The sequence below is a fragment of the Emys orbicularis genome, chromosome 1 (genome assembly GCF_028017835.1).
Source record: "Emys orbicularis isolate rEmyOrb1 chromosome 1, rEmyOrb1.hap1, whole genome shotgun sequence".
Lineage (NCBI taxonomy): Eukaryota > Metazoa > Chordata > Testudines > Emydidae > Emys > Emys orbicularis.
In genome coordinates, this window is record NC_088683.1 from 91,742,722 (window position 1) to 91,814,145 (window position 71,424).

At 47.0% G+C, this 71,424-nt stretch overlaps 2 protein-coding genes across 2 annotated transcripts; both read left to right on the top strand.

Annotated features, from left to right (window-relative positions):
• Positions 1-19,481: 19,481 nt before the first annotated feature.
• ARHGDIB (Rho GDP dissociation inhibitor beta) lies at positions 19,482-29,012 on the top strand. Its single transcript, XM_065404568.1, has 6 exons — positions 19,482-19,710; positions 23,831-24,019; positions 24,669-24,752; positions 25,866-25,942; positions 27,602-27,665; positions 28,248-29,012. The coding sequence occupies exons 1-6, from the start codon at positions 19,563-19,565 to the stop codon at positions 28,445-28,447; spliced, it is 762 nt and encodes a 253-aa protein (XP_065260640.1). The 5' UTR covers positions 19,482-19,562; the 3' UTR covers positions 28,448-29,012.
• A 982-nt stretch (positions 29,013-29,994) lies between these two features.
• Positions 29,995-51,301, top strand: ERP27 (endoplasmic reticulum protein 27). Its single transcript, XM_065420146.1, has 7 exons — positions 29,995-30,112; positions 30,419-30,519; positions 34,931-35,068; positions 38,571-38,687; positions 41,389-41,514; positions 49,714-49,911; positions 50,701-51,301. Exons 1-7 carry the CDS (start codon positions 29,995-29,997, stop codon positions 50,737-50,739), a joined length of 837 nt encoding a protein of 278 aa, XP_065276218.1. The 3' UTR covers positions 50,740-51,301.
• Positions 51,302-71,424: the final 20,123 nt, after the last annotated feature.

The following is a 71,424-nucleotide window of genomic DNA, read 5'->3' on the forward strand; positions in this document are numbered from 1 at the left end:
TTTGAAATAAGGGTGTTCCATACAAGGTGCTCAGATACCAAAGTGATCAACACTCTATAAATACCTCAATAGCTGCATCTTTTCATATCTAATACACTAGAGACTGAATGGTTAAAGCCATCCTAAGTGAAATAACAGACAGTAGAGTTTGCAGTGACAGCCATGAATAGTTTGAAATGTATATACACTAGCCCTGCTGCTCACAGTATATCCACAATCTTCCAAGGCACACTTGCTATACACTCAATTTGATCACAAACCTAGTCATAGTAAATCTAGTTATGTATCTGTCTTGTTACCTATATGGTCCCTGTCACCATAGTATCTGAGCATCTCCCAGGATTTTATGGATTAATCCTCACAACAACCCTGCAGAGTGGGGAAACTACATTTTATAGAAGAGAAGCTGCGATATAGAGATTAAGTGATTTGTCCAAGGTCACAGAGTAAATCTGTGTCAGAGCTTATGTCTTCTAGCCAAGTCATAGAATTATACCTAGATCTCCTGAATCTCAGTTTAGGGCCAAATTCTCTGATGAAGTAAATGGAATTGTGCTAATTTACGCTAGCAGGGAGTTCGGTCCCTATTTTCTTAGCCACAAGACCATCTTTCCTTCCTGAGGATGTGTTATTTAAAGAATTGACAAAAAAATTTAAAACCCTGCTGCTTTGCTCTAAGAAATGTAGAGCTTTAAGCATAACAATTAAGCATCGTGGTGTGCGTGGGCTATACCTGCCTACACTTGTGGTTAAAGCATTGTGCACTAGTCTCAAGAACAATAATAATCAATGGGGTACACAGTTACAATGATGTAGACACCCTCCTGGAATACTAGAGGCACAGGGTGATAGAAATGTGTAATCAGTATCCAAAGAACATCTCTAACCAGCTTTGATCCACTTTGACAGACCCAGATACTATCCTGGCCACCCATGAGAGAATGAAATGTGACATAATAGTAAAAATGGCTGACTGAGATTTTTAACCCTGGATACTGACATCAAGAAACCGGAGAGGCAGCTGGGCTAACATCTGTCAGTGAGATCGCTCCCTGTTTTAGCAGACACCAGGCTGGTGCTAGCACAACACTCCATCCAGATCATAATGCCTTTGAGAGGCAGCTGCCTCCCATCCCTCAAAGCCCCCTTGGCCCCGAGCTTTACTCAGCAAGAGAAGCAGATAATAGGAGGGCTCCGTCTGTGGGATTCAGAGCCTTTCCTCCACCCCACCACTATGTGAGGTTTCAGCCACCTCCACCTGGTATATGGTGGGAGAAAGCTTCAGACCAAACCATACTACATCCTATTTCTCATCTGCACTAATGTAAGAGAGAGGGAAAGAAATGGGATTCAACAGGTTTAAGGAATTACAGTTCTCTCTTCCCCGCAGCACCTTCATTACTCCTGTTCTCCCTACCCATCTCCACAGCTTGACGGCACCTTGGGAAAGAGCACAGAGCTTTTGGGTAGGAAGCGCTGGGAGATTTCATACTTCCTTCATCTCAAGCTCAGCACCAGACAGCACAAAGTCACTGTGCTGCTATTACACTGACAGGCCAGTGAGAGTTAATTTCCATCCACATACAGGCAAAGATGTCTTTGTTCTTGCAGTGGAGACCAATTCTCATTGACACAAGAGCTGCACCAATTCTTGTGTCTCTGTGATCAGTTCCTCCGGAACCATGCAGGACCACTGAGTGGGGCTGCAGCCCAGGACTCACAGAAGTAGGAGAAACACACAGCACAGCCTTCCATTTGTGTTCTGCAACCCTGTCTATCCATTTATCTAGGTACTCGGATGGTCCCTGTCACCCCAATACTTAGGTGCCTGACAATCTCCTACTTCACCTAGATTTGATCTTTTTCTATGGCACCTCTTTGAGTTCTCTGGCGCCTTACCTCTGAATACGTTCCAGAGTCTTTGCCACAGCTCCCCTGCCACTAATGTCACTGGCAGACAGTGAAAGATAGTCCCAGGGTGAGAGAACTGACAGAGCCAGTAGCTGTGGATTCTTGCCCTTTCCCAATGAAGGTTGCTGGACAACTGAATGTTCCTTCACATCCTCTGCTCTCACTCACACAGTGTTATCTAATTGGCTCTGACAGGCTCTTTACTTGGCCCAGGATTTAATCCATTTGCGTAATGGCCTTGCTCGCGTCTGAACACTAATTTTACCTAATGCAATCTGTCCACAGTGACGTTCTTATCCCAGTGCTGGCAGATGACATCCCACCTCTGGGTTGGCTTCCAGGTTAATCTCCTTCCCCGCTACCTTCTGATTCCAATGCACTTAAGGAGGCTTGAGTACTAGTGACAAATAGCTGCTCTTTAATCCACCCCCTTCACAGCTTTAGTCTCTGATCCTCTATGGAAAATTTCCCTGACAAGCGAAATAGACATCTGACATGATCTTCTTTATAGCAGCATCAAACAGATTCCCCACGTGGGCTGTGACCTTCCTTGGGTCCGTGCCCTGGGAAGGTCAGACATGCACTACTGCATGTGTGCTGGGATCTGCAGTGCGGCCCCAAAAATCTGAGACACAAGGCCCAGGTGGGTTGGGATCTTCCTCGCAACAATGCTCTGGAAATACATATTGTCTCCAGGTAGAAATGCTCTCAGCTATTTTATTCCACGTGGCGATATCCTCACTATCTCCGCTATGGGCCTCGTGTGCTGCAGCAGTGATCTTCCTTGCAGCAATGCTCTAGCTAGAGAACTTTGTATCCAGGATCAGGCATAACTGCGGCTGAATGGAAAGAAGTCCCATAGCTCCAGGGCCAGCTGTTTGAACTGGGGATGTAATGAATATTTCCAGCCTCGGCCACTGCTGATGCCTGTATCCTACTGCTCTGAGCTCTCAGACGCTTTTCTCTAGCAATGGTTTCAAGACCAAACAGAAACAAAAAAGGATACACTTAAAAAGAGAGTCAGCTTTTAAGCTAGTTCTAAGTAGAACTGAAGTCCTGCAGCCCACTCCTTGATGGGAATCCTAGGAAATCCCATCCCATTCTGCTAAGGTGAAATGGTGAGCTTGGAAGAGAGACTGTTACAGAGAGAAAGGGTTTATTATCAAACTGGGGAAGTGGGTATCTAGCTGTGTGAGCAGAACCCTTCAAATACCTCCTGGGGTTTCAGCAGTACCTTGTAAACAGCAGCTGAGTCCTGGACTCCAGTAGTGTCTTTACCACAGTGCCCTGTACATATTTTACAGCAATGCCCTGCCAGTGCCAGCCATACAAAGACTCAGATGAATTCCACAACAGCCAAGCAACGGTCCAAACCAAACGGCCACCAAGAAAAACACTAAGGAAGAAGCTGCTTCCAAACTAACCAGCCTCTTATAGGTAGGCTGACTATTCATGAAAGATTCCCATTTACTTCAGTCAATGGATCCCTACACTAAGGTAAGAGACAGAGCAAAACGTTACCTAAGAAATGAAAATCTGTCTCTTCCAGACACAAACTCCAAACAATTCCCCAGGGTTTTCATTAGACTTTTCTCAGCTCAGTTTCTCTCTTTCTTCCCACTCTCCCTCCCCACCATCAGTCTGGGATACACAGAAGTTGTAGGGAATACTTACAGTGCTGAGAGCTCCTCTTGGAAATCATTAAATTACCTTCCTCCAGCCTGATTAGAAAAATCTCTCAAAGACGCAACTCATTGCCCAGAAATAGTCTGCCCGCAGGTGATGTCACAGACTCAAGGCACCAATCATGAGGCATTCGTCCTTGGAGGAGGGCAATCGTGTCTCCAAGACCTCTGATCCTGGCTTTACTGAGAGTGCATCTAGGGGAAGGTTTAAAGAAATGTCATAAGCATGACATGCTCCTAAGAGAAGGCCCAAGTCCATTTTCTGAGTTGGGAAGGGGAGGTGGGGAAAAGGACTCCTCCCCCATCTCCAACAATCTAGCAGCTTGGGGCAAAGTAGTTGAGTAGCCCACTGCCACTATTACAGCCCATGGGCTAAGGTAACAGCTAGGTCTTCTGGGTGCCCCTGCATTGGAGTAGAGAGGTTAGGCCTGTGGATGAATGGAGTGACAGAAGAGGCAGGTAGGGGTGTGATAGAGAAGACAAGGGGAATACAACATTTTGTGAGGACATTTTACAAGGGAAGCAGATCATACATGTAGATAAATCTCTGTATTAAGCATCTTCACATAACTTTCATACGACTTTGTATTATGCCTCTATTTTCATACAACTTTGTATCAGATACTTATATAGAAAACTAAGTATTGAGCCTTGGTATAATGTTAAAAAAAATGTCTTTTTGCTAGAAGTAGAATAAGATCTCTCTCCCCCCCCCCCCGCGCTTTTTAATCAATTGCCCTGTTGAATGAGCGAGGTATGAATGAGTAAGGCGTGGAAGGCAAGCATCTCCAGACAGCTGCAACAGTTGGAGAGGGGATGGAAGCCAGACCCAAGAACAATAAAACTTGTCAAGTGGGCTCACTAAAGAAGAGCAGACATATTGACAGCCTTAGGGGTTAGAAGAGAGCACCTTCTTTTGAAGACACCCTCTTTGAACAGCATTGGGACAACACCCAGAAAGAAGCAGCACAAAGGACCAACGGACACAGGGTACGTCTTCACTACCCGCCGTATCGGCGGGTAGCAATCGATTTATTTGGGATTGATATATTGCGTCTCGTTAAGACGCGATATATCGATCCCCGAACGCGCTCACCGTCGACTCCGGAACTCCACCAGAGCAAGTGGCGGTAGCGCAGTCGACGGGGGAGCCGCGGCCATCGATCCCGCGCCGCGTGGACCCCAGGTAATTCGATCCAAGATACTTCGACTTCAGCTACGCTATTCACGTAGCTGAAGTTGCGTATCTTGGATCGATCCCCCCCCACAGTGTAGACCAGCCCACAGACACAGATTTTGCATCTGGTATAGATTTGCATGAGAGGGAAGCTGCTATAAATGTGAGGTGTCTTGCAGAGGACACTGGGTCTCGTCTTGTCAACATGGGAGCATCGATACAGATGGGATGTCTTTTAATGATCAGGTGCAGGAGCCTGAGAGGAGAGCAGTGACAGAGATCTAGATGAAAGCAGTGATTCTGAAGATGATTTTGAAGAAGGCCAGATCTTCAGCTGATGTAACTCCATTGACTTCAGTGGGACTATGCTTATTTACACCACCTAAGGATCTGGCCCAGGGAATGGGGTCAAGGCGCAGAGGAAGGGGGATACTGTTCTGAGAACAGGGAGTGGAATGAAAAGAGACACAGAAATTGCAAGAGGAGAAGGACACAAACACAACATTAGAGAGAGAAGAGTGGAAGAGAGGGTGTCGTATTTCTGTAGCAGGTATCTCTACCTTCCAAACTTACCCAGTATCCTTTGAAGTAGCTACAGTGGTGTTTAAAAGGTGATGCTGCAGCTATTGATAGAAAGGATTCTGGGGCACATCTGGGACCCAAATGGCGGCCAGCTGAACAAGAACAGGGACCTCTCTGAGAGGATAGAGCAACTGAGCAGAAACTCCTGGTGCAGAAGAACAGTTCAAGGCTGGACTGTTGATGAGTTACCATAGTAGCACAGTGTGATTCCAGTGCCCTATTAAGTGTGGCAGCCTAGGCAACTACCCACTTAGTTCAGGCCTGTTGCCACCTCATGTACGACTGCATTGCTCGGTCATATTGCATTATGTCAAATACCATGAAGGGAGTGCGGTGCTGGGCTGAGACCCCCTCTGCTTGGCCTGAATGCAATGTCAGAGGTGCATCAAATATTGCAGTATTGCCAACTCTAGCAAGTGTCACAGGTCTCACCGTAACTAAGCCCAGATTCACAAAGATTGACTTAAATACTCTGAAGATCTGTGCCTTGGTGTTTTCCTTGAAACATCACATTTTGCAGGTTGGCCATTACGGGCATGTCTACACTGCAATTCAAAAGCCTGCAACAGCTGACTTGAGCTTGTGGGGCTCGGGCTAAGGGGCTGCTTAATTGCTGGGTAGATGTCTGGGATCGGGTTGCAGCCTGGGCTCTAGGACCCTGCAAGTTGGGAGGGTCCCAGAGCTCAAGCTGCAGCCCAAGCCAGAATATTTACACTGCAATTAAACTGCCCCTTGGCCTACGGTGACCAGATGTCCCGATTTTATAGGGACTATCCTGATTTTTGGGTCTTTTTCTTATATAGGCTCCTATTACCTCCCACCCCCGTCCCGATTTTTCACACTTGCTGTCTGGTCACGCTACCTTGGTCTGAGCCCTGTGAACCTGTGTCAGTCGGCACGAGCCAGCTGCAGGTGTCTAATTGCAGTGTAGACATACCCTATGTGAGAATCTCACGTACTTTAAAAAATGTCAGGAAGTCCCTACTCTCACGGTTGTGGAGAAAAACTTGAAAATGTGACCTGGGTGTAACCTAAAGGGTCTGAAACCAGAAGACAAAGAAAAAGAAGCTGAAATATATTTTTTTAATATCCTCATGATTTTTAAGCCAATCTCATGATTTTTTTGAGGCTGGACTAATGATTTTTGAATATTTGGGTTGGCATCTCCTCCTCCCTGCAGGGACTGGCTCCTGCACACAAGCGCTCTGAGGTTAAACATGGTCAGCAGCTTCCTGCAGGCTTGGGGGGATATAAGCAGCTGCAGTATGTTGGCACCAGACTCTCCTCCCACACCCACTGCTCATTCCCAGTTCTCTGTCTGCCTCCAACTGGCCCAGACGTCTGTTTTCTCTCCTTGTTCCTTTCTCTTATATTGAGAGCGTGCTGGGAAACAACTGTTTTGTCTTCCCCTGTGAAAAATGTTGATGAAAATGAAACTTTTTTTTTATTTTGTCGAAATCTTTCTTTGAAACTTTTTCAGGCGTTTGTTATGAAAAACTAAAAACTAAATTATGTAGGTTTTCAGCAAACAAAATTCCCTGTTTTGCAGTTTAAAAAAAAGTCAATTTTTTTCCCCGAGAAAAACCTGAAAATGTTTGACAAAATTTGACATTTTTATGAACATTTCCATTTTGTTCAGAAAGCCATTTTCCAGTGAAAAAGACATTTTGACAGAAAATACTCAATCAGCTCCATTTATGTTCTTCTCTGGGCTCTTTTTCATCCCTTTCTCACTCTTTCCCACTGTTGCCTTCCCTTTTTCTACCTCTCTCTATTCCATCTATTCTCTCACCCTGCCCTTTCGCTTTTCTTTCCCTATGTGTATGTGTGTGTGTGTGTGTGTGTGCAAGCATGCACTTAGATGCTCCCTTTGCATGGCACTAATAGACATGCAGGAGTGACTCTGTTGTAATTTTAAGGTGCATCCCAGCTGGATGATGGGATTTGCTGGGTCTTGACCAGGAGTCAAGTTTGATCAGTTCCCCCTGTGTGTCCATGGCTATGGCCTCCCACATTGCTGCTTCACGCTCTGGCTTCCATCCCCTCTTGTGATTGACTAACACAGTGAGAAATTGAGTTTCCTGCTTTTTTTCAGCTCCCGTGTGACACAATTTAGACCAGAACAGGGCCAGAAACTGGGGTCAAACAATAACAGTAATCCTGTCTCTATGGCCCAGGAAGGGAGAACCAACACTCTCAGTGCTGCTGTAGGCCAGATTTTTCCCCACTTCCATTCTAAGAAATCTTTTGCAACCCCTCCCGCAAGATCTCAAACCCTATGGTAACTATGGTAACCATAACTATACCAGAAATAACAACTAATTTGGCAAACTTTAATGATACAGGAAACACACAATTTAAAATACACTCACAATTCCATGGATGAGTTTGTCTTGCTGTGAAAATATATCTGACCTGAGGCTGAAATATAGTGGGCCGGATCCTTGATTGGTGGTTTTACTGGAATCAATGGATCTGTACTCATTAATTTACACCAGCTGAGGATCTAAAACAGCTGATATAAAACAAGTACAGTATTTGTTATTTGGACTAACTTGTCACTGTCCTTTCCACAAAACCCTCTGTCCTTCTAAATCCCACCTAGGCCAGAAATGAACTCCAACAAATAATAAAAATACTTACACCCTGATTCTGATCTCACTTATATTCTAGAGTCATAGAAATGCAGGGCTGGAAGGGACTCCTCAAAAAGTTATCAAGTCAAAGTAAACCTAGACCATCCCTGACAGATGTTTGTCTAATCTGTTCTTTAAAACCTCCAGTGATGGGGATTCCACAATCTCCCTTGGTAATCTATTCCAGTATTTAACCACCCTTAGAGTTAGAAAGTTTTTCCTAATATCTAACCTGAATGTCTCTTGCAGCAGATTAAGCCCATTACTTCTTGTCCTCCCTTCAGGGGACATGGACAACAGTCGATCACTGTCCTCTTTATAACAGTCCTTAACAGATTTGAAGATTTTGTCAGGTCTCCTCACAATCTTCTTTTCTCAAGACTAAAGATGCCCAGTTGTGTCAACCTTTCCTCATAGGTCAGGTTTTCTAAACCTTTTATCATTTTTGTTGCTCAGGATTCTCTCCAGTTTGTCCACATCTTTCCTAAAGTGTGACACCCGGAATTGGACACAGTACTCCAGCTGAGGCCCCACCAGTGCCCAGTAGAGTGGGACAGTTACCTCCTGTGTCTAACGTACAACACTCCTCCCATACTCCGCCTCCTCCTCTTCTTCGCCCAACACCTCCTCCTCAGAGTTCACTCTGGGGGCCTATGACTCCAGCTCCTCCAGGGGGCTCTTGGGGGGGAGAGGTCTCTGCTGACTATGGCATGCAGCTCTTTTTAATAGCAGCATGTCTGCGGCTCTGCACCAGAGTAACTGTTAGCCTCCCTTGCCTTCTGGTACAGCTTTCACATGGCACTGCTCTGGGTCCCTTTTGTAGCCACTTCTCCCCACAAACGCAGGAGATCCTCCACCTCCTGTGTGCTCCAGGCAGGAGTGTGTCTGCAGCGTGGAGTTGGCATGGTTAGCTAGGCAGTCGCTGGGTGAGCTCTCCCCCCGGAGCAAACAGGAAATGGAGTCAGGGGAGAGGCGTGTACCTGTGTACCTGGCTACCAGGCAGTGGAGTTCAAAACGGTGACCAAAGCAGTCATGCTGGGGCATTTACGGCCACTAAAGTTGATATAAGTAATGCAGTGTCTACACTGACACTGCGTTGACCTAACTACATTGAGCTAAGTGCTACGCCTCTCATGGAGGTGGCGTTATTAAGTCAGCATAGCAGGCGAGTTACATCAGCAAGAGCAACATTTTAGTGTAGACACTTACAGAGTTAGTTCGACGTAAGCTGCCTTGCATTGATCTAACTCTAGTGTAGACCAGGCCTGAGACATTCACTTGCTGTTCTCTACTTTGCACCTAGGGGGACCTGTAGAATCCTTCTCTCCCTATCCAGAAACCTATCTCCTTTCCTGTATTCACTCTCTTCCTTAGGGTTGCCACCTTTCTAATGGCTGGTAACTGGTCCCAGAAGGCCCTGCCCCTGCTCCACCTCTTCTCTTGAGGCCATTCCCCGTTCTCCACCTCTTCCACAGGCCCTGTGCCTGCTCTGCCTCTTCCCCCCAGATAAAAAAAAAACAGAAGAAAAAAAAACAAAAAGCAGACATCAGAGCTTGTGAAATGGCACCCAGACACACAAGCCAAAACCCGGACTGTCCAGGTGAAAACCAGACGGGTGGCAACCCTACTTTCCTAGCCCCATCTGCGAGTTAGAGTGCCCTCTCCCTTCCTGGATCTCTCTTTCAGGGTATGTCTACATTGCAAAAAGAGGTGCGTTCTTAACTCTGGTCAGCTAACCCATGTTAGCAAACTCAGGTTAAAGTAGTAGTGACGACATGCCAAGTCGGCATAACTCAGGTTAGCAGCTCATGACAAGCCCAGGCTCCCCTAAAGTATGTCTACACTGCAGCTGGGAGTGAGCCTCCCAGCCCAGGTAGACAGACGTGTCTTGTGGGGCTTGTGCCTGCATGCTAACAACAGCAGTGTAGATGTCCAGGCTCGGGCTGGAAGCACAGGGGGGTTGGGTCGGTTTGAGAGCCTGAGCTTCCGCCTGTGCTGGAACATCCACACTGCTATTTCTAGCTCCAGCTCCACTAGCACAAGTCTATCTCTCTGGGCTGGGGGGTTTGCTCCCAGCTGTACCCTTATAGGCTTGAGCTCCAGCTGCTAACCTGCACTAAAAGCTGAGCTGCTGTGGCTTCACTGCCATTTCAACCTGAGTTAGCTAACCTGCATTAAGAGCACACCCTTTTTGCAGTGTAAATATACCTGCAGTCTTTGACCCCTCTTTCCTTTACCAGACTGTCTTTCTCTCCTTCTGGCTCACTCCACTTTGCCCCCTCTCTGTGTCCCCACCCAGCTCCCTATTTTTCCCTTTCTTCCAGCTGCCCCCTCCCCCGACTTTCTACCTTCCAGTCTCTTTCTCCTTGCCTGAACCACCCTCTCATTTCACCAACACCCTCTCCCCCAGCTTGGCCCCCTCTGTGTGTTTGATGGGTGGGAGAGGCAGCAGCAGTTGCCCAGGGTTCCTGTCTCTTCCTTCCTCACCTTTGAGCTGGGGACTGGAGTTATGGGATTAGCGCTTTAGCTGGCCTAAAAGCTGCTTAATTAGGCGTTAAGTCTCCAATCTTCTCCCCGTGCCTCCGGCAAATCTCTCCTTGAAATGCCTGGGAACATGAAGGAGAGCTGGAGCACTTCATCAGTTCCGTTCCCCTGGGTTCATGTTCCCACCCGACCAACTCCATGGCACCCAACCTGGAAAACACCAGCAGCCTCAGCCCTCTGAATGAATTTCAGGAACCTACTTCCACAGGAAACCTTCTACAGTAATATGGGTCAGGAATTACAGTAACCCATGAAGGCCCCTGCTGTGTGCTGTGCGTCTGAACCATTCCATGTGTGTCCCCTCCCATCTTTGCTAAACACATGCTCTGTGAACTTCAGCCTACCACATGCAGTGCTGAGGCATGTTAAACACACACCCATTCCTATCTATACACAAGGTCCTCACACTGTGCACATCTGCGCCCATATCAAGGTATGTATTCACATCTCTGTCACTTTCACTTGCCACATAAACTAGTGTACTAGTAGAATGAAGTATTGTAACAATGGGGAAAATATATGGTAAGTTCCTGTGAGTAGCAATAACTTCAACAGGATTTATACTTTTAAAATGATTCCTCAGACAGGCTGGGGACTTGTACTTGTAGAGCATATATGCATTTATATAATTTCACTTACTGGGCCAAATTCTCCTTTCAATCCCACTGAAGTTGCTCTACATTTATTTTGCAACTTTCTTCCCACAGAATTCCAAAGTATGTCACTAGCTTACCATAGAAACACTGTCCAAGAGATACAGTATATTTCATTGGGGCAGGGGGGATTTCTGCATTTAGAAGGGAGGCTTCCTACTCTAGCCTGGGAGCCTAATATAGTCAAATTTCATTGTGTGGGCAAGTCAGTGATGGAAAAGTCAGGGAGGCGTCATCTGATTCATAAAAATCTACAGAATCATCATTTCAGTGGTGTCACCCTTGGTAGCGTCACAGGAGGGACTCACTCAACTCCCGCGCCTCTGGTTGGTGGAAATTTTGATAATATAATGTCATCGGAAATGGGGCGAGTTGGGTATCATTCGAAAGCCCTTCCCCCCATCCCCCAAACTCAGTGGTACCAAACATGGCAAACCTAGAACAATTATGTAGATATATATTAGAGAAAATGTTTAAAAGTCAATGTTGTGGTAATTACACTTTAACACCGGGATGCATTGCTTACATAAAAAAAGACTTAAAACATTCATTCATCCAAGTCATCAGTGTTGTCTCTGTCTAGGGCACCACGGCTAGATGCATTGTCACACTAATCCTCATCTGTTCCACACTCACACATCTCCATACATGCAGGGCGGTGAGCATCTGGTCTTTGTACATAACCATTCGATTAGCTGAAGGATTGATTCCAGAGCGCGTGGTATTTCAAACATAACTGGTGTGATCAGTCCATCCTCCAAGATCCATCTATGCCCAATAGGGGAGAGTAGTTTTGGATGCACTTAATCAACCTGAGGCCATTCCATTGCCTAGTAATTTGCCTTCGTGATAGCAGATGTAAATGCATCCTTTGTCAGTGGCAATTTTTGTCTGCTTCTTGGAAAACATCCACCAATGTAGCTCAGCAAGTGTCCCAGTTATGGTCTTCAAATACTAAACTTGGTATATGAACGCCTCCAGCTGTTCCGAGCATCTTCAGAGTGAGGAAGGAGTCTTTGGTGGTTGAATCAAATGCCTTCCAGTAAGATAATTTGATGTTTCCAGCCAACTGTCCAGTAGTGTCACATTCAGAAACGGCATGGAAATCTTTCAGGATGGCGTCTTTTAATGGTTCAAATGATAGGAACACATCTCTGGTGGATATAGAGCAATTCTGTTCCCCAGCAGGAGGCACAAAAACAAAATCTTGCTGAAGTCTTGCGTAGCGTCTCACAGAGAGCACTAGAACATCTGCGTCTTGTGCAAATATCCAAAGTTTAGTAGCATTTGTGGCATTGATGGCATGCAAAATAATATTAGAGTCAGCCTCCTCATAGGAACTACAAAGAAACTGCCCTGAATAGTGTGAGGCAGCAGCTTGATTATGCCATGTGACAACTAAATTCTTCAAGCAATTCTTCACATGCTGGAGTATTTTTCCTGCAGGGTATGCATTTAACTCATCCTTTGTGTGAGTATGAGATAGTAGCTACTTCATTGTGATACTGGAGATGTTCATGGAGTCAATGAATTTGTATTAGACAGGTGCAATAGCATGAAGGCTCTTCTTTCTGGTAATATTTTTAATTGATTTTTCTGCAGACATGTCAAACACTAGGTGGACTTCATCATAGGTCCAGTATTTTCTCTGTGACATCATAATGAAGTAGTCGGCCCAATCTTGGCAGGTGTTAACAGGTTCTGGTTTGCCGAGAACTTGTACCTGAGTCATACCATTCCATAGCATTCGAACATCAATCATGATACCTTGGAGAACTCGGACTTTCCCAAAGTCTCATGTAGATCAACATCATGCTGAGATCTGGGCATGATCATGAGCAACCACGGAGTCGGCGCCTATGTAACCAGGTATCATGTTCTGAGCATTAGCCGGTAACACAGCACTGTCAACTGAGGGCTACAATGTAACTTGGTGAGGGCTGCATGTTTGACATGCCTGTGTTAAAGTATAATTTTAAAAAGTTGATTTTTCAACATTTTCTTGAATAGTTATCTATGTAAGTGTTCTAGGTTTGTCATGTTTGGTACCATTGCGTTTGTGGGAGAAAGGGCCTTTGAATGATGCCCATTTTTGACGACACTGTATTATCAAAATTTCCACCAACCAGAGGACCTCGAGCTCGGTGCCTGAGGAGGGAGGCAGTGAGTCCCCCCCGCCACACTGCAGAGCGTGACACCATTGAAATTAAGTTTCTATAGATTTGTATGAATAAATGACAACTGTCTTATCTTTCTGGGGAAGCCTCGGGGTGAGACTTACAACTACTTTTCATCAGCTCTACTGGTGTAAGGTTGCTGCAACACAACTGTGAATTCCTCCCAGAAAAGATCAGTAACTTGTACGGCTGGCACAGCTAATGATATAGGTGCAGGACCAGAGGAAATTATACAGAGTAGTGTGAAGTCTAATAAAAATAATAATACTTATAAAGTTCTATACAAGTGCACATTTATACCCCTCGCCAAAACATCTCTACATGAACCATTGTTTGCACTAGGAAAAACATAGGCTTTATATCTTCTCATCATTAAAAAATGCTGGAATCTCTGCTCAAACTTCAATCACCTTGTGTCAGAGCCCATAACTGGAAAATTTCAGCCTCAAAGATGAATGTTTTGGAAACTTAGGCCTTGGCTACACTTGCAGATGTACAGCGCTGTGAGTTAAACCTGACTTCGTGCAGCTGAGTAGGGAGAGCACTGCAGTCTGTCCTCACTGACAGCTGCCCAGCGCACTATCGTGGCCACATTTGCGGCAATTGCAGCGCTATTGGGAGCGGTGCATTATGGGCAGCTATCCCACAGAGCACCTTTTCCCATTCTGGCGCCGTGGGTTGTGGGAAGGGGGCGTGGGTGCGTGGGATTCTGGGTCCTGTCCCAATGCCCCGTGATGCATCGCTTCGCATCCCAGAAATCCCTTTGTTTCCGTCCACCTTTGGCGCCATCTTTCAACGGTTTCTGTGCAGCGCGATCTGTCTGCGGGAAATGGAGTCCGAACTGCTGAGGCATATGCTGACGAGTCTCGCCAGCACGTCACGTTTGGCTATCGAACTATTCCTTAAGATCCAAAGTGACAGTGAGAGTGAGGGTGAGGATTCCGACGATGCTATCGAGACGCGTAACGCGTACGACACAAAATTGCTTGTGGCATTCACGGACATGCTCAGCACCGTGGAACGCCGCTTTTGGGTTCGGGAAACAAGCACCGAGTGGTGGGATCACATCGTCATGGAAGTCTGGGATGATGAGCAATGGCTGCAGACCTTTCGGATGAGAAAAGCCACTTTCATGGGACTGTGTGAGGAGCTTGCCCCCACCCTGCAGCGCAAGGACACGAGATTGAGAGCTGCCCTGCCAGTGGAGAAGCGGGTGGCTATTGCAATCTGGAAGCTGGCAACTCCAGACAGCTACTGGTCGGTCGCAAACCAGTTTGGAGTGGGCAAGTCGACGGTTGGAATCGTGTTGATGCAAGTTTGCAAGGCCATTAATCGATTCCGGGGTGTCTCCATCCGGCCCACCACCATCACTCCAGTTTTCCTCCTCCTCCTCCTCCCCCCCCCCCCACACCGGCTCTGAAGTGTCCATGGTGGTGCTCGGAGTGGAGGTGGGGTTAACCCCAAGTATCGCATCCAGCTCCTTGTAGAATCGGCAGGTCGCGGGGGGAGCACCCGAGCGGCCGTTTGCGTCGCGGGCTTTGCGGTAGGCACTCCGCAGCTCCTTCACTTTAATCCTGCACTGCAGGGCGTCCTGGTCATGGCCCCTTTCCATCATGTCCTTTGATACCTTCCCGAAGGTATCGTAATTCCTATGGCTGGAGCGCAGCTGGGACTGGACAGCTTCCTCCCCCCAAACACTGATGAGGTCCAGCAACTCGCCATTGCTCCATGCTGGGGCTCGCTTGGCGCGTGGAGGCATGGTCACCTGGAAAGATTCGCTGATAGCACTCCACACCATGCCGGGCTGAGCAAACAGGAAGGGGATTTTTAAAATTCCCGGGGAATGTAAAGGGTGGGTCACATGGTTGGTTACCTGAGGCCAGGGCAGTAGAGTTTGAACTGATGACCAGAGTGGCTAGAACAGGCATTGTGGGATACTGCCGAATAATTCTGGAGGCCATTCACAGCGCATTGGGCGGCCACACTGGCGCCGCAGCGCTGCAGCGGCAGCGCAATACTCACTATTCCTCTCAGAGAGGTGGAGTCCATGCAGCGCTGCAACCACGGAGATACAGCGCTGCAAATGCCTTGCCAGTGTGGACGGGGAGTGAGTTACAGCGCTGGGGGCGGCTTTACAGTGCTGCAACTCCCAAGTGTAGCCAAGCCCTTATGAGCATGTGAAAACAAAAGGTTATGACAGAAATTGGTTTGCAGTGTCAACTACTTCTGGTGGTCACTAGTTGCAACTGGCAGAATATAAAGATCACTTCAGCCCTTGCTGTAATGCAGCTAGCTCTGGGGTGGAACATACCGAAGGCATTAAACAGCATACAGCAACATTCTGCAAAATTTGAGACACAAAATGAAGAGACTATATCCAACTGAACTCAGGACAGCAGAATGTAGTTACCTACAATATGTTGTCAATTGCCTGTTGATTAGAAGTGAATACATTGATTCAGAAAATTAAGAACTCCAGAGACAAACCCTGAATATAAACCACCACACCACCTGGATTCTCTCTCTTTCTCGCTCTCTTTTTTTTCCTTGTGAGATTCTGAAATGTATTGATAAGGGTTTAGCCTTCCTGGTTGCAGTGGAAGAAATAACCCAGTGGTCGCTGGTAGATGTAACCATCATAGGACCCTACACCCTCCATTACAGTCACAGAAATCTCTTCCTCCAAAGAGGGCTAGTCAATCCTTAATTATGTTCTAGGTTCTCTCTTAATATGATGAGTGGTGTACTGGGGAGAGTTTGATTGACCTTTTACCCCTCCTGCACAATTTTAGAGAACAGGGCTTGTTGCATCCTGTGTGTACTTTGGGGATGAGACAGCTTTGCATGCACTGAAAGGCTAATGTGCAACTTCAGTGAGATTCAAATGAGTGTTTCCAATCCTGCAGCTAACTTAAAGGGGTGGGTAGGAAGGCTGCCTCCCCCAAAAAGATAAAGCAGGATGATGTTAGAAGGAGTGCATGCGTTTACTTCCCAGCTCTTCCAAACATCATGAGAGCCTCCTGAAGATGTTAAAAGTGTGTGAAATGCTCAGAAGTTCACCCTGACCCGCTTGAAAAAACCCCCTCAAAGAGGGGGAAGCCCAGGACTGTAGGAGGTTTGGAAGAGCAGCGTTGCTGACTCTCCTGTTTTATCACAATATTAGGGTTTTATTCCCCCCCCTTAAAGCTCCTGGATTCCTTTGACGATGTGAGAACCTCAGCATTTTTCTTAATTACTAAGTTTCTAGTTTGAAAACATGAACTCTAAAGGCTCCAGTACCAGATGGCAACTAGAAAGAACCCCACATTTATGATTTTTAAAAAAAACTCTTATGATTTTTAGCCCAATCTCATGATTTTTGCTGCTTGACTCGTGATTTTAGAACACTTGAGGCTGGCCTTAGGGGGCAAAGGTCGTGTGGTTTAGGGAGGTGCCTTTAAAGATTTGGCTAAACTAGTAAGAAACCGTCAAACTTCTGGATACTTCTCTGAACCAAACTCAGACGCTGACATGTTGAAGTTTGACCACCCCCTCCTGTTGATGTGCTTAATATTTCAGTGCTTCTTTGTAGTCAAGACATGTGAGGCAGTGATTGTGTGCGTTCAATGCCGGGAATACCGTCAGACATGACATGCCTCATTTCAAACCTGGTCTCTTGGCTCTTGGCCCTGGGCCAAAGATAACTAGCACAAAAACCTTTAACTTTTTAAGTCAAGTATCAAACCTAAATTACGATACCTAAACTGACTAGCTAAACTACTAAACCAACAACTAGAGGCTCTCTGTCTAAAGAGCTTCGGGATCTTCTTTCCAGATCTGTTCCTGGTCTGTCGCAGCTGGCGGTTGGAAGGAACTTGTAAGGTGATGAGTCACTCCTGTGCTAGGCTCCAGCCAATCCACAAGCTAGGAACTGGCCATGTGACTCCCAGATCAGGTATATAAGCCTCACAAAGAGAAATAGCCACTCCATCTGCTCAGTGTCATGGTAGGGCTTGGAACTCATTCTTGACTGACAGTGGCAAGACTCCGCAAGCCTTAGCCTGCTCTTGCTCCAACCATGCTCTCACTCTAACTCTACCCTGGACTCTTGATTCCGACTCTGACCACTAGGCATGACCATCCCCATCACAGTTTCTGTCAGAACTGAGGTGATCTGGGTGTGGCACACTCTAGAATGTTCAAGAACAGATGGGGGAAGGGTGGGTGTGTGGGCACTGCTAGGTAGGTTCCATTGTCTGAGCTGCACATGGCTGCTGCATCCCAAAGGATCTACAAAGGAGCTAAGATTTATCATCTCCCATTTTACATTTGGGGAACCTGAGGCACAGAGCGGTGAAGTGACTGTCCCGAAGTCACAGGTCACTTCACCTCTCTGTGCCTCAACAGGTCGTCTGAATCCCATTTCAGTATTCTATCCAATAGGCCCCATCATATATACTCCTATATCTATGGCTATACACAAACACATTCTTTCACACACAATATCATACCTACATACCTATAAAACACACAGCTACACGCATCCCTTCCTACATGCACCCGTGCACACTTCTATAGGAAGTTCTTCTTCACGCAGCGCACAGTCAACTTGTGGAACTCCTTACCTGAGGAGGTTGTGAAGGCTAGGACTATAACAATGTTTAAAAGGGGACTGGATAAATTCATGGTGGCTAAGTCCATAAATGGCTATTAGCCAGGATGGGTAAGAATGGTGTCCCTAGCCTCTGTTCGTCAGAGGATGGAGATGGATGGCAGGAGAGAGATCACTTGATCATTGCCTGTTAGGTTCACTCCCTCTGGGGCACCTGGCATTGGCCACTGTCGGTAGACAGATACTGGGCTAGATGGACCTTTGGTCTGACCCAGTACGGCCTTTCTTATGTTCTTATGTTCTTATAGCTATATACACACACATATGTACATCTTGATATCTACACACACTCACATACTTAAATACGCAAACATGCATATACACACAGATTTGTGTTTGTTTCCCTCCCCCCCCCCCCCAAAGCAACAACAAAACTCCATTCACTTAAAGTTGCTCAGGTACATCTCCTATCCACACAATCATTAAAAATCAAGGAAATCTCCACCTGTGACATTTGCTTTCACAACAGCCTCAACTCACATGCTTTCGCATGATCTGCTTACTCACAAGTCCTAATTCTGTTTTGCTGCTCCCATGTCAATCTGGAGTAAATCCATCAAAATCAGAGGATTTACTCCAGATTTGCACCAGTGTAACTGAGAGAAGAATTTGGCCCTCAGATTGTGGTTATACAACAAACATGCTTTCAGTTCCAACACACAGAATCATCCAACGCACAAATCCAATTCTTCACAATCACACTCAGACAGAAACAATAACTCTAATCTTATCTTAATGGACTATAAAACCTACCTAGCGGTGCCCACACACCCACCCCTCCCCCATCGGTTCTTGAGCATTCTAAGGTGTGTACCTGTAAATATACCTGGAGGGGTTAAGTCTTTAATGTGTTACTGTATTTGTATCTGGAAAAGTATGAGGTCAGAGGAAAGTTTGGCGTGTGAGTGTGAGTCATTAGATGTGCACTTGGTGAGGATGTTCTGGGTTGGAATAGAAAGACAGAATCTCTATTGACATTTCAAAGAGGAAATGGTTTAAAAACTGCTACATGTCTGAAAAGCAGGCTCTAAAGAGTGTGAAAAGCACCTAGAAAATCAAAGTTTCTCCTTCTTGAGGTTGTTCATGTTTGAGGATAATTGATTCCTGTGAGTGATCATGCTTAATTTAGGGATTCACACCCTGCTTTAAGTGGAAAACTAAACACATCCTTAAATTTGGGGAAGATGGGGGTGCCTCTGTAATGCACACCCATATCTACACCCTCCCCCCACACACCAGGAATAACCCTGTTGAAATCAATGGAGCTACGCCGGCGGAAAACTAATCTGAGATAAGAATCAGGACTGGAGTACATGCTCCCACATATGAACACAAATGCATGCAAAAATATATTCCCATATCCACACAGATTTACCCAGAGGTACACAGTAATATACAAAACACCCATCTTCGAACACATACAAGCACACAATGACATGCACGCGCACACACACACACACACACACAGGCTGTTCATGGGAAAGGATGCTGCTCAGACCCAGTTGATCAAGATGTAGGAGGATCCAGATAAAGTGAGCACTGCAGCATGAGCAGTGACTCTGCAGCTAGCTCAGGGCTTCCTCTTGAAGTGTGGGCGCTTTTTTTTTTTCTTCAACTTCCTTCCTGCTCTAACTGCCAAAACTCAAAACTGAGCGCAGAGAGCAGAGAGGGACCCCGGACGCAGACGCCAGCCAGTGAGTATAAATGCAGATAACTCGGGGGAGGGGGAGATGGGAAAGAGCCTTCTCACTGTGCTACCACAATTTGAGCTGTTCCCTGCGGCGGGGGGGGGGGGGGGGGGGGGGATTGATTTGCACAGCTTTATAATAGGAAAGGGTCTGAAATGCAAAGAGGATGGTCCTGGCTGCACCAGAAAGGGAAGTTAGACAGCTGTGAGGAGGAGAAAAGGGAGATGGCTGTGCACTGCGCTGTCAGTGAGCCTGGGAAATGCTTGTGAAGGATTGGAGGGGGGGTGGGAGTTGTCTCCTGCCCAGGCTCCTTGGTAAATAATGCTTTGCTTTGCTTTGCTTTCCCAAGAGGCCTGCTCAGGCAATGGGGTATTTTACCTTTCATCCCTGGGGGGTGGGGCTGGGAGAGGAAGTAGTTTACCCTGCATCATGGAAAATTCCAATGCATTCCCTCTGCCAAATCCTCGTTCTTGCGTAGATAAGCCCTATATTTGGGGGTTACGTTTTATGTGAGTTTGATGCTCTTAAGAAGCACTTGTTAAATGGCTGATGCCCCCTATTTATGCCCAGGGCAGATACCATACAGCACAGGGAGCGGCAGTAAGGTCTTTCTCTGCCTGCTGCCTCCTGTCAGCATGGCTCCCTCTGACCTACAGCGAGCGCTTCTGAAGCTTCAACCTCCCCTGCCCGTTCAGCCCTGGGACTCTGCCAAAGTGGGTGGCTGGTACCAATGATTATGGTGTTTTTGCTCTTTGCCTTTTGAAGCTTTCACTTTCTGGCAGGGGCTCCCTGGCTCGTTGTTTCTCCCCCATGGCCAGAGACAAGCCCCCGGTCCTCACAGACACAATTTGAAATCTAGTGCGTGAAAAGAGGGAGGTGTCCAGGGGCAGGGCAGGGGCACAGGGAGGGCCTAAGAATCTGTGCGAGTGGGTAGGGCCAGAGAAAGCGTTCATGGTAGGAAACAAATCTTTAATTTCTTTCCAAAAGTGTTTTAAGGGTTAATTTTATTTTTTTCATTGTAAAAGTGGCCATTCAGTGTATAGACAATATATCTGAAGAGCCACAGGAGCATTACCCTTCCTGCTGGGCCAGTGAGGCAAACCACATCCGTATGCACTAACAAACAAGGTGGAGGAAGCTGAGGTGTCCAGGAGAAGCTCTGATGTATTCCATTTTGTAGATGACAGTAGTGAGTTAGCACGCACGTGCATAGAAGGCCCTTCCTTTCCTACTGAAATTAATGGGAGTTTTGCAGAGAGCAGGACTGGGACCTTGAACCCTAGACTCAGGCATGGGTCTGACCTACTCCACATAGTAGGGAGCAGCAGCGTAGGCATATGAATGAGCCAGGACGGTATCCATTCCAGGGGGGACTAGCCAGAGCCCTATCCCTTTGGTTCACTAGGTAATTGGGTAGTCTGCCATTCCAGCTTGCCCAATGGGTTGCCAAGATCTCTGGGAGGTTTAGGGCACCCAGAGGAATTCCTGAGAAGGGGAGCCCTCTGCACTAGTTCTGATGGAAAGTGCCTCAGCCCTGGGCAAAGCAGGAGGAAGATCTGAGGGAGTAACCAGGGGAGTAACCAGACATTCCAGGACAAAATCTCTGTTCTCCACCTCCCTCCCTTTCCCTCTATCAGTGTCTTTTTCTCCTTCTCCCTCTGTGTCTCCCTCTCTGATAGATCATAAAGACCCTCATGGAGGGAGTGAGGAGTGGAGAGGTCAGGCGGACAAGATGGTGGGGGAATGATCAAAAGTTTCAGGGCTTCGTCATGCATTCTTCATGCTGAAGCTGGGGGATCAATCAGATTTTTTCCCATAGGATCCTGGAACAGGCCTAGTTTTCCTCTTCTATGAGGACAATCTCAGGTTCTTTCACCATGGAATGCAGACTCCCAGAACCAATTTTTCAGTTGGTGTAAATCAGGGCAGTTGCAATGAAGTCACCAATGGGAAGATTTGACCTCTCTCCTCATCTATAGGGCTGTCTCACATTTCCTTTTCTCCCCACTGGCTTCTCCACATTAGCGCCAGACTCACGCAAAGGTTTAATTGTAATGCAGTCTCATAGAATATGTATTATCCATTGGAAGGCATGACCAAATCTGTCTGTTCCTTGGCTCTTTAGTCAGTCTATGTATCTATCACCTTTACGCCACCAAAGGCATCTGCCAACATGCTCCTCCTGGAGTTTTTCCATCAGTCTCACCAGGACTGGGATAATGTCTGAAGCTGCCAAGCTGGGTGCGATTCAGCCTTGCGCAGTTCTACTCACAAACTCATCCCAGGAGAGTCATTTTAATTTAATGAGTGAAATATGTCATTATCATCAACATACCCATTGAGTGAGTGGGCAAACACTAGGCTTACCTACCTAGAGAGAAGAATTAGAGGGAAATTGATAGAGAAATTTAAAATAACTAAGGGTAAAGTGGAAGTGTATCAATTCCCCCTTTCATATTATCCCATGACACAAGAATGAATGGTCAGTCACTAAAATGAATGACCACTATACATAGAACAAATCAAACAAAACCGTCACACAGCAAAGAATGATTGGGTCGATGTGCAGTATCCACCATTGCCAATGGGATTGTGGCTGGGTTTTTTTAAACCTTTCTCAGAAGCATCAAAAATTGGCCACTACCATATACCAGACTAGATGGACCAGTCATCTGATTCATTAAGGCAGAACCTACAGTCCTATCTACTCAACCGCTCAACCTTTCCTTCCTTATTCCAGCCATTCATCCCCTTCTCTACCTCATTCTCTCCTTTTGGCCATCCATTCTCCATCCATCCACCTATCTCCTCATCCTCCCTCCACTTTTTCTCTCTCTCTTTACTTCTTTCTGTGCAGCCACCAAAGCAGGTTCATTCTTCCAACGGGTGACTTCAGTGCAGCTGCACTGATTTATACCAACTGAAGAAGTGGCTCTGGAAATCTGTGATAATCCCAGGATTCCATGGGGGAAAGAACCTGCCATTGTCCTCATGGAAGAGGAAATCCAGTGAGCAGCTCCTGTCTAAGCCCATGCTGAGACAACTGCTCATTGACTTTAGTTCTCACTTCCTCTTGCCTCTGCGATGTCTTATGGTTGAAATGCTACTGCTCAGAGCAGATCTGCAGCTGGGGCAAGTGTTGTCATAGGAACAGACCACACATTTCCTTCCTGCACAGGAAGTGGACCCTGTCATTGCATGAAGTGAGCTATTTTCAAGGGTGTGCAGCAGAGAAAGTCTGGGGCATGTGCAGCTGGATTTAGTAGGATTCATTTTCTTGAGCAAAGAGGGTTTATTTAATCTGTTCAGTTAAGAGAGTCATTATCAGGTATTTTATCTCCTTGTACATTCTGTGTTTCTAAGTGTTATTTATAACCCATTAGAAGCAGGAAAATTAAACCTTTTCCTTATTTCCCTCCATGCTTCTATATGTGACAGTGGCTTTTAATGTGAAGTCATTGATCAGTGCTGGGGCTGCTTGCCCTAGTTATTGTAGGGCTGTGCTGGGATTGCACAAGGTGGCTTGTTGCAAAATGTCATAGTTTCCACCTAAGTTGTTTTCTCACTCCTGGAGGCCCCACAAAAGGTGGGGGACAAGAAAGAAAGACAAGGGGGGAAGCATATCTAACTGAAAATACAGAAACACAACAACAGACTAATTCAACCCTCAAGCAACAGATTTCTGAGCATTTTGCTTTGGCATTAGGTTACAACATTGAATGTGGTGCTGGTGCAAGTAGGGTGACCAGATGTCCCGATTTTATAGGGACAGTCCCGATTTTTGGGTCTTTTTCTTATATAGGCTCCTCTTACCCCCCACCCCCTGTCCTGATTTTTCACACTTGCTGTCTGGTCACCCTAGGTGCAAGGCAGCAGGGCTGGGACAATTTGTATAGTGGGGGTGCTGAGACCCATGGAACCAAACTGTAAACCCTGTATATGATAGAAACCACTGCAAGCCAGTGGGAGCTGCAGCACCGTGAGCACCCCTAGTTCCAGCACCTATGGTGCCAGGTGTCTGACTGACAACCCTGGAGACTAAGTTGCTTTCTCCAGAGAACAAATACCCGCCAAGCTGTACCCACCTGCTTTGTCCTGCACTGACTGGCTGTATTGCCCTCCTCAGGCCAAGAGACCATGACTGAGAAAACCCCAGACCTACATGTAGAGGAAGAGGACGATGAAGTGGACGGCAAACTCAACTACAAGCCCCCACCCCAGAAATCGCTTCAGGAGCTGCAGGAGCTGGACAAGGATGATGAAAGCCTTGCTAAGTACAAGAAATCCCTGCTGGGGGATGGGCCTGTGGTGGCAGGTATGGATCTCTGATGGAAAAGGCTTATAGAGAAATACAGTGTGTGTCCAGTCCTGGTTGTGGGAGGACACTATGGTGGCATGCATTGTGGGGAAGGATTGAAGTTGTCCCCAATGGGGAGGGTCCAGTAGATATATGCATTGGTCTTGCTGCGGTATAGGAGCAAGCTACCAGATATATGCCTGACTGGGGTGGGTGGACTCAAATGGAGATAGGGTCTATAATGTCAGGTCTGTGGCTAGGGGTGTCTGGGATGGGGCCAAGGCTTGTGGAGGCATGCATGCATGCCTGAGAGAGTTCCTACTGAGAAAGAGGTTTGTGGTCTCAGGTATGTGCCCAAGCGGGAATCCTGCTTGGAGGGACCCAAGGTGGCAGCTATGCCTGGGTTAGTTCTTGCTAGGGCAGCGTCATGTGGTGGAAGGTATGTTCCTGATGGTCTCTTCTAGAGGGGTAGTGGGATGTGGCTTATGGAATGTTTCCCATTGGGCGAGGTGCATGGTTCTGTTTTCCTAAGAGGACCCAGTCATTATTCCACATTAGATGACAGAGCAATCGTTAAACAGGGAGATGAGGAAGGGACCCTTAATGCCTCTCCCTCCCTCCACTTTGATTTTGCAAGCCAATTGGCCTCCTCTTTCCAATCCTACAGACCCAACAGCTCCCAACGTGGTAGTCACACGGCTCACCCTGGTATGTGATACTGCTCCAGGACCAATCACCATGGACCTTACTGGTAGGTGAAGACTCCTTCCTTTGTCACATATGGGAATGATCAGTGGTCCAGCCCAAATTTCAAGTCTAGGGATAATTCCAGAGCCCTGTTTCCTATTTGAAGTTGGTGCTGTGTAAAGTGAGGTAAACCCTAGGGGAATATTCCCTATGGAGATCTCGGGCCTAGTTTCTTATTTAAAGTACAATTATAGTAAAAAGAAGGTTAGAAGTAATAAAAACATATGTCTGTGGTCTCCATCTTCAACTCCTCTGCAGAAGATCTTGGAAATCTCTAAGAATTGCAAGTCTTAGAGTTCCCTGTACAAAGGGAAAGGCACGTGTTCTGATTTCTACCTAGCTAGCTCCTACCAGCACAAGATATAAGTACATGTTAGAGTAACAGGCCATGTTGAAACTGCAGTGTCAAGCAACCTTGCACTTCCGGCTTCAGGGGACATGATGAGAGAGTCATGCTTCACCTTATATGGGCTTCTTATCAGAGAGAGGAAGTCAGGACTGGCAAGGCAGTGATACTTCCTGTTCAACTGAAATCCCCAGCATGCACGTACAGCATTGCAAAGCCATTCATCTTAAACACTGTGCAGCCCACTGTGCAAAGCCATTCATCTTAAGCACTGTTTCCAGCCGAGACATGCCCAGCCTCCACTCCCTCTTACTGGAACCAGGGACTCCACATGAGTGAAACAGCTAACGTGCATGGGGGCCATGCTATGCACCTGGTTCACTGGAGTAACAGGAGGGCAAAACACAACTGCATACACATGTGTGCCTCTCATTAGTGTATCTGCACACACACACATGCCTCTTGAGAATGCATGTGCACACACACACAAGCGTGCACATGAATGTATATACACAAGCATGCTCTGTTTTTGTGTATGAAGAGGAGCATGTATGTGTATGCATGCACATACCTGCGTACACACACGGATATGCACGCACCTGTATGTATTACGCACACTCATAAAGAAGCTTGCATATACACACCTGCATACACATTTCACAGGTGCGCTATAGAAAAAGATGATGGGAGGGCACATCCATTCCCTGGAAGAGAGTCTGGTTTCTTCTCTTTGTGGCAGTACTAACTATCTGTCTGATTCTCTCTCTACAGGGGACGTTGCGGCACTGAAGAAAGAGACATTTGTACTAAAGGAAGGAGTTGAATACAGAGTTAAGATCCACTTCAAAGTGAGTCACTTTCCCTCTGGTCGCTTCCCATAGGTTGCTCAGTGCTCACTCCAGCTACCAGCCAGTCATCACAGATAACTAGAGCTGAGCAAAATGTTGGAAATGATGCTCTGAACCATGTAAAACTTAACTGATTTTGGGTATTGTTACAAACCACCTAAAGGTGCACCTAAAGGTTTACTAACCTTTGTAAGCCTGTTGTGTGAACCTGATGAAGCAGGTGGTGAACTAAAGGTTGCATGGAAACCAGTCAAAATTCATGCTTGGAAATGGTTCATCCATGTCATTATGTGAAACTCAGTAGCTGTGACTGAATTTTGCTTTCAGTTTTTGGGACTCAAAGCAAAATTTGATTCCACACAAACCAAAGCTGGAAAAAAAAGCTTCCCATGAAGCCCTGTGAAGCTGATCTGCTGAGTGTTGCTGGGCTTCCCAAACACCTAGCGGTGGGTAAAATAGTTGCAGCAAAAGACAAAACTACACAGAATCTGAGATTTTCTGCATTGTGTTATGCCCTCCCAAATGGTTTCACATTGCCAAAAATGTCAACAGCGTTTCATGCCATTTTCACCTGTTTCCTGTTGAAAATGGGGTGCATTCAAAGAGCAAGGTGACATGCAAAGCAGACACATTAATCTTTACAAGTTTTTGTTACAAAATTAGCTGCATTTTGCAGAAAAGCAAAATTTGAGAGATGTTCAATCACCTGAACTGAAAGAGTGAAAACGTTAATGTGGACAAATTTTCCACCATTTTCACGCAGCTCTATTGCACACAGGCCTAGAGATAAAGGCACCCCCAGAGTGACACCCAAGCCTTCTTTATGCTAGGAAATGTTTCCTTAAATTTCCCACCCTTGCTGATGGGATAGGGCCAGACTAGTTATCTTAACTCTCTCTCCGGCTCCCAGGGCTGGCCAGGATTGGGATCACTGTAGGCACAGCAAACTGAACCCTGGGATGTGAAGGAGCATGCTGTGTTTTCAGATTTAATAATGCACAGTGTGTCCAGACTGTGAGAAGCAAGGGATGCAGCCAGGCTGTGACTCTCCTGAGGAATATTGAGATTACTGGGGCTGTGCCTACACTAGCTAACTAACTAGTCAAACCATCTCCCTCCATATCCTGGGAATGAGCTTGCCACCCCTTCAGTGATCCCAGTCTCCTTCAGCCCTAGAGGTGAAGGAGTGAGCTCAGTTAGTCTTACCCTAGACTTTCCACATCTCTTTGTGCAGAATGCATGACTCCAGTCAGCTGGCTCTGGGGTTTAACATGGGAATGCTCAACTGTGAACCTTGCGCTTCTCCTGCATTCAGCCTTCCCCCAATCCTCTCTGCAGTGCCTCCTGAGAGACTGGTTAACCTGTGGGGCTTGGGCAAGGAGAAGAGGAGCTCTGATGCACATTAGAGAAACAGAAGTATCCAGGTTGTGTGAAAACTCATCTCTGGCTATTGAGAAATGCCAGGGCTTCCCTCAGCAATGTCTGCTCCATGTTGGGCCCTGAGGCCTGTCCCGCCCTGTCCAGCACAGGGAAGGAGGAGAGTAGTGGCATGGGGGAGCTGGGACAAGAATGTCTGTGTGTGGTTGAGGGGAGGAGAGCAGCAGAGATTGCACTGAGACCCTCCTCATTAGTCTCATCCATGATCACTTCCTCTTGCAGGTAAATAGGGACATTGTGTCTGGATTGAAATATGTGCAGCATACCTACCGGACAGGGGTGAAGGGTGAGTAAGAGAGAACCCCCTCTCCTCCCAAACACACCATCCCTCACGTGCACTCCCAACCCTGCACACAGATTCTCCCATCCTATAGAGAGATCTCCCAGATCAAAGAGCCCCTTCCAAAGGCTCTCATCCTACACTGAGCCTTCCACAGACATAGAAACAGTCATGGGTACACCACTCATCACACAGGTTTCCATTATATACATAGCCTGCCCTCCTCACCCTCTCAGAATTTCCCATTCTATACAGAGCATTCAACGGACACAGGCAAAAATGGCCTTTTTCTGCGCTACCCCACAGAGCTTCCAATCGTATAAAGAGCCCTCTTCCTTTTGTACACACACAGCCCCGCTCGGGCTGTCCCGAGGGAGATCCTCATTCCACACATAGATTCTATATATAGACCTCTGCACAAAATCTCGCATCGTTTCATTCAGTGAGTCTGTCCGCTCCCTGCCTCTGCCCTCTCCCCCTCATGCCTGCCTCAGTTCCTGTGTGATCCGTACTCATGAATCCAGCTTTTCCTCTTCTTGTTTACTTCCCTCCTCATGGGCTCTTCCCCTGTGGATTGTTTACTCCTAGTGGATAAAGCTACGTTCATGGTTGGCAGCTATGGGCCACGGCCGGAGGAGTACGAATTCCTGACACCTATTGAGGAAGCACCCAAGGGCATGCTGGCTCGGGGCACCTATCACAACAAGTCCTTCTTCACTGATGATGACAAGCATGACCATCTCACCTGGGAGTGGAATCTGTCCATTAAGAAGGAGTGGACAGAGTGAGGTCACGCAAGCTGCCTTCTCCCTCCTTCCCCTGCCTACCGCACTAGTCACCAGGAGTGCCACGCCCTGGACCCGCACACCATGCTGCCCCCTACTGCCACAAAGGGATTCCAGAACCCTCCTAACCCTTGTTCCTTCCTGCCACAGGAGATTCTGTTAAAAGCAGGTCTTTGCACTGGCCCACGGACAGCCTCTGCATTTCCTGCAGCTACACTGAAAATAACCCACCCAGAGCTGTCGTGACACATGAGGGGTTAAATTGGGAAAAATCCCTCTCCCTGCTGGTCCCTCTTTTGCTCCAAATCAGGTCTCTGAAGTGCCTTTTTGAGGGAACACAATCATCTTGCCAGCTCTACAACTCTCATGGCAGGGCGAATTGCCCCCCGAAATGGTCCTCCACGGTGTTATTTCTGCCTTGTGCTCACTGTAAAAGGCTGATCCCATTATGGTCCTCTTATCCTTGTCTGGTGCCCAAAAGGCAAAACCAGTCAAGGAGATTCAATTAGCTGCCATGACATGTAAAGACGTCAGTGTCCCAAGAATAAAGTCAGTTTCTTTCTTCCCTTCTGAGTGAGGCTCTCATTCTTTTATGGAACATGTCTCCTCACTCCGCCTTTCACACATGCATAGTATTGCAATATCGTATGTGGCTAAACAGTATCCAGGGTTAGAGAAAGGACTGAAAAAATCCCAAGTGTCTCATAAGGGCTATAACGCTCATACTTCAGCGCATAAACCAGCCTCACCCTAATGGGGTTTAGGGAGAAATTTTTCCTGTGGGCAAATTATATCATAGCTCCCTTATGCAGCTTCCTTCAAAGCCTCTTGCATTGGCCACTATTAGAGAAGATACCAGACTAGGTGGCCCACTGGTCTGATCCAGTCTAGAATTTGTGTGTTCCTATGTTATGTGGCTAGTCTGTTTTAATGTGGCCTCCATGGAATTTTTAGGCATCAGCTCCTCATCTCCCATAGCAGAGACATGGGTTTCTCATGCCACCCATACAACCAGCTGTCCCGGGAGTGGTCCATGCTGGGGCCAGACTGTCTGATTGGCCCTGGTGCAGTGGGAGGAGGAGACCCCCTGGGACTTAGTGCACAGAAAAGGGAAACAGCTTCCCTGGTATAAGCAGGGGGCAGTCTCATTAGGTTGGGGTGCAGAGTACTGAGGAGGAGTGCCCAGGGCGAAAAGAAAGGAAAGGGGCATCTGGAGCTGCTCCCTGGTGCCAGCCTGGGGTACTCTCACCAGTCTGTGCCCCTCCAGAGTGTGCAGCATGGAAATGTCTCTGTGGGACCAGCAGAGGTCGCTGCTCTCTCCAGGTGGTCTCTCAGTGCTGAGGTGTCAGGGACAGATTGTTCGGTATCAGCCCCATGACCTGTGCAGAACAGTGAGGCACTGGGACCCTGTCTTTCTGCCAGACTTTTATCGCCGAAGTTGAAGGTTTCACCAGCGCCAGGTGCTCAGTTCCCACACTGTTGGGAGAACCACGCCTGACCAAGAAACCACTGACGTGTCACCTTTCCAGGCAGAGTCCAACGCAGAGCCCATGGCAAGGAGAGGAGACGTCAGGTCAATGGCTATCTCTGCCTTGTGGTGTCTCTTTTTTTCCCTCCTCACTTGGGGCTGCCCATCAGGATGTGCTGAGGAGAGCCCTGCGCCCCACGGTAAGAAAATGACACTGTGCTCAGGCCAGAAAACGAATGGGGTGGGTGAGAGAAATCCAAGGCTCTCTAAGGGTGAGAGAGCCACTGGGGTCAGCGTGTACAGTGGATGAAGGGGTGTGAGCTGCAAATCCTCTCACAGAGGTCTGTCAGTATCCAGAGGGGGAAGAGATCTGCCGAGATCAGCATGCACAGAGGAAGGAAGGTGGGGTGTGCATGTGTGTGGTAGTGGTGGTGGTGGGGTTCTTAGCTCTGGGCTGCTCTCCATGCCTGATATGATTCTGACATTTCCTCCTCATGCTTCTCCAGATGTCACTGGAGACGCAAAGAAACCTGTGCTTTTGAGAGATATTGCAGCCACAACAGCTTTCATCAGTGCTGCTGAGGTGGCCGTCATTGGATTCTTCCAGGTCTGTTCAGATAATCTCTCAATTCCCTGGTTACGTTGCTATTGATTACTTGTATTCCACCGGGGTTGGTGCCCCGTTGTGCTGGGTGCTGTACAAACACAGAGTAAAGACAGTCCTCAACTCAAACTGCTTACAATCTAAATAGAAAAGACAGACCTGGGCAGAAGGGGAGGGGATATAACAAACAAGCAGAGTGATCAGGGCGAAGGGGTAAACATCCTGTGAACTCCATAGTGGGGGATGCAGTAAGGGGGGGACATGGAGGGGTGACCTAAGGAGTACAGGAGTATGAAGTGGAAGAAGGGAAATATTGAGGTGGAATGGAGGGAAGGATGGAGGGAAGCATAGGTCACAGAATTTAAGGCCAGAAAGGACCTTAATGGAGAATGGAAGGTAGGGGAATAATGGAGAATGGCAGGCAGGGGGATCAAGACTGCAGTGGAGGGACCCTCTGCAGGACCCTCACTACACTGATGAAATTCAATAAAGACAAGTGGAAAGTACTTCACTTAAGAAGAAAAAGTCAAATGCATGACTATAAAATGGGGACTAACTGTCTAGGTGGTAGTACCGCTGAGAAGGAGCTGGGGGTTATAGTGGACCACAAAGTGAATATGAGTCATCGATGTGATGCAGCTGCAAAAAAGGCTAATATGATTCTTGGGTGTATTAACAGGAGTGTTGTATGTAAGACACAGGAGGTAATTGTCCCGCTCTACTTGGCACTGGTGAGGCCGCAGCTGGAGTTCTGTGTCTAGTTCTGGGCACCACAATTTCGGAAGGATGTGGAAAAATTGGAAAGAGTCCCGAGGAGAGCAACAAAAATTATCAAAGGTTTAGAAAACCTGACCTATGAGGAAAGGGTGAAAAAACTGGGCTTGTATAGTTTTGAGAAAAGAAGACCGAGTGCCAACCTGATAACAGTCTTCCAATATGTTAAGAGCTGTTATAAAGAGGATGGTGATCAATTGTTCTCCATGCCCACAGGCGGTAGGAGAAGAAGTAATGGGCTTAATCTGCAGCAGGGGAGATTTAGGTTTGATATTAGGAAAAACTTTCTAACTATAAGGATAGTTAAGCTCTGAAATAGGCTTCCAAGGGAGGTCATGGAGTCCCCATCACTGGAGTGTTTAAAAACAAGTTGGACAAAAACCTGTCAGGGATGGTCTAGGTTTACTTGGTCCTGCCACAATGCAGGAGGCTGGACTTGATGACTTCTCGAAGTTCCTTTCAGCCCTACATATCTACGATTCTATGACAGTGAGGGAGGAGACTTAAGCAAGCAACCAATCAGCAAGAAGGACAACAAAACACCCAGAGTAAGAACAGAAGGAAGTAGAACCCAATGATATCACTGGTGTCTAAGGTTCCAAAGGTTCCTCCTGCCAGCCCCACTAATTTGCTGTTGCTTTCTTGGCTCATGGCTTTTGTCAGGGAGAGAAGCGTTGTGCTCTCCAAACAGGCTGCTTCCCAGGAGCTTCTACCTCCTCTAGCCCACATGTTCCTCTGGTTGGAGGAGGTGGGGGGCTAGAAAGGACTCCCCATGACCGGTTCATTGGGAAGACTCACTAATTTCAGAAATAATACATGCCCATGTAACGAAAGGTGATTCACAAGGGGGCAAAGTTACGGCTGGGTGTGTAAACGGAACTGATGATTTCTGCTGTTTGAGTGTCTACCACACAAGCGCTACCTTCTCAGACTATAGTGTCGCAGAATTTTCTTGGGGTCTTCTCTTTCGGCACTCCTAGTACAAGGGGTGCACACATGGTGAAAGTGATTCCTGTGCGGAGGGCCAGCGGGAGGCCTAAGCACCACTTACGTCCTGGTTCAGCTCTCAGACTAGTTCTTAAATGGGGCCTAGGGCTTGCATTGACCAGCTGCACACAGAGGTTAATTTCACCCTGAGTGAGGCTGGGCTTCACTGCACACAGTAAGACATATTTCTTCTCTACAAACCTTCAGTCTGGTTTTGAGCATGCAGCTGAACTAGCATCACACAAATGCAGCACACATCCTGCCTTCTCTCAGAACATTATGCTGTCTTTGGGGAAAAGAGTACTATCACTGCACATGCCCTGGAGGTGTGAGAAATGTGATGGCCACAGACCCAAATCAAACCCAATTTTTCACTGGAATCCTCCCAAGCTCTCTCTCAGTGAGGCTAGTTCCATGCCTTGTTTCAGCTAGCCATTTCGATCCTATATCCAGGGCCGTCCCTAGGGGACTGCGGGGCCTCAGACAAATCAGCCTTCCCGCTAGTCTCCTCACTGTCTGCCCAGCGTGCGTGGCTGCCGCTCTCCTCCTGTCTGCCCACCTGCCCCACCGCTCACCTCCCCGCTAGTCTCCTCACCATCCGCCTGGCGTCCTCCCGTTCACCTGACTGCTGCTCCTTACCGCCCGCCCGCCTGCCGCTCGCCTCCCCATTCGCCTCCTCACCCCTCTCACCCGCCCACCTCCCGCCTCACCTCCCCCCCGCCTCCTCACCTGAATATCAGGACAAATGGTGTCCCAATCGTACATCTGTTGGGACGCAGGACAAAGGGCTAAATATCAGGACAATTTTATCAAAGCACGGGGCCCCCAAAGCACAGGGCCCAGGGCGGTTGCCCCGATTCGCCCTACCCAAGGGATGGTTCTGACTATATCTGTTCCAAAACAGGTCATAAGAATAGTTTTTCTTTAAATGTGGAAAGGATTTTTTTTTCTGTTCTCTTCAGAATCCCAAACAGATGAACCAACTTTGCTCTAAATTTTTCTTAATTAAAGAAAGAACAGAATCACCTTCAGGCAGAGACCAGGCCTTGAGAATTTCTATCCAATCATCAGTGAAAGGTATTAGATGTCAGGCACTCAAAAGGCAGGGTTGGAATGGAAATGGCTGTACAAGCTTAAGTTGAGGCTATGACTGTCCCTACTGCTCAGCTGTAAGAAGAAGAAACGGAAATTTGATTAATCCAACATTGCTCAGAAGTTGCACATGTCCGGACTTCTTCAAAGTTTGGGTATTTTAACCCACACTTATTGGTCACTTTTTAGTGGAAGTATGTGAAATATTTCAATTAGGGGAAAAAATAAAGATATTAAGTATTGCCACCCCCAAGTATTCAAAAATCATGAGTCAGGCCTCAAAAATCATGAGATCAGCTTAAAAATCACAAAATTAAAAAAATACATTAAGGTTCTTTTAATCTACTTTGCAGTCTTTGAGCCTTTAGGGTTCACGTTTCAAGATTTTCTTTGCAACCATGAGGGCTAGAAATGTTTTTTTTTTTAAAGGAAGCTGAGATTCTCACATCATCACAGGACTCCAGGAGCTGGTGTTTTGAGAAAAACACCAAATATTGCTAGACTTGTGAAAAAACTGCGAGAGTTGGCCACACAGACTCTGTGATTTGTTTCCTTCCAATCCTTTCGAGTTGTTGCCCGGGAAGCTTGAGGTAGGGAAAGAGGGAGACTCCCTACAATGTCGTGGAAACAAGGGAAGGAAGAAGCTGATGAGGAGGAAGAGTATGGGGTAAAGAGGATTAGGTTGCAGGACCTGTTTTTACACTCATACACACACAGTCATATCGCTGTGCAGGGGATGGTGTATGGGGGTGAACAGAGAATAAACATGAAGGAGAATGATTATGCTGATTACTAAGGAGGAGGAAATGGATGGTGCTAAAAGATCCAGCCCCCCCCCCCAACTTTCTCCCAGTGCCCACTCCTCAGACAGTCAGATTTTAGATTCAGATACAACACACTTTCAAGCCCTCTGCAGTCCCTTCACCCTTCAGCTCCCTCTGATACCCAACAGTCTCCCTGACTCCCACTTCCCTCTCCCTGAACCCCATCAGCTCACCTGCCCCTCCCTGACCTTCAGTACAGGTTCCCTGACTCCTCCCCAATTCCCTGCCCCTGACACTCAGTCACTTCTTAACCCTCAAGCTTTCGCCTTCCCCACACTGATGTGCACACAGCTGGAAATACCCAGGCAGGATGTGAGTGGGATGCGGGGAAGTGGATTGGGAACACATGTTCTGGTGGGGAGACTTGAGCTGTGCCTGGTAAGGAAGCCCCTCTTCGCCTTAGACTTGGAGGTTAGAGTGGCAGAGTGCTTACACCCGCTCTACTCTGAGCAGCCACCAGATGTCACTGTTAGCCCCTCCAAATCTCAGCTGCTGCCAAAGTAGCTGTCTGGCCAATGTCAAGAGGGAGAAGAAAACCTGGGTGAGTAACTTCAGCTGCTTCTAATATTATTTTCTCTTTCATTACCTCTCCTCCTTTCCCCCCACCTACTGCCTCTCTTCTCTTTCTCCTTCTCTCTCCTTTTACCATGCCCTTTCTCTCTCTTCTTGTCCATCTCTCCTTCCCTCCATGTCTCCGTCTTCCTTCTCCTTTTCCACTCTCTCTCCCACTCCTTCAGGAATTAGAGAGGCCAGAAGTTTCGAACTTCCACATTGTTGTAGGAAAAATCCAGGAGGTGTCGTTTGGACTCAGTACCAACCCTGTGGTCCTGTCTCATTATAACATCACGAGCAATACCATCTCCATCTTTCGCATGGTATGTCTGCCTCATGCTTCTGCCCCTTCTTCCCGCGTTGCTCAGGGCACTGAAAATAGTCTTGTAATGGTGAGATCCAGAACTGTTCCCCCTTCATCCCTGCCTGGGTATCAGAGAACATGTTTAGGGCGATATGGACGAAGGTTTCTGTTAGCATGGAGAAGGCCAGACCAAAGGAGGAGGGATGGGGGCTCCTGGAGAACAATTCATTTTTGCATGTTGAGTAGGATCCTAACTGTTCAAGGGGTGAATTAAAACAGTGGTGGAAAAACCTTCAAAGGTGAGTGGTAGTGTTGAGCCACTTTAGTTGGGGAACAGTTGGACTGTAGACACAGCCGGGAAATTTGGGTTTGAATCCCAGCTCCTTCCCTAACTCACTGTGAGGTACTGGGCAAATCACACACCTCTCTGTGCTGCTGTTTCCCTATGTATAAAGTGGAGATAATAAGAGTTATCTAGCTACCGCCTCACAATGGACTGTGTCTACACTTGCCTATTTCCCACTATTACTAATTCCGATGCAGTTTCATTGGAGGTAGCAATGGTAGGAGATCCAGTAAGGATATGGCACCAGCATTTTTACTATTGTATTATCTAGCCCTGGTCAGAACAAGTCTAGTAGATGACATGGTAGTAAAAATGCAGCAGTGGCAGCCACTGGTGCCTTCTGTTCCCTAGAGCTCCCGCTGTTTCTACCACTGGTGGAGCTCCACCGGGGTTAGCAGTGGTGGAAAAAATTAGGAGAAAAGGCTAGTGGAGACAAGGCCAGGTATGCTGTGATGATAAATTAGTGAATGTTTGTACAGTGCTTTGAACATATACGTTTATTAGTGTTGTGCCTAGATGTTGCCTTGGTGTCCTATAAATATCTAAGATGGATAGTGTTATTGTATAAACATTGTTCATGTTCACTAGTAAAGAATGTCCTGATCTGAGGCATCTTTAGAAAGGCCCTGATTCTGGGATTCCCTGCTGTCCCTGTACACCAGCTCTGCCAGTATATAGGGGCCTCAGGGCTGGCAGATTTTCTCGCTCAGGAATGCCTGTGGCATATGGGAGTTCCCTGTGGTGCCCATCCCCTTGAAGTCCCTGATGTAGGGGCATGACAGCGAAGTGGCTGGGGGAAAAAGCAAGGTATATTTGGGGCAGGCAGGAGAGTGGCCAGAGTACAGTTTGCTCTGGCTATTCCGGGCTGCTTTAATGGCCCATAGAGGGGTCTTTAAGAAGAGCATAAATTAGAGATGCCCCAGGGACTATTCCTGTCCCCATCTGGCCTCAGAATTCAGGAGGTGCAAAGATGGTGTAAGCCACCTTTGTCTTCTCTGCCTGCTCTAATCACTTCCTGAGCTGAGCTCAGGCATTTTATGGATAGTCTAGTTCATATAATGTAGCTAGATCTCTCTCCCTTCTGTGTAAAAGAGAATGAGTTAATATCACATAAGACCTAGCAGTTGACACTGGATTTACTGTCAGCAGGTGCTACAAACTGAAACAACACTTATTTCTACTATGGGCTCTTAGTCATAATCATTTTCTTCCAAAGATATTTAAGGATCTTTTGTTTTTGCAATGTGGGAGAGATTAAGGATAATTAAGGTGGGAGGATAGAGGAAATTGCATGACATTTGAAACAATTCACATTAAATACAATCTTCCCAATTCATACTTCTTCCACTTTTGCAACTGAAACATCATTTAATGGAAGAAGAAGAAAAACCCCAACAGATCGAATTCCCAAGCCAGAATTAATTTTGACTGGCAATTTGCTTGTAAAATTTCCTCTCACAGAAATAAGTTTAAATTAGATTTTTTTTTCTGAATAAGTGTGTAGGAGTAGGATCAGATCTTTCCTAAAAAAGCAACTGGAACAGGAACTTGGAATAAAATATTCATCGGAGGAAGGAATGGAAAGGCAGGCAGACAAATCAAAAGGACAGCAATTAATCAAAGACATAAAATAATGTTCCTTTATTTTTGCATAGCACGGAAACACCATAAAGGGTACCAAACTTAAACCACAGTGACTATACTCCTGGGCCAGATCCTCAGCTGGTATAAATTGGTGTTGCTTTGTTGAAGTCAGTAGAGCTATGCTGATCTTTGCCAGCTGAGGATCTGGCTTGATCAACGGAAAAAGGACATAATTAATCGAGGTAGAGCGTGACAGAGCCATTTGGGTCTGAGCTAAACTGTTAAATGCAACCCTTTTTTTTAGAGATGCAGCCTTTGCATAATCCAAGAGTATATCTGAATATGATTTCTCAGGAATGGGAATCAATGGGTTGCAATCCAAAGCCCATTGAAGTAAATGGGAGCCTTTGCCTTTGGTGTTGATAGACTTTGGATCAGCCCCAAGGGCCTGTTTGATTTTACTTGCACTGGTTTTGCATTGCACTAGTAGGAATCCACTGATTTCAGTGGCATTACCCTTGATTTACATTGGTGTAAGTGAGAGAAGAATCATCCCCTATGATTTCAGGAGCAACTAGTTCAGTGGCTTAAAGCAGCGTAGGGCCACATTGGATCAAAGATACAGTGACAGTGACCATGGGATGGAAAAAAGGGTTGCATGCCTGCGCACCTCTGGAAAAGCTAACATACATTCAGAGGGTGAGCAGACATATTTAATAAAATATGGGACATCTATGTGGACACAAGTTCCATGAGCCTAGCACAGCATGTTTGGAAAAGGCAATTAAATCCCAAAGGAATCAGCTGTACTCTACTGTACTATAGCTCAACAGCCCAATCCCTTGATCTAGCCGTCTTCTGTAATGTAACTGCATGTGTAGCTGTTTTACTTTGGGGGTTAGCTGTTGTTTGATGTTTTCCCTTTCTCCTTGTTTATGGGGAAGAGAGCAGAAGAGACTCTCAATAAAACAGCTTCCAGATACTGATGAGGGGGAGGAAAGGAGGGATGGGATGGGATTGTTCCCTAAAGATGGTCTTTGCAAGGCCTGATTTTATCTCAGCTGTACTGGAAAAATTCCTCTCTTTATTGGAGAGATTTCCTGCTTGCACAATGTTTCCAGGAAATCCACACAGGCCTGTGCCAGTGTTTATTACTTTTAGAAAGACTGAAATAAGCAGATGAACTTTTTTTAAAGGAGAGGGTGAGAGCGGTGGAGGGAGTTGGGTTTGTTTAATGCTGTCTCCCCAGAAGGCCCAGGATTGTCAGCTAATCCCCCCTGGCTCCAGTGGAGTTTGAGTTGACGATACAGGGATGTCTGGCACCCTTAGTGTTTCCTGCTATTTCATGAGTTTGTCCTGTTGTGGGGAGCTTGAGGAAGAGACTGGGAGAAAGAGCAAGATGGCAGATTTATAGGCCCAATGGTCCCCAAGAGAGTTTCAGATGGTGAAAGGTATGTGTGTGAAGGCATACACAGGTGTCTATGTGCACTGGAGCATTTGTGTGTGTCTGCCCATGCCTCTGGACAGAGGGCAGGGAAGGGGTACTGAATGGAGAACAGCAGTGATTTAAGGCTTCCTTGCAACATCGTAGGTGGACGACAAACGTCAAGATTTGGAACTCACCGATGGCAAAAAAATTGATGCCACCAAGATGAGCCGTTTCATTCAGATCAATGAGCTGCGAATGGTGACAGAGTACAACCCTGTGGTAACTAAGGATCCCCATAACCCCCTCCCCCACCCCTGCCTTCTCTTAGGCTCTGTCTAGTTGGCTGGTTTTTCATTTTGGGGGATGATAGGATCCTGCCTGGCAGCGACTGTTGGTAGGCAAAGAGCACAGTGCAGCAAGAAGCCATGCGGGTGTCTGTGCACACACCTCTACCACTGCCTCTCATTCCTGATGGGCAATGCCCCCTTCTGTTCACAGGAGCAAAGGGATCACCAGACTGAATCAGACCTGTGGTCCATCTAAACCAGTATGCTGTCTCCAAAAGTGGACAGTAACAGCTGCTTCAGAGAAGTCTCAAGAAACCCTGCAGAGGATTTCCCATGGGGGAAATTTCTTCCTAACCCTGATCTATTAGTAGTTGGCTTAAGCCAGGGGTTCTCAAACTGGGGGTCGGGACCCCTCAGGGGGTTGTGAGGTTATTACACGGGGGGTTGTGAGCTGTCAACCTCCACCCCAAACCCCACTTTACCTCCAGCATTTATAATGGTGTTAAATATATAGAAAAGTGTTTTTAATGTATCGGGGGGTCGCACTCAGAGACTTGCTATGTGAAAGAGGTCAGTAGTACAAAAGTCTGAGAACCACTGGCTTAAGCCCTGAAGCATGAAGGCTTCTATCCCTTGTCAAACATCCACATACAATCTAATGTAGCTGTGAATATTCTCATTATCCATATAAATGTCGAGCCCTTTTTTGAATCCTACTAAGCTCTTGGCCTCAAAGGTATCCTGTGGCGGTGAGTTCTGCCAGCTAATTATCTATTATTTGAGTCTTGCCCTCCATCTCACAGCTCTGCAAAAGCACTTCAGTCCTGACCGGCAGCATTATTCCTTCGATTCAATCCCCAGCCCCTCTTCCTGCCTTCCCCTCTCAAACTACTTAGCCCACCCATCTCAAGTCTGACTTGGAGCACCCATGTTGTTTCATTCATTAGGCCACAGCACAGCTCTAGCTGTGCACCACAGTCCTGACCTGGCCGGCCTTCTGCTGGCCCAGTCCTGGGACCCACCCAGCTCTGCTAATATACTTGCCTTTCTTTAGTTTAATATTTATTCTAGGCTCACAAATGTTTAAATAAACTAGTTTCTTTTAAGTATATTATAGGCCCCAGCAATATTAGGCCACGTGGGTCAAAGCAAGTCCTGCAGAACTCCCTACCTTACATTCTTTGGACCCTCACAGCTTCCCCCAGACGCCTGAACCCTGGCTTGCTGCAACACCTCCTGCTTTCCCAGGCCTGTGCCCTCTCAAGCAGCACTTCCAATGCACCTCAGTCCTGACTCACCTCACCGCCCAGGGCCGGCTCCAGGGTTTTGGCCGCCCCAAGCAGCCAAAAAAAAAAAAAAGCCCTGATCGCGATGGCAATTCGGCGGAAGGTCCTTCGCTCCGAGCGGGAGTGAGGGACAGTCCGCCCAATTGCCGCCAAATAGCTGGACGTGCCGCCCCTCTCCCGAGCAGCCGCCCAAGCACCTGCTTGCCAAGCTGGTGCCTGGAGCCGGCCCTGTCACCGCCTGCTTCTCCAGGCCTGTCCATTCCCACAGGGTCTTCCAGCACTCCTCACTCTTAACTTGCAGCCCCCTGCTATTCCAGTCCTGACTGCTCCCACCCCCAAGCCACATTATGCAGGGGTGTTATGGGGGTGGATGAAAGTCCACTAGCAATTAGGCTAAGGTGAAACTCCTGGTACTTAGGCCCTCCCACACTACCTGAGACCTGGTGCTCCCTGATGGAAGGCTGTTACAGAAATGCACTCCCTGACCCCATCCCTGTTAGTTGGCTCACTCTTTCCTCTCCTTCATAGAAATGCTGGCAGGCATTTCCACAGGCTGCCTCTGTGGTCTGGAGTGGCACATGGGGAGGCAGCGGGTCAGAGGCAGCCTGGCCCGACTTCTGTTTGGTTTGAGGGAGCGGCTGCGGCACTTCAGGAAGTGGGTGGGGGGAAAAGTCAGATGACAATTTGCCCACCAACCGGAGACTGTGCAAAAACACCATTGGCAGTGCCAGCCCAGAGTGTCTTCATAGAGGGCCAGTGTGTGCTGCCTGCTTTCCCCCTTCCCTGGGGGGTGGGTTGTGTCCAACCCATTTCTTCCTGAAGAGCTGCAGATGGAGACTTAACCCTCTGCACTCCCACCTGCCCAGCTCACACGTTGCTTAGTCAACAGTTTCTATTTTAAGACGCATCCCCACCACTCACAGCTAATGTTAAAGAAAGGAAACGAGGTGCTGGAGAAGCCTTCCTGGTTAACTCCATGAACTCCCCAACTTCCTTGCTCCCATCCCCTCCAGATCCCAGTCCTGAGTCCCCTGCAACCGCTAGTTCCCTGTTACCCAGGCACCTCAAGAGCTCCCAATTCCAGAGTCTTGCCCCTCTGGGCTTCAGCTTGCTGACCCCAGACTCTGTCTCCCTGCCTTCTCCCTGAACATCCTGCCTTCCCTCCAAGCCTCAGCCTCAGGGCCTTCAGACCCCTGGCTCGGATTTCCCCCAAACCATGACTTTAGGAGCCTTCAGGGACCCAGCTTCAGTTCCTCCAGAGTTTGACTTCAATCTGAGAACATGGCCTGAGCTGTGATTTGTAGAGAATTCAGCTGTGCCATTGGGATTTAGGACTCCAATAATGCAGCAGATTTACTATTCCTAATCGCCGTGTCTGTTTGTTGGTGTCATGTTTGTCTTTGGCAGACGGCAATAGGTCTGTTCAACAGTACAGTCCAGACCCACCTCCTCCTCTTCACAGACAAGACCTCCCAGGAGCATACGGAGCGAGTGCACAGGTACCGGGAAGCAGCGGAACTCTTCCGAGGAAAGGTGAGGCCAAAAGGAGGGGAGGAGAAGCCATAAGAGAGGATTATTTGAGAGGGAAGAACAGTGACTTCCCCCAGGGGGAGGGAGGAAGACACTCCACATGCCCAGGGAGAACAGAAGCCAGGTGAGTGGGGAAGAGGAGAAGCAAGTGAAGATAGGTGATAGTCCAAGAGAAAAGGAGCTGATCTGCTCACCCCTCTCCGGTTCATGATCTAACAGGGAAGGTGCCCAATACATGCTGCCTCTCTAAAATCTGCCCTGTGGTTTCAGCTGGATATTGTGCTCTTCTTTGCGACTTGTCCTAAATAGCTGGCATGTTTTGTTGTGAGACGACAAACAGCTGTTGCCTTTCATCCCAGCAATGGTTACATTCCACTGGTGGCCAAGTGATCTCTGGCTATACAGCTGGAACTCCCTTTTGGATGCTGAAAAGTGCTATTGAAATGGCCAGATAGCATGAATGCCACAATGATTCTTTAGCCCTCATTAGTTCCCAGGTAAAAAAGACCTGTGAATTTGCTGTTTGAAGGGATTTACAGGTGGGTCCCCTGGGGGTGCAGAACAGATTTCCCACAGTGGGGACTCCACAGACAGATTTTCCCCGCCGCCCCACTGCCAACTGCCCTCCCTGACTGCAGACAAGCACTCCTCAAATACCCACCCTCCCAGGGTTGGTTCTCAGCTTGCAGTTGGGCTGGACACGAGCGCATGGGGACGGAACTAGTTGGGAGGCAGCCCTGGCAGCAATAGGGAGTCCTGGGCGTGGCACACAAGTTGGGGGAAGAAACCAGCAGTGGGGAAGGGGGTTGAGCTGAAGCCCTTTGGAAGGGGTTTTTGTGGGAGGGTCTGGAAGCTGGAAAGAACTGGGGCTGTTGCGTTAGAGCACAGGGATGGATCAGCTGCTGGCAGAGGGCTGAAGCACCTATTAGTGGGGGAGAGGGTGGGTTGAAGAGCAAATATACTAATCCTCAATGTTTTAAAGGTTAAGCTGTAGTCATAAAGTTACTTTACATAGATCTCAAACAACCCCCCTCCCCAACTTGTTTTCCATTGAATCCCCTCCTGTATGTCTACATTTGTTTAGCAGTGAGACACTCACTGAATACTACTGTGCAGTAGGTGTGGTCTCACCAGTGTCCTGTAACGAGAGACTGTTACCTCTTTCCTCAATTATATGATGTCTCTTTATATGCAGCTCCAAACTGCATGGCCCTAACACTGATCCCTGCAGCACATCTCTTCTAATTCAGTGCACTGCTCTTTACCATCATTAGCCTTGGAATAGGGTCCCACAGCCAGTTTTCCATTCATGTGACATGCCCAGCTCCAAGCTAATATGAATTCACTTTCCAAGCAAGACTTCACAAGGCACTTTTCCAAATGGTGTTCTGAGATCCAGATAGTTTATAAATTATTAGCCAGCCAAGTCCTGACATCCTCACTCAGTTTTTAGTTAGTTTTGACTCACGCAGGACTCAATGGGAGTTTACCTGAGTGAAAAGAGAGGGAAGATTTCAGGAGCTGACCCATTATTTATTGTTGTTATTGTTATTTTATTTTATGTATGTAGTGCCAGAGATGTACGTAATTCTGCATAACACTAGGACTGTGCCAGACCAATACCAAGTTCCCTGCCCCAAAAGGCCAGATGGTGACTTGGCTGACATGCCCACAAAAAGGCCTGAGAGCGAGTAAGAACCGCTGCTTACATCCCTACTGGGGCTACCTGGGCTTTGGGTCTGGGCACAAAGGAGTAAGCAGAGCAGATGAACAAGGAGTGGTGGTGGATTGGATGGGAGCATGAGTGGAGCCTAGGTTCCACCCCTTACCTGTTTGCCAGAGAAGCTGAGCCAGCATGGGGTGGGGTGGGGTGGGGAGTGTAAGTTATTTATTATTGCTACAGGTCAGCAGTAAATACAAGCCCTGAGTCGCAAGCAGGGAGTAGGGAAAGAACTGTGACTTGGAGGGGTATCTGAAGTCACAATGGACCCCTAAGAACACAAGCTGGAACAAAACAAACCAAACAGAACAATCCCAGAGAAATAAAACAGACCTCAGCAGAACACAGACCAAACCCAATTTAAGCAGAGCAGTGACTGGCTCCCTCAAGGGTGTGGGAGCTTTGGATATGTTAGCTGGGAAGCTGTTCCAGACATATGGGTGGGACAAAAAATGGCAGAAAATGGGAACCTTCTAACAATTTTAAATGAAGAGAGGGAGGAAGAAGGGGTGGGGGTAATATAGGCAAGGGCTGAAGGGGAAGAGGAAAAGCATAACTTTGATGTGGAAGTAAACAGGAACCCAAGAAAGGGTATCAAGAAGAGAGATATGATAAAAATGGCTGAAAAAACTTGTTCTGCTGGCAGCATTTTGAATGGATTAAAGCAGGAAGAGATGGGAGGTCAGACAGAAGGAGGTTGCAGTAATCCATGAGAGCACTAACTAGGGCATAGGTGATTGCCTTATCAGTTTGGGAAAGAGGAAGGGAGGAATTTTAGCTGGGTGCACAAGAAGTCATGGCAGGTTTTGATGAGATCCTGGCTCAGAGGAGAGAGAAGAGTCTGTCCAGTCTATCTGATCTCATTTATCTACCACTTTCTAACATGTCCCATCACTATGATACTGGACTGCCGATGGGGAATGAAGATGACTCCAAGGCTGTGAGCCTTGATAATGGGAAGGCTGCTGCTGATGTCAACAGTATTAAAGAAAAGAGATGGAAGAGAAAGCTTGGGAGGGAGGATCGATGATCTCCGTTACCTTGCACCTGATGCAGTTATTTATGCCTGTGCAATGTCAGAGTATGATAGATAAGGAGTGGCCAATGTGGCTTCATGAATGACTGCTCAAAAGCCTGGGGTTAGATTAGTTTGGCTGGAAATGGAAAAAGAGGGAGCAAACCAAAAAAGAATACACAGTCATGTAAGGGTACTGGGGAGGAAAGGGCAGCAGAAAATCAAAAGGAGTTAATGCTAGTCAGAAGGGTTAAGAGTAAGCAGGAACGGGTTCTACAAATGTATTAGGGAAAAGTACTAGGGAGAAAGTAGGCTCATTAGGCCCTAATTTGACCAAGCATCCTTATTCAGCAAAGCACTTAAGCAAATGTTTACCTTTAATCGCCTGCTTAAATCCTATTGACTTTTGTGTGACTTAAACACATGCTTAAAGTTCAGCCTGCATTTAAGAGCTTTACTGAACTGAGCAATCTTCCTGAAGAGAGGGATGAAGTTAATCATGACTCAGAAATTGCTGAGATACTGAACTTTCTTTTGAAAATCTGTCTTAAATGAAAATCATATAGCAAGAAGTTTGAACAATGAATATGGAAAGAAGACCCAGTAACAATAACTTTTGATAGAGAACAGGTAATGGAATATTTGGAAGTGTGAAGATATACAACGCCACGGTGGGGGTGGAGATTTCTAGTGGGACACTGTGTTAACTCTGGCCAGATTAGCATCTTCATTCATGATCTGAAAGCGGAAATAAACAACATATAATGAGGTTTCTGAAGGATACTAAATTGGAGGAAGTTGCAAACACTAGTCAGGACAGATGGGCGGGAAACATGGGCAGAAAATAATAAAGGATTTGATCCTAGCGCATCTGGAGAAAAGTAATCCATAGTAGCATTTGTGGACAACGGGAGGGAGAATTCTGGAAAGCAATAACGCTGAATGAGAAGTAGAGGTGCTAGCTGACAGCAAATTGGACATGATTTTCCAAAACGGCCAGTAGAAACCTTGGCTGCACATGCAAAGACATCATATAATGAAGCAGGGAAGCCATAGTCTCTCTGCCCATTGAAACCAATGGGACCCTTTGTGGAGTAAGGTTCTTCTGACTATAAGGGTGGCAGAACTGGGCTTTATATGACTGGTGCCACCACACCTGGAATTTGATGTTTATTTCTGGGCGCCACATTACCAGAAGGAGAGAGACACTGAAGGGAATTCAGAGACAAGTAACAAAAATCAGGGATCCAGAGGAAATTATCAATGAGGAAAGATTAAGAGGGCTAACCATGTGTAAGTCAGCTCAGAGACAACAAAGGTAGGGGAGGAATACACATTCATGATGACAGCGTACAAATGTTTGTAATGTACAAACATGAGCTCAAGTGAGGTACAACAGTGCTATTATCCCCATTTTACAGATGGGGAGATGAGGCACAAAGAGGCTAAAGCCCAAATCCTCAAAAGTACATCGGCACCTAACTTCTACTATCTTTGAGGATCTGGTGACTTGGCCAAGAGCACAGAGGACACCTGTGTCAGAGCAGGGAAGTGAACGTGGGTGTTCAAAGTCCTAGGTCAGTACCCTAACAACTGGACCCTCCTTCCTCTTACAACTAGGAATATGTTAAATGAATGTTGTATTTTATTCACCTCATAAATGGTCTGTGACTAGATTGCAAAATTCTTGGATTTATTTTTTATTCACAATTATTAGTGAATAAATCTTGGTCTGTGATTGGTGGCAAAGCATTTGTTGTAAATATTCATATTTTGCACTGTGGTGGTTAGTCACATTAGTAATTCAGTCAGAGAACCATCGCTGTTAAGAGTATCAGATTTCAGTCCCTCTATAGCACTGCATCAACACCTGTTGTCATCCACCACTGCCGACTGAGCCTGCCAGCTAAGGAAGAAAGGAGATCCTGCATTCCATTGCTGATGTCCAGACAGTCCAGGAAGAAGATCCAGCCATCAACCAGAACGACTGGAGAAGGAAGAGAACAAGACCCTGGTGCTAACTGGACCTACCAGAGGCTGAAGAGGACACCACTGACTGGAAGAAAAGGAGCCACTCAGCCATCACTGCCAGCATGTGAGAAACATTCCTGTCATCTCCAATGTGAGGTCCTTTCTTGTTCAATTGAGAGAAAACTCAAGCCTCATCTGGGGAACCCATTTGGAGGTTGGCTGGGATCCCCCAGTGGAGAGGGCCTGAAGTGCCCCCCACCCAATGGAGACAGTCTGAGGCAGTACCTTGAATTGCTTTGGGCGGATACCTGATACAGCTGCTGGGTTATTGTTCCAGTACATATTTCTTTTTGCTTTAGAGTGGAATCTGAAGATTGTAAAATGCTGGAAGAGGAAGCCCAGATTTTCAACCAGTGATAAGTCACCAGAGAAAAGAGAGGAGGTGTGTTACTTATCCACAAACTTGGAAAAGCACTTTTGAGTGGTGACAGAGAGCAGACAGGGCAAGGATATACTTTCTATATGAGATTTAATGGTGATTTTACCATTAATCATGGAGAAAGCCATTAGGTGTCAACCCCATGTCAATTCGGAGAAGCACTGTCAAAATGTCAAGCAGGTGACAGTATCAGATTTTTCATCACCAAACCAAGTGAACATAAATGTCTTGGAGGCAGAACGGTTTTGTTTCCATGTTAGGTGAATAGAATATGCCATTTACAGCTGGAGAACGACTGGTGAAGTTCATAAAGAAATACTGCGTGGATGCAGATGTTCTCAAGAAGATGACACATGGAGCAACAAAGGATATCCCCTCTGCAAGGGATAAGATTGGAGTGTGGTACCAAAGTGATGTGGTGGCTGTTGGTCACAATGTCTCTTTTGGTGTGTGTATGGATCAGAATACAGACCTGGGACATGAGACCCTGCTGGTTATCCTTGTGGGATTCTTGTATGAAAACAAAGGCTTCAATTGTCCTTTATTTCCTAGACATGATACACTGTAAGTCAGGAACATGAACAGGCACATCTGACTATCTAATGGGAACACTTCAGAAGTTTTGCATACCCATCTATAACCCTTTTATCTTTCTCATCAGAGTCTATGGCTCTATGACTGGGAAACACAACTCTGTGTTATTCATGGCTAAAAGAAGCAAACCCAAATATTGTAAATATGGGCTGCAGATACCTCACTTGGCAGATGGCTGCAGCAAAGCTTTTTCACTGTCTGTTGAAGAGCTGATGACTGATTTTGGTCTTGTCATTTTGCTCCAAATTACCAGAGCCAACACAAGCTGAAAGAATTTGCCCTCTTTGCCAGTGAAATCCCACTCATAATCATAAAACATGTTCCCATCAGGGAGCTGAAATTCCACAAAGTAATCAGTCAAACACTGCATAAAAGGCCTGCCCTCTTTTCCTATTTTCTTTCCTTAGAGAAAAGACCAGCAAAAGTGGAGTTGATTTCTACCCTTACAGGACCATATACAACTAATTTTCATCTTCCTCAACTATGCACTGGATCCACCTCTGCATTTAATACCAGACCTCTAAGTACAGATACCCAACCTAACTGGTGACACTGCATGGGGATATCCACAGGCTTCTTCAGCAGTATGCTGGGAAACTGAAACATGCTGCTACTCAACAGCATAATGCTCTATAGGAGAATGATCTTTCAGTTTTGGATGACTCTAACAACATATTTTCCCAGCAGTGACTTCAAAGTTGGACATCATGTGAAAAAGCACTTGAAAGAGAGTGAGGAGATGGATTTTTATGGACACAGACTGATGTTTTAATTGGCTGCCTTGTGCAGATGCTGAGGAATGTTTTCCCTGAGGATCACTTGTTGAAAAATGCAAGGGCAGTTTCAGATCTAGGGGCCCTGGTAACAGATTTGGCTTGATGCCTGGGTGTCTGTAATTTCTGAAAAGGTTGTGACCAATTATTGGATGATTTAACAGCATATCAGTTTGAGGTTATTGACAAATTCACTGGACCAGTGAGTGGATCACTTTCCTGTATGTCAAAATACTGGAGGGAACTGCTGAAGTAGCTATGTGCATCTGAAAGACTGCCTCATTTCAAAAGACATCTCATCATTTTACTTTGCCTCCTCCATTCAAATGCTGACCCTGAAAGCGGTTTCAGTATGATTAGAATAGTGAAAACTCAGCTTTGCCAGTCCATGAAGATAGAGGTGTAAGGAGTTAAGTGTAAAAGACAAGTTCTTCCCATGCACAATAAGCTTTCACAATAAGCCAAAAATCAAGCTAATCCCATTTCAAAACAAGGTCAAAACAAGCCAATCCCTAAGAGCCCCAACACGCTATGTGACTAGATCCCCCTAGCGTGCAGTCTGGGACTGTGGTGGGCCCACTTTGCACCTCTGACTCTCTCCCCCCCCCTTGCCCCTGCTTGCCTCCCCTTACCCTCCCTTGCCCCTGCTTGCCGGGAGCCGATCAAAAAAAAAGAAGCAACAATCTACAACAAGCAACAAGTTACAAGCCAAACAAGCTACAAGCCAAAAACTAGCCAACAAGCAACTCACAAGCCAATTAAGCCAAAAACAAGCCCAATTTCTGCATTTTTTTCGCGGGTTTGGCATGTCTGGTGTGTGGAAACACACTGGACGCGATTGCAAAACGGCTTCCTTTGATTCACACAGTGAGAAAACAATCTTCAAAACACATTTTATGATAATAATAATAATTAATAATAAATACAATGTGTCAGCTCTGTTGCAGCACTCAACAAAACACAGCCATTATATATTTTGGCCATTTGTGTCAATAGTGATAACTTGTCTCACACATAGGCAGGTTTGAAAGTTGAGAGGTGTTCAGGGAATGGAAGCATAACAATACACGAGTTATATACTCTAACTAACCAGCAGAGCATTATTTTTGAGTTTTATAATTGACTATACAGCTGGTATAAACTGGTATTGATTTCAATGGAGCTGTGCTAATTTATAACAGCTGAAGGTTTGGCCCACAATTTGAAATTAGCTTTTGAGTGCCTATTTGAGCTAAAAACGCACTTTTCAAGAGTAGTCAGGCTAGTAAAGCTTGAATGCTCAAACGTTTATAGAAAGCAAACATGAAAACACCAAGGACAAAGAGGATTTATTACATGCAGTATGCTAGACATTGTGACGGGTCTAAGTGCCATAAATCTGGTGTAGAGAACAGACTGTACGCTAGCTCCAGGTTTGTCTTGAAGTTGTAGTGCTGCCATCAGTCCGCTCCATGCAGGGCTGGATAAAGAGGCAAGATGGTTGTTGTTTCTGTGGCAACTGGAGGAAAAGCTACATTCTCTGAGACACAGGCAGGATTGTAGTAGCACTCTCAAGCCCTGGAGGGGCAGGAGTGTGGCTGTAGAGGTCTAGCATCTACAGTTCATTACAATGGTATCCTACTAAGTCTTTGTGTGATCATGTGTGTCTCCTGTCCCTCAGGGTCTCTAGTTTGCTCTCTCTCCAATGCAGATTCTTTTTGTCCTGGTGGACAGCAATGTGAAAGGCAATGAACGTGTGATGTCATTCTTCAACCTGAAGAAGTCCCAGTTGCCAGCTCTAGCTATATTTCACACGCCAGATGAGGAGCAGGATGTGCTGCCCCTGGGTGAGGTCACAGTGGAGCGTGTGCAAGACTTCTGCAATGGCTTCTTAGAGAGAAAGCAAAGGGTGAGTATACAGTACGTGGGAGAGCATTGCTGCTTACATACTTCTGAGCAGGACAATCTTAGCTCTCTGCAACCTCTCCTTTGTCATTTCTTCCACTGCTCTTGGGCATCAGAGCTCAGCGATAGTACAGCTGACTGGGTTTGGAGAGCCCCTGACTGCCCCAACTTTTACCTTTTAGCCTAGAGCAATAAGGTGTCCTGTTCCCTGACTTCAGGACTGGTGTGAGAGTCTCATTTAAGGAAGCCATTTCCCTTCCTGAGAGCAGTGCCTGGGGAGATGGAGAGTAGGGCTGCATCAAGATGCAGGGATTAGGAGCAGAGGTGAATGTGTTTGGACCCTGAATATAGCTATAAGGGGATCAGGGAGACAGAGGGTGGTTTTAGAATGAAAATTCACCAAGAACCTTTCAGCTCAGAGGACTCAAAGTTGGGCCAAATCTACCTGAGATTAATCACCACCCCTTTGCAGAGGGAGGGGAAAATTAACCTCCATTTTCATTCAGTCCTGAGCTTCTATTGCTTTTATAATGGGAAAATTAACCTCCATTTTCATTCAGTCCTGAGCTTCTATTGCTTTTATCTTAGCTTGCTGTACTAAGAGCCCTTGTGTGCCAGAGGCCCCATGGCCTGTGATGCCCCCTGAAAGTAACTCAGGGGCTACTGAAATGGGATGGGGAAATTAGGCAACACGGGCTGTTGAAGCTGGAATTTAAACATTCTTCCTCCTTAATCTCCGTGCGGAAAACCATGATGGTATCAACCCAGCTTTCCTGCCCCTACTGTATTTTAGAAAGAAGATCCCAGCCCAGAGGAGAAGACAGAGCTTTGACTCCCATCTCAATCACCAGATAAAACACTGTGGCTCTGCCCAGTGCCGCCTGCACTCCGTATAAGAAGAGTTCACTGTGCCCAGCATCTCTGGAGGCCCTGAGACAATAGGAATATGAGGCCAAGTCAACCATGATCAACACTTCTCCATTCCACATACATATACATATATGTTCTTTCTCCTCCCTAGGTATCTCTCTCTCTCCTTCTCACTTGCCAGTTCCACCCCCTCTCATCTTAATGCTCCAGGAGCCATGGCACTGTACTGCACTGGTCCCTCTGGGCTCCCACTGCCTGTTGCCATATATGAGAGCAAGAGGCAATATGATGAAACTGCAGTGTCAAAAACATGCCTTGCAGAAAGTTTATACAGAGATTGGCAGGTCTGTTTTCCTGATGACTCTGTCTCTGCCCCCTTAATACATGGTTCCCTCCCACCCCCCATCTGGCACCAGTACTGTGTTGGGATTCCCTTACACATCTCTCTGGGTCTAGGAGCTTATTTGTTGCCTGAGGTCACATGACCTATAACATTACGTTTTAATAAATAAAGCAGAAAGTGAATTCCCTGAATTTGTGTGACTATTTTTTCTTAATTTAAGTAATAAGCCTAAATAGCTCTAAAAGAGTAGGTCCAAGTCTCTTTTGGCTGAATTTAAATAATCTTGCTGCATCTAACTAGTCGGATTACTCAGTAAATAATGTTCCACAACCTATATTGGGAGTGCCCTATGTTTGACTTAGATATTTCTGTTTTACTGTTAGACTGAGGGCTTCTATATGGAGGTCTAGGGCTGGAATTGCACTTGGTACTACAGCGGTGGGATTGACGTATGTTGGCACAGCTGCCAGGGGGTGCAGAATTGGAAAAGCAAGAAGTGCTGCTAGTTTGGATTAAGGTACATAGGCAGAACTGTGTGGGAACCAAAGACTATAATGGAATGAAGTGCTGCCGGGTGGTGGGTTTCTGAGGAATGGAATAGTAAGAAGTGCAGTGGGTCAGGTATACAACTAGTTGGAAATTTCTGAGTGAAACTTCTTATCACTGGGAAATGCTGAATTATCAAAACCTAAACTTTTTCTGGGCAAGGGTCAGCTTTAGCTACATTTTTTACTTGAAAAAATGTTGGGGGAAAAAACTGGCAAAATGTTTTGTTTTGACAATTTTTTAAATGAAAAGTTTTGTTTCTCTGGTTTGAAATGACTTTTGGTTTTGAAATTTAAACTGATTATAGTAAAATAAAAAAAATTAAAATGGTCTAAATTGAGCTGAACCATTTTTAAACTTCATCCTAGTTTGGGACAGAAGATTGTTTTGATATCCCAAATATTTCCAAAGGATGGAAAATCATTTCCTTCCTACCTCTAGTCAGGACCGAAAAGACTGAGTTATCAGTAGAGGAGGTTTCGGAACAAACTGGCAAATTAAACAGTAACAAGTCACCAGGACCAGATGGGTATTCACCCAAGAGTTCTGAAGGAAATCAAATATGAAATTCCAGAACTACTAACTGTGCCATATGTAACCTATTGCTTAAATCATCCTCTGTACTAGATGACTGGAGGATAGCTTATGTAACGCTGATTTTTTAAAAAGGCTCCAGAGGCAAACTTGGCAATTATAGGCCAGCAAGCCTAACTTCAGTATCTGGCAAACTGATTAAAATTATAGTAAAGAACAAAATTATCAGACACGTAGATGAACACGATATGTTGGGGAAAAGTCAACAAGGATTTTGTAAAGGGAAATCATGCCTCACCAATCTATTAGAATTTTTGAGGGTGTCGACAAGCATGTGGACAAATGTGATCCCGTGGATCTAGTGTATTTGGGCTTTCAGAAACCTTTGACAAGGACCCTCACCAAAGACTCTTAAGCAAAATAAGCAGCCGTGGGAAAAGAGAGAAATTTCTCAGGGATCAAAACCTGACAGGAACTGACAGGAAACAAAGGGTAGGAATAAATGCTCAGTTTTCACAGTAGAGAGAGGTAAATAGCGGGGTTCTAACAGTGAGGAGCGCCTCGGCCACAGCAGGTCCAGGGTTGAGTTGGGACCGGGAGAGGGGCGCCCCTCCCCCGGCCTCAACTCCACCCTGGACCTGCCGTGGCCGAGGCCCTCCTCCCCCAGCCTGAACCCAGGCCCGGACCAGCCATGGCTTGGGGAGAGGTGGCTCAAACCCAGCCTGGACCTGCCGCAGCTGGGGGAGGGGTGACCCAAACCCAGCCCTGGCCTGGATCTGCTGTGGCCGTGGTGGGGGCACCCCTCCTCCAGCCCCAACTCAGCCCTGAACCTGCCGTGGCTGGGGCGCCCTTCCCCCGGGCCAGACTTGCTGCGGCCGGGGCGCTCCTCCCCCGGCTCGAACCCAGCCCCGGACCTACAGCGGTGGGGAGAGGTACCTCTCCCCACCAGCCCAGGTGCTGCTGTGGGGAGAGAGAGCTGGGGGGAGTCTTCTCTCTCCGCCGTAACCCGGAGCACCCTCCTGCACCGCAAACCCCTCATCCTTGGCCCCACCCCAGAGCCTGCACCCCTAGCCAGAACCCTTTCCCACCCCATGCCCCAACCCTCTGCCCCAGCCCTAAGCCCCTCATCCCTAGCCCTACCCCAGAGCTTCCACCCCCAGCCAGAGTCCTCACACCTATACACCTCAACCCTCTGCCCCAGCCCCGAGCCCCACACTCCGAACCCCTCGGCTTCACCCCCACCACATGAATTTTGTTATGTGCACCTATATGAAGGAGATGTGTCACAGAATTGTTAATGATTTGAAGTGTTCTATTGCTCTGCTTACTGATTTACAGCCCGTTGTCTATGTATTTAGATTGCAGGATCCTGGGGGAAGGAACTGTGACTTCCTTTCTGTCTGTACAGGACTGAGAATACAGTTGGCACTCATAATACATAATAAATAATAATGATGTTCCCACGGTGAATTCTTTATGCACTCCCAGATGAGTTTCCTCTGCCCTGGCTACCTGAACTAAGAAATGAATTGAGTCTGGTTGAGTCCTGATTCAGCAAGGTACTGAAGCACACAGCTAACTTTAAGAACAGGAATAATTCTTTCCCCAGGAATCTGTACTGGGACCAGTGCTGTTCAACATATTCATAAATGCTCTGGAAAAGGAGGTGAACAATGAGGTGGTAAAATTTGCAGGTGATACAAAATTACGGTACTCAATATAGTTAAGTCCAAAGCTTACTGCAAAAATTTACAAAGGGATCACTCCAAGTTGGGTGGCTGGGCAACAAAATGGCAGGTGAAATTAAATGTTGATAAATGCGAAGTAATGCACAGTGGAAAACATGATCCAAACTATACATACACAATGATAAGGTCTAAATTAGCTGTTACCACTCAAGAAAGAGATCACAGGGTATGCCTACACTGCAGATTAGACAAGCATGGCTTGTCCTTGCCAGCTGACTCGGGTTCTCAGAGCTTGGGCTACGTTTTTTTTATGATGACGCAGAGAAACTGCTAGCCAGCATGGCAGAGGCTAAAGGGAGCCTTTGGGCCCAGCTAGCCCAGCCTCCTTATACCTGCAGCCAATGCCAGGCCTGGAGGCGGGAGAAAAGGAGAGAGCCTGGCTCGAGTTTGGGGCTGACTGGAAAAGAGGCAGGAGCTAGCTGTCTCCCTCCCTGAGGGGAAGAAGCGCTAGCCTGCCAGCCAAGGCAGCCAACAGGGAGGAAGCACTGTCTTCCCAGCTTGGGGAGACTGCAAAGGGGACCTAGGAGCCTCTAGCACCTTAGGTAACTGAGTGAGCGAATTGCAGAAACATTGTGGGATTCGCACTCACTAAATTGCAGCTGCCTCACTTGAAGGAGCCTAGGACCCTGTCAAGACGCCACCCAAGAGAGGACCCTACAGGAGGCAAATTGCCCAGCAAATTGGACTAAAGGGGCCACATCCCAAACTGAAGAGATTGGTGGGAACTAGCCAGGGGCACTAGATTTTGACTCCCTGCTGGGAGACCCCCTGCCCCGTTCAGGGGTTGACGTACAAATGGCCCTGGGCTGGGGCCAGATGAAGAGGGAGGGGAAGCAGGGGGCTGAGAGCCATGTGCTCTAACCACTAGGCAGCCCAGCCCTCCAAGCCACCTATTGCAGTTCTGTTTAATTGTGGTTTAGATGTTCGGGCTTGGGATGAAGCCCCACTTCTGGGATCCTCACAAGCCTAGAGCCCAGACTCCAGCCCGAGCCTGAATGTCTGCACCACAATTAAACAGCCCCTTAGCCTGAGCCCTGCAAGCTCAAGTCAGCTGGCATGGGCCAGCTGCAGGTTTTTAATGGCAATGTAGACAAAAAGTTAGAGTCATCATGGGTAGTTCTCTGAAAATATCTGCTCAATATGTAGCAGTAGTCAAAAAAGCTAACAGACTGTTAGGAACCATTAAGAAAGGGATACATAATAAGACAGAAAATATAATGCCACCATATAAATACATGGTATGCCCACATCTTGAATACAGTTCTGGTTGCCCCATCTCAAAAAAGTTATATTAGAATTGGAAAAGGTACAGAGAAGGGTAACAAAAATGATTAAGGGCATGGAACAGCTTCCATATGAGGCGAGTTTAAAGACTGGGACTGTTCAGCTTAGAAAAGAGATGACTGAGGTGGGGGGGAATCTGATAGAGGTCTATAAAATCATGAGTGATTTTGAGAAAGTGAATAAGGAAGTGTTATTTACCCCTTCATTTGACACAGGAGCCTGGGGTCACCCCATTAAATTAATAGGCAGTAGATTTAATACTAGCATAAGGAAGTACTTCTTCACACTATGCCCAGTCAACCTGTGGAACTTGTTGCCAGGGGATGTTGTGAAGGCTAAAAGTATAACTGGGTTCAAAAAAGAATTAGATAACTTCGTGAAGATAGGTCATCAATGGCTATTAGCCAAGATGGTCAGGGATGCAACCCCACGCTCTGGGTGTCCCTGAACCACTGATTGCCAAGAGCTGGGACTGGAGGATAGGAGATGGATCATTCAATAATTGCCCTGTTCTGTTCATTGCCTTTGAAGAATCTGGCACTGGCCACTGTGGGAGGACAGGATACTGGGCTAGATGGACCATTGGTCTGACCAGGTATGGCCATTCTTATGTTCTTAAGGTGTGCTGAGTCCCAAGGCTAGAATAGTAGGGGATTCTGCAGGTGAAATCGATGACCTATAAGGTCAGGTTAAAAAAAAAAGGGCATCTTTAGTCTTGAGAAAAGAAGAGTGATCGGGGGCCCTAACAACAGCCTTCAAATCTGTTAAGAGCTGTTATAAAGAGGACTGTGATCGATTCTTCTCCATGTCCACTGAAAGTAAGTCAAGAAGTAATGGACTTAGTCTGCAGCAAGGGAAATTGAGGGTAGGTATTAGGAAAAGCTTTCTGACTATAAGGGTAGTTAAGCTCTGGAATAGGCTTCCAAGGGAGGCTGTGGAATTACCATCACTGGAGGTTTTTAAGAACAAGTTGGACAAACACCCGTCAGGAATGGTCTAGGTTTATTTGGTCCTGCCTCTGCACAGGGGTGGACTTGATGACCTTTTGAGGTCCGTTCCAGCCCTACATTTCTGTGATTCTATAATCCTTCTCATTGCTTTGCTCCTTCACATCTATGCAGCAAGCTTGCCTTGCAATTGGCTCAGCATTCTTGGCCTGAAATGCTCCTGCTCCCATCAAACAGTCACTACATTATTTCTCAAGATGGGACGTGGCTTTGAAGAGAAGTGCCTAAGTACTGCAGAGCTGAGAAACCACAGACCCTCCTCAGAGATTGGCCCAGAGGGAAGAACTGGAATAGAAAGCATGGTTTGTTCTCCTTCGTGCGGTAAACACAGTTCCCCAGCTCAGAGACCGAAGCCAGCATCTTGTAAGAACACTGTGAAAGTCATGGTGCAAGGAAAGGCAGAGTAACTCAAAGCAAGCAGAGAGATCCACTGCACCTCTCTTCTCTCTATTCCCTCTCTTCACATGAGGTGCTATTTTAATTATGTGCTATCTAACACTCTAGACTCTGATTCTGCAGCTTGTCCCATGTGCGGGGACTCGTTTACTTCGATTGAGCTCCACATGGGTGCAAGGTTCTGTCCATTGCAGGGGCTCATTGCAGGGCAGAGCCCATGGCAAGATCAGGGCCTTAGATTGTAAACTCTTCATGGCAGGGGCCTTGTCTTGGTATATGCTATAAATGTCACGCACACCTGTGGTACTGCATAAATAATAATAAATGGGGAAGTGGCCCAGCAAGAACACTGCAGAGGAGACTAGACCACTGCTGTTAGTGGGGGGAGAGCAGCTGCACTGCTGTGCCTTTCACAGTGTAACGTGACTACTCCTCAGCCACACTGGCTGGAGAAAAACAAAACAGGAAGTGAGATGGAGCTGTGTTTATGGAAACGTGTTCCTGAGCAGAAGAAGCCTCCCCAGTGACTGTCCCATCAGTGTACACAGCTAATTATAGGGACAATTTTTAAAGAGCCTTGTTATGTATACTGGTGAGTTTAATTCCTTCTGTGTCTTCCGGAGGGCTAAATGTAAACCTACAAATCCTTGAACCACAATGCAGGCAAGACTGCTTCCCATTCCTCCCCGACCTTGCCCTAGTCCAATACTGTGACAATACAGAAAGCCACAGTGTGCTGCCCGCAACAGACCCTGGACTAGGGGCATTGGGTTGTGGTGGTGCTGCTGAACGAAGGGGTCTGTCTTCGATCCTTTTCCTCAAAAGCCTCTGACATGCAGCTTTGAGGTATGGGCCCAAGGCTTCTAGCTACTGTGATTGTGATCTCATAGACATGAACAGGAGAGAGGCAGACTCACTTCTCAGGAGCTATAATACCTGGACAATAACTTCAGTTAGCGTTTAATACCCTGCTCCCAATCTCTGGGCTGTAACTAGAGGGTTTGGGCTCAGTCGGGTAAGTACCATTATGAGAGTTGAAACACAGACGAGAATGGGCAGTAGGACATTTCTGGAGCATTGTGCCTGAGTCAGCAAAACACATAAGCACATAGCTAACTTTAAGTAACTGAGTAGAACCACTGACTTCAGAAGGACTATTCCTGTTCTTAAAGTTAGCTAAGTGCTACAGTACCTTGCTGAATGAGGACCCAACCAGCCTCAGTTCACTTCTTAGTTCAGGTAGCCAGGACAGAGGAAACTCATCTGGGAGTGCATAAAGAATTCACCATGGGAATATCATTATTATTTATTATATATTATAAGTGCCAACTGTATTCGGAAGTCACAGTCCCTTCCCCCAGGATCCTGCAATCTAAATAGATAGACAACGGGCTGTAAATCAGTAAGCAGAGTGATAGAACACTTCAAATCATTGACAATTGTTCCTCAGACCAATTGGAAGATGTGAAGAGTCCCACTGTGCATATACCAGAGTGTGTACTAGAGAGGAAGGAAGGTCTTGTGATTAAGGCACTGGCCTGGGAGTCAAGAGATCTGGGTTTGATTCATGTAGCTGCAGCGGGAGCACTAAGCAAAAGTTTGTGCCTTCTTCATGCTCATATTTTCAGTGTCACGTGAGGTCTTGGATAAGCCATGTCAGGTCCTCATAAATACTGCATATAAACAATTGGACTTTCAAGGCTGGATTTCTAGCTCTGTTCAAAAATATAAAGTAAGCGTTGCCTCTGGATTACTCTTTTTCTCAGTAGAATTGGACGGACACACGTACAAACATAAAAAATCCCTTATTATAATGGGAAATGTTAAGAACATAAGAACATCCATACTGTATCAGACCAATGGTCCATCTAGCCCAGTATCCTGTCTTCTGACAGTGGCTGGTGCCAGATGCTTCAGAGGGAATGAACAGAACAGGGCAATTATTGAATGATCCATCCCCTGACTCCCAAGATCTATTTCTTAAGTGGTAACAGCTAATTTAGACCCCCATCATTTTGTATGAGTAACTGGAGAACTCTCCCACAAAACTCCCCTATTTGCTGCTCCTGTTCGCTAGCTTAACAGTACTAAGCTTCTGGACAATCTTAATAATAGGGAGTGTTACCTGCCGCACCTATAATGAAACTACAACCCCCAAAGGTGGAGCAGAGACATAGGCCCAACCAGGACAATATGGAAGCTTTAAAAAAACCTGTATATGGAGCCTAGATACTATGGTAATTGGCACAATATCAATAATCTGGGTAAATGAAATAGTGCTAACTTTGGCTGCTGTCTTCTTCAAGTGGTTGCGGTATGTCAATCACCTATCCAATGTCACAAGAAGGTAAACCAGCTTTGGGTCGTTCTGCAGGCATTGGCCATTTAAGAAAATATTTAACTTGTGGCTTGTGCTTGCCTTATGCAGATGAAATACACTAGAAACTGTCTTGGAAAAGCTCATTGCAAGCGCCATTGACTACAGTAGTCTGCCATGAGCTTCACATCATACAGGACCTTGTCAATTTCTGAGAAGGACTGAGATTGATAGCTGCAGCAGATGTCATCGGCATAAATAAACTTGTACAAGAGCGTTGCTGGCAAGTTGTTGAGGTACACATTGAACTGTATTGGTGAAAGAACAGAACCTTGAGGAAGACCGTTAATCTGACACATCCGGAACTGCAACGGTCACACATGTGTACTCTGAACCGCTTATTTTGGAGGAAGAACTCTACTACGTCGACCACCCAATGCACAGCAACTCGAGAGAGTTTACACAGAAGGTCTCTGTGCCGAACTGTGTCATAAGCAGCTGTCACATCCAGGAAGTTGGCTTCTGTCTTTAGATTTTGTTGAAAACCATTTATAATAAAGGTGGTCAAGGCCAAGACTTGATCACAGGTGCTACGTCCTTTCCTGAATCCTGCCTGCTCAACCTGCAAGACATCGTCCACCTCTGGAGAGATTCGCTGGAGGATCAAGCACTCAAACACCTTAAAACACACTGACAACAAGGATATTGGGCAGTAACTTGCCATGTTGCGGGGGTCCTTGCCCAGCTTGAGAATGGCAATAATCTTTGCTTGACGTCAAAAATATGGTAGCTTCTCATTAATGACCTGTATGTAGAAATTAGTGAGGCACTGTGACACCTTTGGTCAAAGGTGCTTAAGGAATTCTGGCAAGATGTTATCATACCCTGCTGCTGTGCCTGATTTGATGGAGGTAAAGGCCTTATCTAGCTCATTGACTGTGAATGACTCTGGTTGACTCCTGCCCACATTCTGATGTTGAAGATGACACCATTCATCATATACTTTGCTTTACATTGCTTCTCCAGCTGAACCTTGGCTACCCTCAGTTGATGGCGTGCAACCTCACTGGGCTTAACCAGTGGGAGATTTTGGCCTTGAGGTCGTTGGGCAGCCACAGCCGGCGGATCAGATTCCTGCATTTCTGGCTGGAATAAATGAAGTCAAGTTTCTCCATAAATTCCTTTCACTGAGTGAATCTGGCAGCATCCAGAGACTCAATCAGATGGTCTGAAATGTCCGGGTCGCCAGATAATTCAAATGTCTGGAGCAAGACTTGGTAATCAGCACTCAGGCAGGGAGTGTAAACTGGTCGACATCCCTGTGGTATAGCTGAACATGCAGCTTTGTAAGTGGCTCCTAGAAATCAGCAGTAGGTTTCATTGACTGGAATACAATGAGACAGGATGGTAACGACACTACGTTCCAGAGCATTGCAGAACTTTTCCCAATCTGCCTTATGAAAATTCCACTGACGCTTGATTGAACTTTGAATCATGGGTAGCTGGAGCCCAATGTGGATGAGTAATGGTCTATGTTGTCTGTGAGAGAAGTTAAGTAGTACTCTACAACTCACTGGTTGTGGATGGCCATTTAGTGAACTCACCCAACACAGATCGGGTGAATACTCTTTCGATCATCTAGCTGAGAGAAATGCGCCACATTGTTTTGCATTGTGAATCAACACAAAGTTGTTGTTAATTGCCCAGTCCATCAACCACTCACCATCATCATCCGAATCAGCATACCCCCACTCAGAGTGATGGCTGTTGGAATCTCCAACAAAGATTGCTGGATGATCAAGTGTTGGGAGGATATTCTGATCCCAGTGCACACTTGCCGGCTTATATACATTGGAAATCCTAAAGCCGCCAACCTGGATCACATCGTAAAAACTGGAGGAAGAGAGTGGAATAGCATCAGATATGTTGGAATGCATGTATGTGGCAGGGCCATGTTTAACATCTGGGGAGTGTGAGATGAGGTCAAAGCCATCAATACCATAATGTCCTGCTACGCTGATAGCAACACGAGTTTCTTGCACATAGATTACGTTGATACTGTCAGTGATGAGCTCCCAAAATCCTAATAACCGGTTCCCTACCGGGTCCGCGGTGGCACTTCGGCGGTGGCGGGGTGTGTGTGTGTGTCTTCGCTCCGGGTTTTCGCCGGCACTTCGGCAGCAGGGCCTTCAGACCCGGAGTGAAGGACCTGCCACTGAAAGACCTGGTAGGGAACCGCCCGGTGAGTACAAGCCCCACGTGCCTCCCCCCCGCATCCGACCCCCACCCACGTCCTGCCGCCGACTGCCCCCCCCCCAACTCGCCCTGCTCCCTGTCCCCTGACTGCCCCGACCCCATCCACCACCACCCCGACAGACCCCCGGAACTCCCACACCTACCCCCCCCATTCCCCGTCCCCTGAACGCCCCCCCAGAACCTCCGCCCCCTCTAACCGCTCCCTGCCCCTTATCCAACCCCTCCTCCCAGCCCCGGCCCGGCCCCCTTACCATGCTGCTCAGGGCAACATGTATAGATGCTGCGCGGCCTGCTGGAGCTCACAGCCCCACCCCCTTACCATGCCACTCAAAGTGGCAGGAGGCAGGCTGAGGCTCTGCGAGAGGGGGGAAGGTGGGGGAGGGGCCAGGGGAGCCTCCCCGGCCGGGAGCTCAGGCGGGCCGGACAGGACGGTCCCGCGGGCCACAGTTTGCCCACCCCTTTACAACTGGTTCTAAACCAGCTTCTAAATTGAACAACCAGTTCCCGCGAACCGGTGCGAACCGGCTCCAGCTCACCACTGGATACTGTGACGAGTGGCTAAGGCATAATGACGCTGTGCTTGGCTGCTGACAGACCCTCAACATTAAGCTGAAGAATTCAAAATACTGGTCCAATGGCTCAAAACTAGAAGGATGGCAATACATTAGGGTCGCAGTCAGATGGCATGTGACCAGGATTCATTGCCAAATTTGGTCCTCTGGTTGGATCATTAGCTTCCCTGGCCCAGGGTGGGTACTGACGGGGAGCGCAATGTGAACAGTGATCCCTTGTCTCTCCCCCCCCCTCCCACCCAATTGTTAATAACTCTCACTGTTAAAATTTACCCCTTATTTCCAGTCTGAATTTGCCCAGCCTCAGCTTCTGGCCATTGGATCATGTTTTACTTTTTCTCTGCTAGACTGAAAATCATATTATCAAATATTTGCTCACCCCATACAGACTGTAATCAAGTCACCCCATAACCTTTTCTTTGTTAACCTAAATAGATTGAGTTCCTTGAGCTGATCACCATGGTACAGGTTTTCTAACCCTTTAATCATTCTCATGGGGTCTTCTCTGAACCCTCTCAAATTTATCAACATCCTTCTGGAATGTGGGCACCAGAACTAATATTGTAATAGCACCTAAAGGCCCCAACAGAGATCAGTTCTTCTTGTGTATGTGCAGTACTTAGCTCATAGTAAATGGCAATCCCTATCCCGATGGGCTTACAATCTAACCAGCCAAGACAAGAAAGGACTCACTGGAGACAGGAAGTAACACTGGAGGAGTGCTCACTTTGTTGCTTCTGAATGCTGCTCTAACCAGGGGTTCCTTGCATTCTTCTATTCTCCCCCCCAGAAGCTACCTGTATACCACCCTCCCATCCCCCTCTCTTTGCAACTCCCTCACCCACACCCTTATGCCAGAGTTCTGTGTGTCCCCCATTTCCCCTATACCAGTGGCTCACAATCTCCCCCGACCCCATGCCAAAGGGGTCTGTTTGCCTCCCCATTCCTCCCTTCCTTCCATGCCCCCCTATTTTTACCCGCATGCCAGAGTCTGTGTGACCCCCATTCCTCCATCCCCCATACTAGGATCCTTCATTGTCCTCCACATAGCAAGGTCTGTGTCCCCCCCATGTCTCCCTACCCCCAAACAAGGGTCTCTCATTCTTTCCCCCATGCCAGAGATACTCTTTGACCTATATTTCTCCCTTTGTCCCATGCCAGGGGCTCTGGTTGCCCCATTCCCCCTTCTTCCCATCCTAGGGGTTCTATGTGCCCCCATTTGCCCTCCCCCCATACCAGGGTCCACTATTCTCCCCTCATATCAGGGCGTCTGTATGTCTCACTACTCCCATATCACTGTCCCCCATTTATTTTCTCTCCCCATGCCAGAAGCTCTATGTGTCACCCCCCACCCTTCCTTGCCATGCCAGTACCTCTGTATGTTGTTCCCTTTGCCAGGGGTTCTATGTGCCCCCCCATTCTCCCCACCATTATTTCTTTTCTTTCTGTTTGGGATATAAGTCTTTCAGGGTGTCAACGTGTTAAACTTTATTGGACAGAGCTGAGATGGGGGGTGGGATATTGTTATACTGGAAGGTGTAAATGGCTGTCATCAACCAGTTCTTTGATCTATAGCCAATTACAGATATAGCCAGATTCCAGGAGCTCCATGTGTCCCCCATTTACCCCTTCCAGTTTTTCCAATTTTCACCGAGATCAAAAGGGTTTCTGTCCACTGAAGCCTAGAACATTCCCTGAAATTTTGGAATTGCTTGGGTGTGGCATTCAAATATTATTGCATTACATCCAAACACAGAAACACCATCAAGTTGAGTGTAGGACGTTGCTCTGCTCAGCCATCATTTTACAGCTGGTGGCCTGAGGCATAGAGAGGTTAATTGATTTGTCCCACGCTACACAGGAAGTCTGGGGCAGAGCTGGGAATGGAAGCCAGATCTCCTGAGTGCTAGGTCAGGACCTTAGCCACATGACCAGCCTTCCTCTTTAACCTGCAAAATCTCTGCCCTTCATTGTGCTGCCACAAGCCATTTGCAAAATTTCACCCTGGATCAAATCTGCAAAAGGGATGCCTGCTTAATAGCTTGGGTTTGGAGACAATCAAGTTAACCAGGCTAGCCTCACTGGACTTCGCTGCTCCCCTGCCAATGGGAACATTCCTTTACAAGTAACAATTTTGTTCTCTTGAGTCCTGGAGGGGAACATATGCCTCCATCATATGACTTTCCCATTTAGGGTTTCTCAGGTAATAACTCTAGTGCTCTCCCGGGTTTCTGGGAAGCTCGGATTTCCAACCTGCCTTGTGGCAATTACTCAATCCTTCTCTAATCAGAGATTTTGGCAGGAGAGAAAATATTTCGATTGCAAGTTAGGAGATAAAATCTATGAGAAGTCAAAGGAACACATAAATCAGCCATGGCTTGATACAGTAAAGCCTTTGTTGAGGAAGCAGTACAGCAAAGAAAGATCTGGGGAGCACCAAAGTGGTTGATAAATATACAAAAGGTATGTCCACACTACAGGGGCACAGCTGTGGCACTGCAGCGACATCGCTGTAGTGTACACACTTGTTACAGCAGCGGCAGGGCTTTTTCCCCTCTCTGTACTAAACCCACTCCCTGGAGAGGCAGTAGCTAGGTTGACAGAAGAATTCTTCCATCGACCTAGCAGTATCTATACTGGTCCTCAGGTTGGCTTAACTACATCTCTCCGGGGTGTGAATTTTTCACCACTGAACAACGTAGCTAGATGGACCAAAATTTTGGGTTTAAAGTTTTAGGGCAATGACAGAGAGAGTGATTTAATAGGACAGTGATTCGACCATTTTGAAATGAATGTGACAATCTTATTTTCACAGGTGCATCCTGTCATTTGTAAGCCTTGGTAATATCACATCTGAAGAGTCTCAAATTCATTTCAGGCCTTGAGGTATGGTGGCACTGAACTAACGTGTTCAAGCTGAGTTAATCACGATGTGATGGTGCAACCTGGTCATGCAGTGATGCAAGGGCATGGTGCAAAGACACAAACATCCCATATAGCAGTTGCCTGGATCTGGACTCCCTAAGACTAACCTTGTCAAGGATGCCCTCAGAATATAAAAGCTGGCCCTGCCCAATTGAATCAACAATGCAATGCTGTTGCAAAAAAGCCATGTCAATGACATGTTGGGTTGTACTAACAGATGTTAGTACCGCAAGGCACAAATTATCCATCAAGTTCTTGGAATGCATTGGAGACTATTTTTTATTTCAAAAGGTGGAGAAAGCAACTAGGGGAAAGGCTGTTCTAGATTTGATTTTGACAAATAAGGAGGAACTGTTTGAGAATTTGAAAGTGGAAGGCAGCTTGGGTGAAAGTGATCATGAAATGGTAGAGCTCATGATTCTAAGGAGAGGTCGGAGGGAAAACAGCAGAACAAAGATAATAGATTTCAAGAAGGCAGACTTTAGCAAACTCAGGAAGTTGGTAGGTAAGATCCCATGGGAAGCAAGTCTAAGGGGAAAAACAGTTTGAGAGTTGGCAAGGAGACATTATTAAGGGCACAAGAGCAAACTATCCCACTGCATAAGAAAGATAGGAAGTATGGCAAGAGACCACCCTGGCTTAACCAGGAGATCTTCAATTATCTGAAACTCAAAAAAGAGTCCTACAAAAAGTGGAAACTAGGTCAAATTATGAAGGATTAATATAAACAAACAGCACAAGGAAGTAGGGACAAAATTAGAAAGGCCAATTCACAAAATGAGCTTAAACTAGTGAGAAACAAAAAGGGTAAAAAGAAAATATTCCACAAATACATTAGAAGCAAGAGGAAGACCAAAGACAGGGTAGACCCATTACTCAGTGAGGAGGGAGAGACAATGACAGAAAATGTGGAAATGGCAGAAGTGCTAAATGACTTTTTTGTTTCAGTTTTTACCAAAAAGGTTAGTAGCGATCACGTCTGACATAGTGAACACCAGTGAAAAATGAGGCAGGATCTGAAGCTAAAATAGAGAAAGATCAAATTACAAAATATTTAGACAAGTTAGATGTTTTCAATACAGCAGGACCAGATGAAATACATTCTGGAATACTCAAGGAGCTGACTGAGAAGATATCTGAGCCATTAGCAATTATCTTTGAAAACTCATGGAAGAGGGAGAGATTCCAGAGGACGGGAAGAGGCCAAATATAGTGCCAATCTATAAAAAGGGAAATAAGATCAACCCTGAGAATTACAGACCAGTCAGCTTAACTTCAGTACCCAGAAAGATAATGGAGCAAATAATCAAGCAATCAATTTGCAAACACCTAGAAGATAATAAGGTGATAAGTAACAGTCAACATGGATTTGTCAAGAACAAATCATGTCAAACCAACCCCATATCTTTCTTTGAAAGGTAACAAGCCTTGTGGATAGGGGGCAAGCAGTAGATGTGGTATATCTTGACTTTAGTAAGGCTTTTGATACTGTCTTGCATGACTTTCTCATAAACAAACTAGGGAAATATAGCCTAGATCAGGTCTTCTCAAACTGGGGGTTGTGAGGTTATTACGTAGGAGTTGTGAGCTGCCAGCCCCGTGCATGGCAGGGCTCGGGCTGTGAGCTCTGGGCGGCTGGGGCTTGGGCTGACAGCCCAGCTCCTCTTCCAACCCCACTTTGCCTCCAGCATTTAAAATAGTGTTAAATATTTTAAAATGTTTGTAAATTATAGGGGGGTTGCACTCAGAGGCTTGCTGTGTGAAAGGTGTCACCAATACAAAAAGTTTGAGAACCACTGGCCTATATGAAGCTACCAGGGCCGGCTCCAGGCACCAGGCAACCAAGCTGGTGCTTGGGGCGGCACCTGGAGGGGGGCGGCGCGGCGCTCGGGCCGCCGGGGAGAGCGGGGCCACAGCCGGGCTCGCCGCCCTCCCCCCGGTGCTCTGGCCGCCCTCCCCCCCCGCGCCCTCCCCCCGGCGCTCTGGCCTCCCTCCCCCCCCGCGCCCTGCCCCCGGCGCTCTGGCCGCCGGGGGGAGAGCCGAGCCCCCGCCGGGGGGAGAGCCGAGCCCCCGCCGGGGCTCGCCGCCCTCTCGCCGCCCTGCCCCAGGCGCTCTGGCCGCCGGGGGGAGAGCCGAGCCCCCGCCGGGACTCGCCGCCCTCTCGCCGCCCTGCCCCCGGCGCTCTGGCCGCTGGGGGGGGGGGGAGAGACGAGCCCCCACCGGGGCTCGCCGCCCTCCTCCCAGGGCTCCGGCCGCCCTCCCCTCCGGCGCCCTCCCCCCGGCCGCCGGGCGGCAAAAAAGCCTGGGGGCGGCAAAAAAGCCAGAGCCGGCCCTGGAAGCTACTATATGGTGGTTGCATAACTTGGTTGGAAAACTATTCCCAGCAAGTAGTAGTTCACAGTCAAGCTGGAAGGGTATATTGAGCGGGGTGCCACAGGGATCAGTTCTTGGTCCAGTTCTGTTCAATATTTTCATAAACGATTTAGATAATGGCATAGGGAGTATTCTTATAAAGTTTGTGGACAATACCAAGCTGGTGGTAGGGGGTTGCAAGTCCTTTGGAGGATAGGATTAAAATTCAAAATGATCTGGACAAACTGGAGAAATGGTCAGAAGTAAATTGGATGAAAGTAAACATGGACAAATGCAAAGTACTGCACTTAGGAGGAAGAGTCAATGGCACACATACAACATGGGAAATGACTGCCTTGGAAGGAGTACTGTTCAAAGTGATTTGGGAGTTATAGTGGATCACAAGTTAAAGATGAGTGAATAGTGTAACAGTGTTGCAAAAAAGGAACTATCATTCTGGGATGTATTAGCAGTGTTGTAAGCAAGACACGAGAAGTAATTGTTCTGATAGGCTTCAGCTGGAGTATTGTGTTCCGTTCTGGGCCCTGCATTTCAGGAAAGATGTGGACAAATTGGAGAAAGCCCACAGGAGAAACAAAAAGGATTAAATGTCTAGAAAACATGATGTAAGAGGAAAGACTGAAAAAACTGGGTTTGTTTAGTCTGGAGAATAAAAGACTGAGCAGGGACATGATAACAGTTTTCAAGTACATAAAAGGATGTTATAAGGAGGAGGATAAAAAATTGTTCTCGTTAACCTATTATAGGACAAGAAGTAATGGGCTTAAATTGCAGCAAGAACAGAAAGGTAAATAGATTTAAGCAAAATCTGCAAAATCTACTGACACGTGGCTCTGATATTTGAGTAGGGTTATTGTCAGTGGGCCCTGTCCTGTGAGCCCCAGGAAGCAGAGAAACCTAGATGCTTGACTACTCTTTTAATAATAAAAAATAATCATACTAATTAGCACTTAAAGATCACTTTGCCAACATTAACTAAAGACACACGACACACCTTTGTTGTAGTGAAGTATTATTCTCATTCAGCAGCAGGGGAAACTGAGGCATAAAAAGAAAGACTAGACAGACATCTGGGGCTGTTTCAGAGGTTGGATCTATACAGGATGAGCAGTTGCACATGATGTCTGGATGGTCTATTGCTATGGATACTGTGTTCCTGTTCAGTACACCCACTACTCCTCATTAGAACCCTTTACCCAGAAAATACTCTAAGGCAAACTTTGAAAGAAAATAAAACCCAGAGCAAATGAATCAGTTGTTTCAAGACCTGTGCACTGAAGGAGCCCCCCTCTTTTGCAACTCTTCCCTGGACATATATAAGTGGATGTTTAACTTAACTTGGCTTCAGTTCATCCCTGCATGACAAATCAGGGCATCCAAAATCCAACCCCTGAAGTGGCTCGTTCTATTTCTAGTTGACTCAGCCTCCAGTTTATTTTTGTTTAATAAATTAAATTTGTCTGTAAGAATTTGTCTGCAACTGGCAAACAAGTTCCAGACCATTTATGTTATGTTTGGGAAGGTGTGTGTGTGTGGGGGGGGGGGGGGGGAGGCTTTATTTCATGATAAACACCCACCCCCACTCCCTTCCTAAAAAGCCCCAAAGGAGCCTGGTTACTGACACAAGGTGCAAGCAGTCGCTTTGAAGCAGCAAAGGGGGTTGGGGGAGGAGGTAAGAAGAGAAACTACAGCATTGCCAACCCCCAAAAAATCACAAATCAGACCCTCCCCCAAAATCATGAAATTGATCCTCAAATCATGATTTTTTAAAAAGATTAGATTGTGTTTTTAGTCTGCCTTTTGATTTTGGAACCCATTTGCAGTGCGTGGGGGAGGGGGGGGGAGGGGGGGAGGGAGGGCAGTTTACAGTATTGCCAACTCTCCCAGATGGAGAGAGGAAGGTGATTCTGGCCCCACTGCTGGAGCTCTTGCTGGCTGCCTGATAGCATGGAGCTTCCAGCTTTCCCCAAACCCCAAATTCTAATTAATTAATTCTGTGCCCTTCTCTGCCCCACATGAGCCCATACCCCACCTCAGTAATGAATTATGCACCCCCAAGCCTCCATCTCAATTCTCTGCCTGGCTTCTGCTGCAGCTCTGCTTGGCTGAATCTTTCCCAGGAGGCGTGAAGGCTGGGCTTAGAAATTACATGCCTGCCAGCTGAAGCTCCCCGCAGCATTGTGAGACTGGCTCCAGCAGGCGCCAGAATCATGTTTCTCGTGATGAAATCGTGAGAGTTGGCAATCTTGAAAACAAGGGACATAGGGAGTGTGAGGAAGCCAAGGGAGGCTGGGATGGAAGAGGAAACCACAGCAGATTAAGGGACAGGAAGAAACTAACATGGGGTTTTTTACAAAGTGGGTATTTTTTGGTAGTTAGATGCAGAAAACAAGGGGATGACATAATATGGAAACTCTTCCCAGTGAACCAGCGGGGGGAGGAGCAGCAGTGGACTGATGACTGATCACATTCAGGACTCACACGCTAAGGTTTTGCATACACTTGCAGCGGCATGTAGGATAGATGTAGCTATACTCCACAATGAAAAGCAGGCTGTGTCCACGCTGTGGTGTGCAGCTACATGCAGCAGTGAAAGGCTCTGGCAGGGAGAGGCAGTGGGGAAAGGTGTTGCCGGAGCCTTTCCCCATTGCCTCCCCCCACCAGAACCTTTCTCTGCTGCTGGAGTCTTTCCCTGCAGAGGGGAAAGACTCTGGGGCTACGTCTACACTTACATCCAGGTGTCAAGTATATATACTATGCACCCCCACCCCCACCTCCAGCACGGGTATAAATAGTGGTGTAGATGGTGAGGCACTGCTTAGGCGAGTAAAGACATTCCAGAACCTATGGGAATGTGCCCCACATGGCTCTCTACATGCCCAGGCAGTGCCTCCCACGTCTGCACTGTTATTTTTGACAATGTAGTGTCCTGCTGCCTCTCTCATGCTCCAACCTTTCCCTGCTGCAGGGAGCTGCCATCTACAAACTATTTCTTCTCAGTGATCCCTCTTCCCTGCTTGTGAATTTTGTTTTGCTCCCTGCTGTCCAGAGAACATTGGATCCTGCATTTTTGATCGATCTAGAACACGTTTAACCTTTAATCCACTCCTGTTGTGGGCAAAGGAGCCCTAATCTGGCTGCTTTAATGTCTGCAGGGCAGTTTGAGGGGATTGGAAGGGAGGGATGGGTTAGGAAAGGTCAGATTAAAAGGCAAATACGATGGTACTTTGCTCAAGAACAGACACCAATCCTAAATTAGATGATTTTGCTAAAATGATCAGTGGCGAAACTGTTATTGACATGTGAATGGTCATCGTTGGGACTCAGCGTCAACACCTGAGAGATTCATACCGCTCACAGAGCTATTGTTTCAGGCTGTGTGCAGACATTGCTGCATCGAGTCAAATTCAGCAGGGCTTCTCCACAACTGAAAGGGCTAGGAACTTGAGGCTAGAGCAGAGATGGGCAACCTTTGGCACGCGGCTCGCCAGGGTAAGCCCCCTGGCGGGCCGGGCCGGTTTGTTTACCTGCCGCGTCCGCAGGTTCGGCCAACACGGCTCCCACTGGCCGCGATTCGCTGCTCCAGGCCAATGGGAGCCGCATTGACCAAACCTGCAGACGCGGCAGGTAAACAAACCAGCCCGGCCCGCCAGGGTGCTTACCTTGGCGAGCCGCGTGCCAAAGGTTGCCGATCCCTGGGCTAGCTCCTCAGCTAGTGTAAATCAGCATAGCTGCCTTGACTTCAGTGGGGTTATGTTGAGATATGCCAGCTTTGTCAAATGAAATGTTCAATCTGCAGAAATGGATGAGGGCTCCAGAAGAGTGCTGGTATGGCCTATCACCAAGTAGCCACTTAATCTAACCCCAGACTGGCAGGAAGAGGGGAGTGGTGTGTTAAGAGGGATGTGGCAAGGGGTAAGGGGGAGGGGCACAGTGGCTAAAGGAAACTAACCATCAAAATAAAATATAGTCACTAAGGCGGGCTGGAAAGATTTGTTTAGCTGTGTACCAAAACAGACTGCGTTTGTGAGTGGAAAGAGGTGGAGGAGGCAGGGAAAGCAATGAGGAGGGGAAGGGTCCTTGTCTCTCTTCTGTCTGACGGCAAGCCAAGACCTGCCATCCAAAATACACATGTCAGATGGGACAGGTTGGGTTTTTGAACCACTTCTCCCCGTGACTGACATTAGTGTTCCTGCCGTCGTCCAGGGTGCTGCCAAACCAGACATTCATCTTGTTTTTTATTCCATGTAAACATGAACTGGCTGCCAGCCTTCGCCTCCCTCCAAAGAGTACACAGCCAGATTAACATTATCATGGAGAATGGGCCCCAGCTGCTTCCAGGTATA

What these genes read in the sequence shown, in the direction of transcription:
- ARHGDIB (XM_065404568.1), top strand. Translation starts at nt 19,563, where the DNA reads ATGAGCAGTGACTCTGCAGCTAGCTCAGGGCTTCCTCTTGAAGTGTGG. An exon ending in CCGGACGCAGACGCCAGCCA is followed by an intron (nt 19,711 to 23,830) that starts GTGAGTATAAAT and finishes TGCCCTCCTCAG; the next exon opens with GCCAAGAGACCATGACTGAG. An exon ending in AATCACCATGGACCTTACTG is followed by an intron (nt 24,753 to 25,865) that starts GTAGGTGAAGAC and finishes CTCTCTCTACAG; the next exon opens with GGGACGTTGCGGCACTGAAG.
- ERP27 (XM_065420146.1), top strand. Translation starts at nt 29,995, where the DNA reads ATGGCAAGGAGAGGAGACGTCAGGTCAATGGCTATCTCTGCCTTGTGG. An exon ending in GGAGAGCCCTGCGCCCCACG is followed by an intron (nt 30,113 to 30,418) that starts GTAAGAAAATGA and finishes ATGCTTCTCCAG; the next exon opens with ATGTCACTGGAGACGCAAAG. An exon ending in CGGAACTCTTCCGAGGAAAG is followed by an intron (nt 41,515 to 49,713) that starts GTGAGGCCAAAA and finishes TCTCCAATGCAG; the next exon opens with ATTCTTTTTGTCCTGGTGGA.